The 54437-nt window shown below is 43.2% G+C and overlaps 7 protein-coding genes across 7 annotated transcripts; 3 read left to right on the top strand and 4 right to left on the bottom strand.

Moving 5' to 3' along the window:
- The first annotated feature begins 1614 nt into the window (after window positions 1–1614).
- Window positions 1615–3287, top strand: LOC100833464 (3-oxo-Delta(4,5)-steroid 5-beta-reductase). Its single transcript, XM_003562329.4, has one exon. It carries the CDS (start codon window positions 1772–1774, stop codon window positions 2960–2962), a length of 1191 nt encoding a protein of 396 aa, XP_003562377.1. The 5' UTR covers window positions 1615–1771; the 3' UTR covers window positions 2963–3287.
- A 1985-nt stretch (window positions 3288–5272) lies between these two features.
- On the bottom strand, window positions 5273–10471 carry LOC100833150 (arabinosyltransferase RRA3). Its single transcript, XM_003562328.4, has 2 exons — window positions 10187–10471; window positions 5273–6720 (listed from the first exon to the last, which is right to left on the bottom strand). Exons 1-2 carry the CDS (start codon window positions 10373–10375, stop codon window positions 5632–5634), a joined length of 1278 nt encoding a protein of 425 aa, XP_003562376.1. The 5' UTR covers window positions 10376–10471; the 3' UTR covers window positions 5273–5631.
- Window positions 10472–20409: 9938 nt separating this feature from the next.
- LOC104582002 (uncharacterized protein KIAA0754-like) lies at window positions 20410–21270 on the top strand. The gene has a single exon (XM_010231244.1). It carries the CDS (start codon window positions 20410–20412, stop codon window positions 21268–21270), a length of 861 nt encoding a protein of 286 aa, XP_010229546.1.
- Window positions 21271–23420: 2150 nt separating this feature from the next.
- Window positions 23421–24337, bottom strand: LOC100830877. Its single transcript, XM_003559678.3, has one exon. It carries the CDS (start codon window positions 24245–24247, stop codon window positions 23576–23578), a length of 672 nt encoding a protein of 223 aa, XP_003559726.2. The 5' UTR covers window positions 24248–24337; the 3' UTR covers window positions 23421–23575.
- A 1759-nt stretch (window positions 24338–26096) lies between these two features.
- Window positions 26097–31214, bottom strand: LOC100832838 (post-GPI attachment to proteins factor 3). Its single transcript, XM_003562327.4, has 5 exons — window positions 30846–31214; window positions 27882–28146; window positions 27602–27801; window positions 27338–27525; window positions 26097–26711 (listed from the first exon to the last, which is right to left on the bottom strand). The coding sequence occupies exons 1-5, from the start codon at window positions 30950–30952 to the stop codon at window positions 26425–26427; spliced, it is 1047 nt and encodes a 348-aa protein (XP_003562375.1). The 5' UTR covers window positions 30953–31214; the 3' UTR covers window positions 26097–26424.
- A 1944-nt stretch (window positions 31215–33158) lies between these two features.
- On the top strand, window positions 33159–39005 carry LOC100832527 (mitochondrial arginine transporter BAC1). Its single transcript, XM_003562326.4, has 8 exons — window positions 33159–33475; window positions 36928–37017; window positions 37590–37691; window positions 37796–37900; window positions 37999–38091; window positions 38171–38371; window positions 38450–38548; window positions 38648–39005. The coding sequence occupies exons 1-8, from the start codon at window positions 33380–33382 to the stop codon at window positions 38780–38782; spliced, it is 921 nt and encodes a 306-aa protein (XP_003562374.1). The 5' UTR covers window positions 33159–33379; the 3' UTR covers window positions 38783–39005.
- A 6250-nt stretch (window positions 39006–45255) lies between these two features.
- On the bottom strand, window positions 45256–52222 carry LOC100832220 (mitotic checkpoint protein BUB3.1). The gene is made up of 9 exons (XM_003562325.4): window positions 51911–52222; window positions 51652–51782; window positions 49786–49868; window positions 48539–48805; window positions 48174–48249; window positions 46059–46139; window positions 45899–45977; window positions 45714–45814; window positions 45256–45638 (listed from the first exon to the last, which is right to left on the bottom strand). The coding sequence occupies exons 1-9, from the start codon at window positions 52043–52045 to the stop codon at window positions 45554–45556; spliced, it is 1038 nt and encodes a 345-aa protein (XP_003562373.1). The 5' UTR covers window positions 52046–52222; the 3' UTR covers window positions 45256–45553.
- Window positions 52223–54437: the final 2215 nt, after the last annotated feature.

The raw sequence follows: 54437 nt of genomic DNA, 5'->3' as shown, positions 1-54437 counted from the left end.
TTAAGACAAAATTTTGACCCATGAAAACTCTATTGATATGTCTTTTTTCATACATGAAAATTATATCAATGGATTTGTATTTAGAAGTTCTTGCTAATGATCATGATTTCGTATCATATAACTTACATCTTAATTGTGTAATTCTTGATCAAAGCATTGTCTTAACGAAACAAAATACGCCAACTTTTGTGAAAAAGGAAATAGTATTTTATAAAAAGAAATGGGGAAACTATAAACGTCTTGTACACACAGGTGCCATGAAGATTAAAGAAAACACATATTGTCAATGTATATATTGGTTTATTTTCCAGATTGTGCCCGTTTGATGTGAATGTGCGCCGTGTATCTCCTCCAGGAAGACATGTCAGCCCAAACAGATGCCAAAGTGTGGCGTTCGATTCGAGGTTGAGCAGGGAAGACTTGCTGGTCCAAACAACCTGTAGAACTGATCGACTTTCGTCTTCTTCCTAACAAAGTAGTGAGTCGTGTTCCACGATGCGACTGAACCTATTCAAGAAATCAACATGTACGGTGTCCTTTTTCGATTAAGATGTCGTACAAGCCGAACCAACAACTTAGGCCTTAGTCGTTCGACACTCCGAATCATGATGTTACCCCTCAATGACAACATGGTATAACAGATAAGTCACATATATTTATGTATTGAAACAACAATTAATTTCTGACAAAAATAAAAATAATCATACTACAGGAAGAATATACTAGTGCATGCCTTGTACAAACAACAACAATTGCAACGGGTGGAGGAGAATGCTGGTTGAAACGTATTCAGTGATATCATCAATAGTTAAGCCCATCAAAATGTCACGAAAAGTTTCAAATGTAGATATGATGTCCTTACAAGAGTTAACATGTATGACACCGTAGAGTTTCACAACATGTTTTGCAGAAATATATTGTTTTTAATCATACCAAATGTGTTCATTCAGATTATCCTTCCAGTGGAGCATCGAGATCTTTCGGCTTCTGTATGCAACCACTTAGAGATGGTCGCTCACGATATCTTGAACCGAGCTGCATGGCCGCTTGCAAGTAGAATTCTTGATGCATAGACTAAAACTTTGCAATGCTAGTAAGCTTGCACGTCTCTAAAATTTAAATTTTAAAACAACTTAAATCTAGGCAAGCAAGTTTCACTTCATTTTTATTAGGGTGTTTTCTGGCTCTTTTTTCCACAAAACAAGTTACATGGATTTTTCTGGCTCTTTTTTTTTACTCCCGTCTCCAACACCCCGCCAATAACAGTTCAGATTCATTTAGTACTAATCCAATAAAAATGATCAGTCATTAGTATTAATCCAAACACAATTTGCATGCTGGAGCAGCAGAATTCTTTGTGGTGATGCCCGGAGAAGGGCGCCACGTCCGGACGGCAGATGTTTGGCGAGACCTGAAAGTGGATCCGGGCCGGGGGGATAGAATAGCACCTCCGAATTATAGTGCCCGCCTCACCGAAGAAAAGAAGAAGAAAAATGCCCGCCGCTAAGCCGTTGAGCACCACGTGGAGATCGAGACCCCGATCTGATCCAGAAAACGCACGCGCCCACACACAACACCGAGTCATTGACACGCATACACGTCCAATGATTCGTACCAAACGGCCACACATGTAGTAGGGCAGCCCACCTGTGCCTGTAGTCCTGTACTCCCGAGTCCCGATCCCCCACGCAGCCACGCTACTTTCTCTAGTTTTGACCCGTCTTCTCCCCTCTTCGTCCCACACGCCGGCCGATCCATCCAAGCTTCCACGATGAGCTGGTGGTGGGCGGGCGCGATCGGCGCCGTGAAGAAGCGCCAGGACGAGAGCGCGGCCGCGGCGGAGCCCTCCTTCCAGAGCGTCGCGCTCGTCGTCGGATCCACCGGCATCGTCGGCACCTCCCTCCTCGACATCCTCCCGCTCCAGGACACCCCGGGCGGCCCCTGGAAGGTCTACGCGCTCTCCCGCCGCCCGCTCCCGCCCTGGTCCCCGCCGCCCTCGCCCGCCGTCACCCATCTGCACCTCGACCTCGCCGACTCCGCCGCCGTCGCCGACGCCCTCACGCCCCTCACCGACATCACACACGTCTTCTACGTCGCCTGGTCCAACCACCCCACGGAGGCCCAGAACCGCGAGGCCAACTCCGCCATGCTCCGGAACGTCCTCTCCGTCGTCGTCCCCAACTGCCCGGCGCTCGTCCACGTCTGCCTCCAGACCGGCCGGAAGCACTACATCGGCCCCTTCGAGGCCATCGGCAAGATCCCCGCCCCGGACCCGCCTTACACCGAGGATATGCCCCGCCTCGATTACCCCAACTTCTACTACGACCAGGAGGATGTCCTCTTCGACGAGGTCTCCCGACGCGGCGGTGCCGTCAGCTGGTCCGTGCACCGTCCCACCACAATCTTTGGCTTCTCTCCACGGAGCGCCATGAATGTCGTCGGTAGTCTATGCGTCTACGCCGCCATCTGCCGCAAGGAGGGTGCCACTATGCGGTGGCCTGGATCCAAGGTCGCTTGGGAGGGTTTCAGTGATTCCTCGGACGCTGACCTCATCGCCGAGCACGAGATCTGGGCGGCAGTTGATCCATTCGCCAAGAACGAGGCTTTCAATTGCAGCAATGGGGATTTGTACAAGTGGAAACAGCTTTGGCCGATGCTGGCAGATCATTTCGAGGTGGAATGGGCTGGGTATGATGGAGAGGAGAACCGGTTCATGCTTACACAGGCCATGGCAGGGAAGGAAGCAGTGTGGGCCGAAATTCTGCAGGAGAACGAGCTCATTAGGACCGAGCTGGAGGAGATCACCAATTGGTGGTTCGTCGATGCCTTGTTCAATGTTGAGACCCAGCATTTGGATAGCATGAACAAGAGCAAAGAACATGGATTCCTTGGTTTCCGGAACACGACAAACTCCTTCAACACATGGATCGAGAAGATGAAGGTTTTCAAGATTGTTCCCTGATACCTTTATTTTCTATATCTATTGTTTCTTTTATATCCTGTTCTTTCTCATACCCAGTGACTCTTGAATTTAGTTTCATTGCAACTGTTTGCTTATTTGGGAATGGTCACATGTTCTGAAATGTTGTAATCTAGAATAAACTAGAATGGAGTACCCTTGCTTAGTAGTTGTTCATTGCCATTGTTGAAGCTTTGAGTAATTGGTTGGATGCTTTCCATATTGTGAGGGATTCATCTATGAATTACCTGCGAAACTTGGCCATTCTTGTAAATGGTATGCTGATCTGTTGCTTTTGTTGGTAATGATATGCTTGAGATTCGCTTCACTGAGAAGATATAAAAGCTGCCGCATTACTGTTTAAAGCCATATCACTTGTTTCCTTTGTCTGACGATTGATGGTGCAAATGGAGCAAAGATGATGGAGTACTAGATAACAACGGCAGGAAGTTGATCCCCAGAAGCAACAAACACTCCTATTCTAGCAGAATTACAAACGATCAGTATGACTTGTCATATTTCGTCTTGTTTGTGTAGTTTTCTCCTCTCTCTGAAGGGGAAAAACATGTAGCGGCATCTTGAAATCAGCTGTGTTTCAAGGAAAAGCTTCACCTCAAAACTGCTCTAAAATAAGAACTTGGGCTCATTTTACCTGGTATTACTTTCGCAACTTTCTGGGGAATTCCAGTCCGTTCTAAAGCTCTATCTACTACAAAGCTGGAACGTCTGTTTGATCATTTTGAATGATTTTCTGTTGATGGCATCTTTGACAACTTATCACTGATTGGCTATTAAACCCGATTTGGGATCGTGTTTTTTGTCTCACTTGGAAGAAAGCTACTATACTCCTTTCGTACCTTTGTATAAGATGCTCTAGCTTTTGTCCTGACTCAGACTAAGACAAACTTGAGGAAGTTTGATGTAGAAAAAAGTTAGAACATCTTGTGAAAAGAAATGGAGGGGTTAGTATTTAAAAAAACTGCACAGAAGTACTTCACATATCTTAAATAGTAAAAGCAGAGTCGAGTTTCGATTTTTTTTTTATCTTGGCCTAGTAGTATTACAGGACCCGGATGCTCATATCACTAACTGTGAATTGCAAAGATTGCCACACTGATTTGAATAAGCTTGATGTCGTATAGTTTCTATTCCACCAAAAAATTTAAAATTATCAAATTCTAGTTATCTATCGCACCAAAAGGCAAAGCGCCCATAAACCCTCTTCTCATGTCGATCTCGTGTGATTGTTCTTCTTTGCACCATAAAAAATTGGTGGTATAGAACCCTAACTACCTCCTATCGATTTTGTGTTGTGTTGTGTTCATTTATTTCTATGGTTCATCTGGTTTCTTGGTATCATTATGGCTCTATGTTCATATTTTCATGAATCGCACCACTGTGCCCTCTGCTACTCTCCGCACAAGATCGATGATATGGAACCAGACGTACATCTTCTATGTTTTGCTTTACAAGTGAATTGGTTTACTTCAACGTCTTCGCTTAACCTGAACATCACATGTGTTTGTTCATCTTTGCTTTCTCCGATGACATTGTAAGACTCCAAGCGACTTCCTTTTGTCCTGATGATCTACTTGTGGGTCTTTTCCGTCATGATTCAAAAGAGCCTTAAATTAGTTAGTAATCACATGCCAGTATGTAGTCAGTACACAGGATTTAGAAGGGATGTCTTCTTCCTATCTCCCGCAAAGGGCATTAGACGAATGAACTGAATTTACATCACTTTTTGAAAAACTAGTTCATTTGAGAGTTGGAGGGTACCCTCAAGGTCACCTTTTTTGCACCTCTAGTCATGTATGAGCAAATTTCTTGTAGTCCCTTTTTTTTTTCCCTATTTCTGGATTCTTCTCCGGGCTGTCGCCCATCGCCTTGATCGGTATCTTCTTAATGAACTTCAGGAAAGGGGAATCAAGTACCGAAGAACATGTCGCAGGAGAGCTTGGCGAAATAGTAATAATATATGAGCTTGATGCTGAGGCGACTGCTGGTCAACATGACCGCTAGCAATTTTGCAGGGTAATTAATCTCTGTCGTCAGTTTCATTATCTCTATGGAGGCAAACGTACATCCATGTTGCCCTTGCGGCAACCGAGAAGGTGCAATGCAATGCAGCAGAGAGGATACACCGATACATACAGGCATGCAGCCAGGAGTGCCATCGCTTGGTCCAGTGACGGAGAGAAGCTTTACAGTAAATCTGACGAAGTGATGATGGGTGTTATGACCTGTCCACACCCACAATTGTTCCAGATAAAATGCAGAAAATATCAAGCTAATATGGTTAAAACCCAAAGCTGACGGTAAACACCACCCAACTGTCAAAATTAAATATCACTGCAACTCGATAAGGTCAAAACCCAAAGCGAAAAGAATGGTTCTTGCTCACTACTCATTAGTTTCCTGGGCAATCACCAAATCTTTCAAAGTAAAAAATGTAAGCCGAAAACTGGACATCTAAGTTGCATGTTCACTACAGGATTGTTCAGGTTAGAGATTTCGCACAAGTCAAAATAGCTCACGCTCAGTGAATCATACATGACAGATCATCCAATCAATTTGCTCATGCCAACATTCCACTCGCAGCACCCAGAGAAACCTCCCAACAGCTCACATCGGGTGTAAGATTTGCTGAGCATGATAGGTAACAACTAGTATCATTCTGATCCATCAGGAAAATGTTCCAGTGCATTTTGTTTACCGTTGACGTAAAACTCGATGACAGCTTTCATCCGATCTAGCTTGTCAGGATGGTAGTTTGAATGCACAATTACTGGCTTTAACTTCCTGAGCTGAGCATCTTTCCTCACAGTCTTGAAGAGAACTTTGCTGTTCATAAACAGATATATATCCATAGTTCTTCTTGATGCATGAAGACCTTCATAGCCTGGGTGAGATGGGAAAAACAGTTCTTCATTAAAAACTGCTTGGTCCCATGACTTGGGCTCCCGAGACAAGCGACCAGCTACACGATCCAAAAGTTCAATTGCTGGAATTGTGGGTCTAATGTAGAAAAATCCAGAGTTGTAAACCCAAATCCGCATTGTGTGAGCATATCTAGCCCAACCCATAGAGGGCTCATCAAAGACATCATTGAAACCATAAGCTGTCATATTGTTATGACCATCACTCATGGACTCAACATCAGAATCTCTGTAAAGGTGATCAAAGGGGTTCCTCAAGAAAATAATATCAATATCAGAGAGGAGAATACTATACCCAAGCTGCAAGAATTCTCTTAAAATGCGAAATTTTAGTCCAGAAACTGCATGGTTTCCACCAGTTTTTGCAATGCTGTCGACGCCTTCATCAGGATCCCGCCGGTAAACTGGGACATCATTTGATTTGCAGAAACTTTCTATATTGTCATCCAATGCTACAACTAGATAATTTGGAACACCAACTCGTTTGATGTTGGTAAACCAAACTTCAAGCATCTCCCTTACATTGGAATTTGCTAATGCAACAATAAGTTCCTTCTTCACAGCAACTTCTTCCAGTATCTTGGCCAACCTGGGATTAACAGACTCGTCTGGCAATACTGTTGGATTCATTCTCAAAGCCTTGACAGTGCCAGGAGGACCAGGTTTATACATAGCCTCATTTTTTCCTTGTCCAGACAATTGAAGTTTCATTGATAGTTCATTGATCTGCTTTTTTAGTTCAGTATTTTCTCTCTCCAATAAGATCAACTGAGGCTTAAGGTTGGTAACTCTGTCTGATGATTCACAAGCAACTGAACCAACCTAAATGAATGAGTAAAAAGGTGCATGTAAGACTAGAACATAACAAGTCTTCAGGACAATACATTTGAATGAGTAAAGTAATTAATCTATAATAAAGGTGGATAAAATAGGGATGCATCAAATACAACGTAGCAAATGAGGAAGAGTGACTCTGATGTGCTAAGTAGTGAATCACAGAGCGCTCAGTCGCTGATCCATAACAGCTGGAAAAACAGAAAAGGGTCTGGCAAAACAAATGAGTAAATGACTACAGCCATCTACTTTACGAAGATTATATGCAGTGAAAGGACTGTTAAGCGAAAATCCCGTTCAGAGCACGGGCGACAGGTCGCTCGGTATCAAAGCCACGCTTGCTGAATCAGGATGATTGCCACTGGGCTCCACCGCATCTGTATTTCCACAAGCCCAACTAGTACTCCATCTGTATTTCCACACTCCAACTGTTGGATGGCCCATATTTTTGACCTAGCCCAACTTGGACCTGGCGTGGAACCTGGGCCTAAACCAACCTGAAGCTTCAGCCATTAATTCCGACAGGTAGCACTCCAGCGGTCCGATTGCCCATATTTTTGACCTAGCCCAACTTGTACCGACCGGTCCTTCTGGGTCCAATCCTACTTGAAGGAACACCCATGTCACGTGCTTGGGAACCAGGGGGCTGAGGGTTGGAGCGGAGGTTGTAGCCGTGATAGGTTGGAGGGCGAGGCTTGAAGCCACGCCGCCCTATAGCTGGAGATCGGGGTGAGGAGGGGCGCAGAGGAAGGAGATGAGACATTAGATTAGTTGTTCTGCTTGCTTTATTGATAGACCAGGGTGGGGTACAAATAGCCAATTACAACTTGGGAAACAAGAAAGGAAACCTAATTAGATCAGGTCGGCAGGGTAACCTTCTACGGGACAAAACCTTTCCGACTTAGATCCTGACTCTTAACACTCTAACTAGCAAGCAATTTGACTAAGGCACGAACTAGGGCTGAGCAGCCGCAGTAGGGCGTGCCCTACGCTGGTAGGTGCGCCCCCACATGATAACCCATCTCATTAATTACGACTGATAGCATCACCAACATGGGCCATTTTGAAATCCACCTGTACCGCAGTGCTTCTATTCAAACCTGGACTGCGTTTTCAGGCACGTCCACGTCATGCACCCATATTATGGCAAAACAACTACGCTTTTTCGCCCACATCCAATACATTCTCAGATATTATGGCCCAAGAATTACGGATTTTTGGCCCAACTATTGGCCCAGTATTTTGACCATATTCCTATACGATGGGCCGGGGAGACCTGTATTCTAAGGATTTCTGTTAAAAGGCCACCATTTTCCATCTGCCTGCCGTCCCACCAATTCAAACCCCGAGGAGACTACCTTCGACCTGGATAAAGAGCTACCAGTAGCCCGGGCGCTACCCTTCCGCTATCTACTCATACTCAGTTACCTCACCTTGTCGTATATAGGAATCAGGCCTTATTCGGCCTTGTAACTATTTTCTATATTTTACATTTTTTATTTGTATAGAGACATGCATGCATCTTTGAACATCAGCATGATGATTTAGACATCACAATTTTTACTCAGAAATTTAAGGAAAATCGAAGTAACCAGTTTTCATCATATAATTGTAAACAAAAGAGATTAATTTTGACCAGAACATATAATTGTAAATCCAAGTAAACGGCAAAGTACCAATAAAAAACTAGAGCTCATGATTTTGTAGTACCGTATTGTATATAGTTACAACTTCAACTATGTCATCATACAGCAGAAAGACAGAAAAACAACAACAGGATTACCCACAGGTGAAGCCAGGAGCCCAGAAATAAAGATCACAGGGTCAGCTCCACTAAAATATATGCTTAGCTCCGTTGATCACTGATTTGTATGGGATTTCCACAATTTTGTTGGCTTCAGTTAAACCCAACGACCATGTTCTGGCTCCACTCCTAGGATTAATTATAACACTGCAAGGTGCTTAAAAGTAGAGAATACAGCCACATCATCAATTACTTAGGTAAATTTCATCTGCTCCATTGCAAGCCCCTCTTAGTTCGCGCTTAGATAATTTATTGCATAAATTCAAGCTACTTAAATACGTAAGAACATTTTCAGCATTGGTGCCTAATCAAACACTCATGCTTCAAATAAGCATCAACGCCATCTTAGGTGGCAAGAAATAACAGGTATATTTTACTAAGCACCCCTCCAAGCAGTTGCATTGTACATGGTCAAATGAACTATGCACACGACCGCATAAAGCACTGGAATACCACGCATGGAAGTATAGATATCCTTGTTGTCCTCGACACCCCATTTAACCACTAACCGTATGGTTAAACCGGATAATACTAAACCAAATAGGGCCATAGGGGACCTAGTACGAGTTCTTGACAGAATGGTCAGGCCACCAGAGCAATTTTTAGAACAATTTGATAGAGCATGGGAGCTACCAAGGGTTAAAACTTTAATTTTACACACATTATACAGATAAGCATATGAAGGGAAATTGAAAAACAAATCTCCCATAGCGCAGCATTCTACTTTCCTGGGCGCATTATTGTACGGGTCTTTGACCACATTTTTTCAATAAAGTTCATATTGACCCAAAATGATCATCTGAAAGTAAGTGTCCTGTATAAACAGTGCAATCAGATGTCCTGTATAAACAGTGCAATCAGATCTAAAAAAATACTTGTAAGAATGCAACTTTCAGTTAAGCAGGGTAAAGGTTGACGGATAATTATGTTAGTGCAGAATTGCAGATACATCGCAAATCTGATTATAAAATAAACAAAAACAAAGCTAAAAGCAACGATCATCAATAAAATTTAAGACTTAAATCAGTGAATAGAAAATGAAAATTGTCCAAAGGATATACTTCTATGCTAGTTATCACCCTCCCTACAAATAAAATCTGATCAAACTCATCACCCACTCCCTCTCACGGTCCAACACAATGAACATAACAGTGACTCCTAGGTGCTAGCTCTGGGCATGGTGCCACAGGACTTCCACTATTGAGTATGCGAGGGTGTCAATCAACATATGAATCGCAATTACCTAAACAGAAGCAATCTGTGACAAGCTGCCAAACAATGGAAATGTCGAAAAAGGAAAACATGACAGTAATGGATCCTTGCAGGTGCCAACCTGCCCAGCAGGAAGATATTTTCAACTAATCTATCGGTAACAGTCATCTTAAAAGCAATGAGTGCACTATCAGTAACTAATAGTTTATAGTTCCCATGATCCGGCTTTGACTTCTAATCCTAGCAGTTGATTGGATCTGTCCATTGCATGAAATGGAGAACCATGTTCTTTTACTGTTCATTGTTAATCCAGGACATAAAGCAAAACATAGCTTCAAAGAACTTCAGGTGAGCATGCTAACTGGTAAACCCATAACATCATCTCTTCTGAGATGCAGGGAACGAATAAGAAAGAGTAGAAGAAAGAAAGAGCGGTACCTGACGCGACCACTGGAGGGCGGAGGCGGAGGAGCGGAACAACAAACCGTCGGGGTACAGGAAGGCGCACGCGCAGCCCAGCGCGACGCCGACGACCACGGCGACAACGATGCGGGAGCCACGGGAGAGAGGCTTCCCACTGCCGCCGCTTCCACCACGGAGCATAAGGGGGCCGTGCCGGCCGGTCATCCCGGAGATCTCGTCGGCGGACGGAGATTAGGTCGGACAGGGAAAGCGAGGAAAGGAGTGGAAACGGGAAACGGGAAACGGGAAGGCGAGGTCAAAGTTCCACTCTCTCTTTTTTCAGTTAGCTGCAATGGTTTCCCATTAGCTAATTTTTTTTAAATAATACATTTTTTAATCATTTTCAAAAATAATATGCTTTTTTAAAAATATCAAAAATAATACGGCTTCGGCATGGGCGAGACCGAATGGGCCCAGTCGGTCTGGCCCAAGCCGATTAGGCCCAGTCGGCCTCGCCTAGGCCCACTGCAGGCCGCCTGCCTAGCCCGCGGGGCCCCCACGCGTCAGTCGGCCTGGCCCAGGCCGATTGGGCCTAATCGGCTTCGCCCAGGCCGACTGGCCACTCGGCCTGGCCGTGGCCCACAGGCCTCTCGTGGGCCGGGGGAATTTTCTTTTTCTCTTTTCTTCTTTTTCTCTTTCCCTTTCCTTTCCTCCCCTCCCATCGCGCGAGCCCTGGCAAACCCACCGAGCCCTCTTCTTCTTCCTGCCTGCACCTTCTGTTCTTCTTCTCCTCTTCTTCTTCCTCAAAAATGCCCCCAATTTTTAGCCAAAATGAGTGAGTTTTGATCCCGTTTAACCCACAAAACTGAATCCCCTTGCTATTTAGCACCCAATGACACCTTGATCTATTCTTTTCGTTGAACATTTTGAGCTAATTTCTTGTTGCTAAGTTGGGACAATGGTGGTGGTTTGGAGGAGTTTGGAGGTGGTGGTGGTGCTCATCCGGTGACCGTGAGGCTTCTCAAGGTTAGGGTTCACACGCTTCAAGGGTAAATTCTAATCTCTCACGTATTTATCATATAATGTATATGTTTATGAGGATACGTGTGTATGTATATATAGAAGTATGTTTTAGCGTTTGGTAGTGTTCATTGTTTTGATCAACTGTTAATGCCGTACTGCTTAATATTTGATGCGTCTAAATATTATGGCTGATAGTAATATGTTTTGATAGAATAAATTTTTTTTGATGCCGTACTGCTTAGTATTTGACGCGTATTAATATTTTTACTATGCGGTACTGCTTAGTATTTGACGCGTCTAAACATTTTTAATATGCCGTACTGGTGATTATTTGACGCGTACTAATATTTTTAATATGCCGTACTGCTTAGTATTTGACGCGTCTAAACATTTTTAATATGCCGTACTGCTAAGTATTTGACGCGTCATAATATTTTTTATATGCCGTACTGGTTATTATTTGACGCGTATTAATATTTTTTATATGCCGTACTGCTTAGTATTTGACGCGTATTAATATTTTTAATATGCCGTACTGCTTAGTATTTGACGCGTATTAATATTTTTAATATGTCGTACTACTTAGTATTTGACGCGTCTAAACATTTTTAATATGCCGTACTGGTTAGTATTTGACGCGTATTAATATTTTTAATATGCCGTACTGGTTAGTATTTGACGTGTATTAATATTTTTTATATGCCGTACTGGTTAGTATTTGACGCGTATTAATATTTTTTATATGCCGTACTGCTTAGTAATTGACGCGTATTAATATTTTTTATATGCCGTACTACTTAGTAATTGACGCGTCTAAACTTTTTTTTAGGCATCAGAGATGTCCGGTGTAGTGAAATTTGTTTTTTACTACGGTTCCGATACTGTCTTAACAACCGAGCACGGAGCTGATCTGAGTCAGTTTAAGTATGTGGAGTTGGATCTAACGACCCCTCAAACATGGATGTTTAGTCAGCTGCAGGAATGGTTGGCAGGATGTTTAGCGGTCAATCCTGAAACATACACCGTCCTTGTGCAAGCATTGTGGACCAAATCAAGTTCGAATATTTTCTGGGTTTTGAGGCCGATAGACCTGACATCAAAGTGGGTGCGCTGGTTAGAAAGTTGCGAGAAAAGGGGAACTACACCTGTCGCCTTAATCCAGGTTGTCGCTCATGAGACCAATCCAGTTGAAGGCGAGGGTGAATCAAGTTATGACTTGTCCAATGCAAACTCTGTGTCGAATGCTGGAGGTGGTGGTTATGAATCAGGCCAGAGCTCCGAGGCAGTAGGAGAGGATGAGCACACTGGCGAGGCAGATGCGGACGAAGAAGATGGTCACTTGCAGAACGAGATGGAGGATGAAGATACAGATGGTCGTAGTTCTTATGACGATGAGTCTCATGAGTCAGACGAAGAGGAGGTGCCGATTCCTGCATCATGGAATCAGCACTTCTCTTCAGCTATGACCGTGAACGATGGGCACGACTCTGCATGGCACTATCATCAGAACAACATTCCGAAGGGTGCCGATTTCCTGACAAGAAACATCCGCAGGATGCCATAGTTGCTTGGGCAATGTCCACGCAAAAGTTTTTCAAAACAACTGTCTCTTCACAAAAATATCTGACAATGGAGTGCGAACAAATAGATTGTCCCGGGAGGGTGCATGGCTATGTTCAGATTGGGTTGTGAGTGACTTGGTGTTGCACAGATGTGTCATTCCCAGTATCCCTCAAGACCATCGTAACCTCTCGTCGACGCTTCTTGCTCGGTTGCTTTACACGGAGATAGTGGAGAGCAAAGCAATGGAAGTGAAGGCCATCATGCATAAGGTGAGGGTAAGGTTTAAGTACAACATTTCGTATGGCAAGGCTTGGAGGGCTAAGCAGAGGGCTCTTGAGGAAAGATTTGGTTCGTTTTTCGACTCGTACAACTCTGTTGCCCGCCTCCTCCATACACTGCAAGCCCGTAATCCAGGCACCTATGTCGACATCCAACACTTCCTGCACCCAGAGTATCCAACTGTGAGGGTGCTGCAACGACTGTTCTTCACTTTCGGTGTATGCGTCAAAGCTTTCCATCATTGTCGACCGGTGTTATGCGTAGATGGCACTTTTCTCACTAGCAAATACAGGGGGCAGATCTTGACCGCCATTGGTCAAGACCCACCCGTCACTAGGAGAAGGGTTGGGAGGCAGATTAAAAACTTCCAGCAGTGGATAGAGCACGAGCCTCTGCAGCGGTGGTCTTTGCTGCACGACACACATGGTGCTAGGTACGGCGTCATGACTACTAACCTGGCAGAGACATACAACTTTGTCCTGAGGGGAAATAGGGGTTTACCACTTACAGCCATCGTCGAGGGTATTTTCCATGGCACGGTGAAGTATTTCAGAGAAAGACGCCAGAGAGCTGAAATGCATATCATGAACAACCCAAATACACGGTACTGTGAAAAGATTATGAAGTACATGGATGAAAAGATGGAAAAAGCTAGGTCTCATACTGTCGTCGCCATTGGTAATCAAGAACACAGGTTTGAGGTGCGCTTGCCAACTGACAAGTTCGGCGTTGGAAATGAATTGAGGACACAGGAGGTGAAGATTGGAAATGAAGAGTGGCCAACGTGTGAGTGCACCTGCAACAAACCCCTTCCTTGCTCACATGTACTTGCTGCTTGCGGGCAGCTAGGGATGGACGCAATCTCATTTGTGTCTCCCTATTACCTGAAAGAGTCTGTGCTTAGCACATGGACGAGTGAGATGCTAGGGTTTTGTGCAATGGGCAATTTCAACAAGGTAACCCCTGGTGAAAGGCAGTACATCCCTAACCCCGGGCTACTGCGGACAGGCACAGGCAGACGCCCGTCCAGGCGCATCCGAAATGATATGGATGAATCTGAAGCCGGAGGACCGTCACGACAATGTTTTCTATGCAACCATTTTGGCCACAGGAACACTTATTGTCCAACTTTCGGTACTGGTGAAGCTACTGCCCGTGGAAGAGGGAGACGTGGACGACGAGGGAGAGGAAGAAACTAGGCTTATCATGCATATGTGAAACTATGTGTTAATTTATACCCTATGTTTTAATTTGTACTATATGTGAAACTATGTGTTAATTTGTACTCCGTGAAACTATGTGTTAATTTGTACTCTATGTAGAACTAAGTTTTATTTTGTACTCTGTGAAACTAAGTGTTAATTTGTGCCCTATGTTTTGTTCAACTATGTTTTAGTATGTACTCTCGGTTTAACTATGCTTAACTTTAATTTGTATGTCTAACTATGTTTATAAATGTTGCAGGCACAAATTGGAGAGAGCATCGTTGCTATCTCTAGAGATTGAGAGTAAGCATCGGGCTGCTCGATTGGTGGGGCATCCTGAGAGTGTCGAGCCCCTTGTCATGCGCACTCCTAAGGAAAATTGGATGATACATCCTGCCTGGATTCAGCGGTATTTATTCAATCATCCATTGCATGTCCATTTTATTTATTCATCCCTTGCATGTACATTTCATTCAATAATCCCTTGCATTTACATTTTATTTATTAATCTCTTGCATATCCATTTTATTTATGCAGTTTGAAGTGGGCTGGCCTTTTACCTTTCGCACGACTTGTTGAGCCAACTCGTGCGGAAATGGTAGAGGGCGAGCGATGAGGCTTCAACTCTACACGGGTACAAGTTGACCAGTCGCTGCTTAGCTGCTTAGTGGACAAATGGAGGCCCGAGACACACACGTTTCACTTCCGCTGGGAAGAGATGGCTCCTACTCTCCAAGATGTGTCGATGCTGCTGGGACTACCATTGGTGGGTCATCCCATAGGACCGTTGCAGGCACCAGCTGATTGGCAGGAGGGTATGGCACTACGCTTTCAAGGTATGTGTTAATTCGTGCCCTGTATTTTAAGTTGTACTCTATGTGGAACTATGTGTTAATTTGTGCCCTAGTTTTCAAGGTATTCTTGCCGGAGCTGGGCCACTCACCTCGGAGGCTCACGGACCTAAGCTAGATTGGTTGCTCAATTACCAGGTTAGATCGATGTGTTTTAAGTTAATATATCTAAGAGCATGGCTCATATACTTGCATGGGTTTACTAAAACTTGGTTTTTGTTGCATGCAGATTCAGAAGTTTGGGTATCCAGAGACCCAAATGACTGAGCCTCAGATCACTCGGAGTCTTGAGGCATATATAATGTGGCTTCTCGGGAAGGTGATGTTCACCGAGAACCACGTCACCACCATTAGCGCACGCTACATCCCTATTGCAGTGGAGATCGCGAATGCAACTTGTGGTGACGACATCACACAGAGGAGTTGGGGTTCGGCCGTCTTAGCTGCTACGTACCGAGGTATGTGCAACGCTTGCCAGCTTGCGTCGCCCAAGTCAGCCCTGCTTGGATGTCCTTTATTGTTGCAGCTCTGGTCGTGGGAGAGGTTTTCTATCGGCCGACCAGACGTTACGGGTGATCACCCTAACCCTGAGCAGGAGTTGTTTGACTTAGAACACATCGACCTGCCTACTTTCGCGACAATTTGGACACGTAGCAAGGTATGTCGAATATGAAATTCATACATTAGTTTACATAAACCATGAATGAAGCTAACTTCTTTTTTTTACAAAGACGCTTTGCACACGATCAGGTCAGGAATTGCTACCCATCATTCAACGAGCAGTTCGACATGTTGCACTCTAAGGTGGTTGTCTGGGAGCCGTACACACAGCACACCATCGAGGGTAGATACCCTGGCGGGATGTCCACGGTCTGCACGAGAGATTACGCTTACTGGATGACAAAATCAAAGATCATCTTCGACGTCTACGTGGAGGAGATGGCCCAGCAGAGGGTCATGAGGCAGTTTGGGGCACGCCAGTTGGTCGTTCCTCCACCGACGGAGGATCCACTTCCACAGGTCGTCCACAGGTATGTGCAGTTCTCCAATTTATGATTGTCGTCCAGAATTGTCCATAATTTAATTGTTCAACTTTCTATTGCGATCTCAGGTTTACCAGGAAGGGAAGTACTAGGACCCAGACTCAGTGGCTGCAGAGGGTTCAGTTGTACGTCACAGAGTGGGAGACTGCGACGACACGGGTTTGGCCATTGGCGGCCTTCGATCTCGATCTATTCAACGGATATTTGCAGAGGTACATGACAGCTACCCGATTGACCATCATTCAGCACTCTCACCCCCAGGAGATAGCCGAGCTGAGTTTGCAAGATATGTACCCTAGCCAGTCTACTTTAGGTTCTAGACAGCACGCGGTAAGTATCTTCTCTTAACATAATGCATGTGTTTGTTACGTACTTTGCCATATATATGTAATACTCTTCGTGCCAATTGCAGGCTCAGTTGACACAGGATTTACAGGCCGAGTTCGCTGCGTATGGACGTTTGCTTTCGACCGGGCCACTTCTACTACCACGGGAGCCGCACCGGTCCTGGCTTAGACGAATGGAGGAGAAGCTACACTCTGTTTACGTGGCTATCACGTGCACCCGCACTTCGGACGTCGTTCACCACCAGGCGTCCGTACGGCCCCCTCGTCACTCCACGCATCAGCAGCGGCCACGTCAGTAGGAAGCACCGCACCCCCGACACCACCCGCGTCCACGTATACCAGAGCAGTCGACGCCCAGGCCACCACCTCCTGAGCAGGCCGGAGGTTCGTCGTGGCACCAGCCGCAGTCTTCTTTCGACTATTGGCACCAGCAGCAGCCCTCTTTTGAGGCTGGAGGTTCGGTGTGGCACCAGCATCAGCCCTCTTTTGAGGCTAGAGGTTCGTCGTGGCAGCACCAGCAGAGTCCCAGGATGAACTTCGAGTTTCGTCCACAGACCCAGCCACAGGGTATGTATATTTCTATCTATTGTGTTCATTACCATGACTGCTACGCAATTGTAATGCTAAGTACTTTCCCACATGCAGGAGCCTACGGGCATCACTCGTCGTTGTCCGAACCCTCGTGGGGTAGTGAGCAGGATCACGCTCAAGGAGAGGACTATTCTATCCAACACAGCTGGATGTTCAGTACTCCGCCACCAGACCCCACACAGGAGGATACACAGTATCGTGAGGATGGGTCCGTGATTCCTCTGCGCAACGTAGTGCCACCTCATAGGTATGGCTGGACCACGCCACAGGCACCCTCGGAACGCCGTCCCAGACGCCGTGCCTGATATTTGGATGTAGGTCCTATGTATGAGAGAGACATGTTACTAATTTTCGCATTCTTATTCAAGTTACATTTGCATATAAATAACGGCAGGACTGAAATTAAAACCGACAACTTAAAATAGACGGGAAATGGTGGCGGTAAAAGGAGGCGGGAAACGGTGCCGCAAAAACGAGGCGGGAAATGCTGGCGGGAAAACGAGGCGAGAAACGGTGGCGCGAAAAGGAGGCGGGAAACGGTGGTGCGAAAAGGAGGCGGGAAAACCAAGCGAGAAAAAGAGGAGGGAAACGGTGGCGGGAGAATGAGTTTGAGAGCCTACAAATACCTCATCTCCGGTAGTCATCCAAGCATCCTTCCCACTTCTGTTTTTTCCAATATTCCAGTGTCCCAAATGAGTTTGCCTTGCTCGGACCAAGGCGAGAGGCCGAGGAGGATGAAAGATGCGATGTTGCCTCGGGGGGTGGAACATCTCAGGTGTTGGTGCGGCAATCTATGCAAGGTGAAGGAGGTGACAGATTTTTCAGATAAGCTGGGCATGAAGTTTTTCATGTGCGCGAACTATGAGTATGAACCACCTGTCCCGGTTTCGCCGTACGACAAGCCTCCGGTAAGCACATTTAGGTGTTCTAAAACATGTTTTCTGTGTCATAACAGATTTGTAACAGTAGGCTTTTTTGTAATCTCCTCCGCCCCTAGGTATGATGTATCGTTGGATTGACACGGAGATGCCGGATTGGGCGGTGGAAGAGATCAAAACAAGGTCCCGAAATGCATGGCAGCGTTTCCACGCGGAGGAGCGTGCGGAAAAAGCTGCAGCCCAGGAGAAAGAGGATTAAGAGAGAGAGATGAAAGAGCATAGGGAGGAACAACGTCGTTGGATTGACGAAGCACTAAGGAAAAACAGGGAGAAAGCGCTTGAGATGCAAGAGAAGGAACGAAGGCGCAAGGATGCTCGTGAGGCAGAAAGGGAGAGGCAAAGAGAAAGGGCCGCCGTGGCAAAGGCTGCAGAAGAACGTGGCGATACGAGCGGAAAATGGCCTAAGTGGACTCAGTAGTGTTTGTGTTTCTAATGTATTTGCTATCTTTAATTATGTCCAATTGCGGTATTACCAATGTATGTTAATTTAGTCATGCCTTAGTTCCGTAACCAGAACATTATCGATGTATGTTAATTTATCCAAATGTCAAGTCTTTCAATTCAAACAAACCGCAAAGAATCGACACAGAAATTGTCTAGCAAATTATCGATATATGTTACTCTTTATCCAAGTTGTCAAGTCTTTTAGCTCAAAAAACCGCAAGGATTCGAGAGAAAAAATGGGCCTCGGCCGTGTATGCGTTGCTCATGCAACGAACTAGCGGCGAAATCGGATTCGGCGTGTTACTTTTATCCATGTTGTCGAGTATTTTAGTTCAAAAGACCGGAAGGATCCGAAGAAAAAAATGGAATTATTTCGAATCGGCGCAGGGAAAAAATGGAATTACTTCCAGTTGGCCTGGGCGAAGCCAACTGGGCTCAATCGGCCTGGGCTAGGCCGACTGGCGCGTGGGGCCCCCACGGACTAGGCCGGCGGCCTGCAGTCGGCCTGACCGAGGCCGACTAGGTCTAATCGGCTTGGGCCAGGCCGACTGGGCCCATTCGGCCTCGCCCGGGCCGAGGCCGCATTATTTTTGTAAATTTTGAAAAACGCATATTATTTTCGAAAATGATTAAAAAATTCGTATTATTTCAAAAAAATTAGCTTCCCATTACCGCGGAACCCCGTTATAGCTGGCCATCGGGCTGGGCCGTCCCCAGTTAAACGGGCCTAGCCCGGGCCCCATAATCCCGGCTATATAGGGCCCCTTGAAGGCCCAAGCACGGCAGTGTAGCTCGGCGGCCGGGCCGGTCCATTCAAGCCTAACGGGGACCGAGACCCAAATAGAAAAAACAAAATAGGTAATATTATGCCAAAACTGGAGAAATACTGGCCAAATGTAGAAAACTAAGTTGGGTTGGGCCAGAATTTAGAAAGATGATGGACCAAATATAGGAAAACTAAAAGAGGAAAAGAAAAAAGTTTAATCAGAGCGGCCATGGAAGACTTCACGGTGGAGCTAGTTAGAAAAGGTGATTTCACGCTTGATAGTGCCGAGCTCGGAAAGATTTTGGGACCATGTAGAATGGTTCCATGATAGGTCGAACTTGCATGCTCCAATGAGGCTAAGACTAGCGAGCGACTCCGAGCCTGTGAAGTCATGTGGCTCCATTTGCTGATGTTGAAATGCAATTTGGAAAAAAGAAGGGGCCGTCAAGATTGTTTGCAAGCTCGTATATGTTTTGTTGTGTACACATAGACAAGGTTGCAATGATTCTGTGTGTATACTTTGCAACATTGCAACCTTTTTTTTGTTGCAACAGATCTCAATAATTTCTTGTTACTAATGGAGTTTTGTAGCATGCATGCAAATGTTGATACATAGATGTGTCTAAGATGTTACAACAATTTTTCATGTCTTTTGATAGGCCATGAGTAAAATGTTACTCCTCCCGAAACAAATGACGTGGATTTGCATACTGAAAATTTTCATAAATGTCGGAAGAGGTACAATATTGAAATTTTTGCTCCATGCAAGATTATTTTTGCTGCAATAATCAGAGATTTAAATTTTCGTTTGAGGTGAGGCTTCACAATTTTAATTTAAATCAAAATGTCGATTTACGTTAGACTGGTAGGTCCAGGAAGAGACCGAATTTTTTCCCAGAACCCCGAGCGCATAGGGTCGAAAAAAAAAAGGAAGCGCCCATAGTAACGTCTTCAATTCTCTTCCCCACTCTAGTCTGGCAGCAACGTGCCAACGTGGCCGTTACTAGTTCTCGAGGACCTGGTCACCTGGGCGGCCGAGGCGTTACTAGTCTGGGGGTCTCTGCCTTTCTATCCAGCAGAGCAGAGCAAACACATCAGTCTCCTGCTCTGATGAGACCATTTATCGATCTCCTCCTCCCCTTGTAATCTCGAGGAAAGAAAATCCATCTCTTCCTCCCTCGCTAGCTCTGTGATAGCATCAAAGATCCCATGGCCCTCAGCGCCCGCCGCATGCCAACGATGCCACTGACTGAGCAACCAGCTCTACCGGCGGTGGTCTCGCCTGGCTGCGGACTCAGCCCCGATGAGGAGTGCCTCGCAGTTTCTCTCTTGATGCTGTCCCGCGGCGTTCGTGAGGATCCTCCTCTGGCGTTCCTCGCGGACGACGTTGCAGAGCCCCCGGCGCCCGCGGCACCGCTCGTAGCCCACCAAGCGGCGCCAGCTGCAGCGGTGGCCAGCCAAGCACCGGCGGCTTCGGTGGACGTGGTTGCCCCAAGCCCACCTTCCACGCCGGTGGTCGCCGCCGCCCGTGCAAGCGTAGGCCGCGATGAGGTAATCCTGACTGTGCAATCCCCTTCCCCGGTGTTGGCACCGGCGGACATGGTTACTACTACTACCCCGAGCCTAACCCCCAGGCAACAAGTGCCACCGTCCCCGGCAGTCGCTGTCGGACCAAATAATGTACTACCGGCAGAGCAGGAGGTGGTGACAGAAGAAGAACAAGCCCTGGCCGCGGAGATCCAAGCGCCAGAACAGCAAGAGACGCTGGCGGTGGGTTCTTCTTCGAGCTCCCGCGGCAGACAACAACCCCCGCGGCACGAATGCGGGGTCTGCCGGAAGACGTTCAGCACGTCCCGGGGCCTGAAAGTCCACGTGACGAGCCATCCGGACCGAGGGAGGCTGTACCCGTGCGAGTTCTGCGCCGCGGTTTTCCCCAGCTCCTCCGCGCTCCGTTGGCACGTCAGGCGCAGCCAGGCCTGCGGCGGGAGCAAGCCGAGAAAGCTTCGAGCCGCGGCCGCCGCGGCGATCGCGTGGCACAGGATGGACCTCAACGACATGCCGGAGGTTTAATTAGAATTCCAGAGCTTTGTGGCCTGACGGCGAAGAACTCCAGAGCTTTGCGCGGCCGCGCTGGCGTGTTGACTGCAAACGTACGTCCGTTTCCGGTCCTCGGGATGGCAGTTTCAAGTCGATCAACAGCGCCTTAATTTGGCGGCCAGCTGCTAGCGTTTTCAATTCTTCGCTAATTCTTTTTTCTTTCATCTTTCTATCTGTGTACTGTACTTTTGTTTTTAATCCTAGAGAATGCTTTGCCCGGGGAGACATGTTGCATTTCTATGCTTGAATAAATTTTTTGTTATGATGGTGGTTCTTAAGGATTGCCATTTTTGCAAACAAGCTTCCTGAGGGAATATCGCAATTGATGTCAATCTAATGACTCGGTTATGTGAGTGTTTGGATGCGTAACTCAAGATTGTCGGAGATAATCAAGACTTGGTTTGTATGGTGTAGTTCTCATCTCACATATATAGTGTATATGTGTGCACGGAACATACAGGTTGGGTAGCGTATATGACCAACGACACAAGGCCGTCACGAGGATTCAGCTAGAAGCCGGCGGTGATGGTCTGAACCCATCCCCATTTGTAAAGTAAACAGGACGTCATCAACGACATTGCCAGTGCGATGTGATCAACATGAGAAGTGTTAGTGTGGTGGTAGCAAAGTCACATCAATGCGATGTCATTGTTGACCACACATGATGTCTTTGATTTGAATGTAGGCAGCGGAGGGCACTCCACTGGCAGCAGTGGCGGACTCAGCAGCTTTTCAATACTGAGTGGGGTACACATTCCATTTTAATATTTGGTGGGCAAATACACCGCGATTTTTTTTTCTATTTTTTTCAATAATTTCTAATTATTGGGCCAATCTACCCGATGGGTCTGTCGCTGACTGCCCGCACTTACTGTGTGAGTCGTCGCTTCCTGCGCATGCACGCGCATAAAAAAAAAGGCATGCGTCGTATCTAAAACGGAAGCGCGTGGTAATCTGTCGCGTCTAAGGCATTTGTCGTTGTGCATGTCGCTTCTTTTCTTATGGTATGGATATGGCGTAGATATGCCTTGTTCTTAAGGTAGACGTAGTCTCTTAGGCGGCACCCCAGGGACACCTTTAGTCTCTTAAGCTAGTATAACAAGGATCAAGGTCAAGTCCCGTAAAAGTGTCCAACTGACCAACTCCGACCACTTGACCCGAAAGTGCAGGCAGCCAAAGAACACATCAAAACTTCACCCTGTAAAACCTAGTCGTGGTGACATGTGCAACCTGGCTCGCTTTCTTATGTGCTGAGCGGTTTTCACGGTACCGGATTACTGCACCTTGAATTATTCTAAAGTTGGTTGCACATATGTCCACTTAAGGGCAAAGGCACAATCAAATCCCAGGATAAGATAGGATTATTGTTTCTATCTTTCTTTCTGTGTACTGTACATTTTTATTTTATTTCTCCAACAAAGGATGTCTCAATTACTTTAACTAAATTTGAATGCATCTATACACTAAGTCATGTATAGGTACATTCAAATTTTGACAAACTTTAGACATCTTTTGTTGGACGGAGGGAGTAGATTATGCTTTGCCACGCAAGACATGCATGTAGTTGCCTTTCTATGCTTGAATATACTTTATTTTGTTATGGAGGTGTTTTCCAAGGATTGCCATCTTTGAAAACAAGCTTCCTGAGTGAATATCGCAATCGATGTCAATCTAACGATTCGGTTATGTGCATGTTTGGATGCACTCCTCAAGATTGTTGGAAATAATCAGGACTTGGTTTGTATGGTGTAGTTCCCACGTCGCACATTCTGCACTCTGCCTCCCCAAAAGATAAACACCTCCAGTTTCTAAAGCAGTACGTGAGTTTCGCTTTTTGAAACTCGACTGCAATTTAGTCCATCTCAGGACTTCATTTTGTTTTGGTATTTTTTCTGACAAGTAATGTAAAAAAGAATAGAGCTCTAACCAAAATTATACACCCTCCGTCTCATATTAAGTGACTCAAATTTGTTTAAATATGGACGTATCTATGCTTAAAAAACGTCTAGATAAATGTAATAGAAAGTCATTTAATATGGGACGGAGAGAGTGGAGTAATAGATTTAGATTGAAATGGACTAGTACCATCTACAGATGATCGATCAGCTAAAATACATTTCAAATAAGAAAAGTCCATACGGCAGTATCATCATCATGCACCGTGAGATAGAGAACTCCGGAGTCCTTCTCGTTAATTAATTAACTGACGCTTGCAAGTAGGAACGTACGTGTAGCATGAGATCAAACAGACTCGCAACAAGAAGAAGTGGAAATCCGATCAGAGCTTGGCGTGATCATGGCACATCTGGCTGCGGATCCTCATGTCGGGGAAGCCGATGACGATGTGGCAGTCGGAGTAAGCCACCACCTTCAGCTTGAACACGCCAAGGAGTGCCACCTTCCCGGGGATCCTTGCGCTGGAGTCGAGCGGCAAGGCGCCGGCCTCGAGGTCCTTGAGCAGCTGCGCGAGGTCCGCCATGAAGCTGGAGGTGAGCACCGTGAGCTCGAGCTGCAGGACCCCGTCGCCCTTGCTGGGGATGTGGCCCGGGTCGACCTGGGCGTCGCCGACGTGGGCGCCCCTGTACCAGATCCCCGTGGTGCCGGAATCGTAGGAGAAGGAGGCCGGGTTCGGGTTGTGCACGGACACCGTGAGCAGCACGGTGAAGTTGAGCTGGTTCAGGCTCGGTTGGAGGCCCACGAAGCGCGCCGAGAGCAGCTGCGTGCTCGGGTCACGCACGCGGAGCACCGTGAGGAAGAGGACGAGGAGAGTGATTCCCAGCAGCAGGAGCGCGCCCAGGGTCACCAGGAGGCAGATGCAGCGGCAGCGGCGGCGTCGGCTCTTATTGATCCGGTGGAGGTCGTCGTGGTCGTGGACGTTGTCTTCCTTGGGCAATGGCATGGCCATGGAGGGCGGCGGGGCAGCGGGGGCTTCGTTGGCGGGTGAGGCCATTCTTAATTTGCTTCGAGCGGGGTGCGAGTGACTGAGTTTTTTTTTCTTTCTTTGACTAATGCGATTGCGAGTGACTGAGTTGCAATGTTGCTGGGGAGGAGGAGTTTTAACGAAGAGGAGGGCTAGATTTTGTTTCACGGTGCATGGTGCCGTACGGATATGCATGCTGTGCGTTGGACCAGCAAGCACGGTATGACGCCGTGGCGTGTGTATCTATCGGACTATCGATCCACTGCCCCCCTTCGTTTAGTCATTCGTTCATAAACTAGGGAATGTAAGAATTGACAGTAAGATTTAAAATATGCATGGCGCGTACGTGTTGGATACGGGATACGTTTACTTTATCAGTTAATTTTCACGGCAAAATGCCAAATTTGATCGAGTTTTTTACTCGTTCGACTACCCGAGCACCCCGGCCGATCCCTTTAGCTAGACAGCCCTAAACTCAAGGAGTATATAAAAAAAACATGCATGAGGTCCAATGTGATATGTCTCGATCGTCCAACTAAAATGATATAATGGATATGCAAGTAACTCCTTGTAGCATGTCCAAGGTCTGTACTCTGCTTGGTCCTCACGTTCTGTTGGGTGTCCATGTCGTCTCGTCCATCGAGTACCAACTGGTAACCCTTTGTTTTTTAAGGCCAGTATACCAAGTGTTAGCTGATATGTGTTGTTTCTTTCTGCCGTAAGCATTGCGAATTGCTTCAAACAAGTTGAGTACCATGTTTTGTGCACCCCCTGTCATCCCACACATGAGATACTAGATGATGTACCGCACATTGTTGCGTAAGTTAACATATGTGAGCGAAAATTGAATTGCAACAAAAGAGTATTCAAAATGAAAAGTACGCTGCATGCATGTGTAATAAATATGAGTTTCCATTGAATATGTGCAAACAGATTAATGATATGATGATGTGTCATGCTTTCATGTTAAGAGAAATCAAATTTCTCCTACTTAGATACAGAAGATAAATCTTGATACTCGTTCGTTTCTGCCCACCCGATGGGTATACACGGAGAACTCCAGACTTTTAGTTCAAATCCACGTTAATCACTGTGTTTCCCCTCCAATTCCTTTGCAACAAAACGAGGCCTTAAGGGCTCATTTGGTTCCTGAAATTACCTCTGAGTCCCGGCCTTTTTCAGTGGACAGAAACAACTTAAAAAACCTTCCTGCTAAGGCCTCGTTTGGTCGGCCAGGATCCCCAAAATCACCGCCTAAACCCAGATACCGAAACCAAGGGCCGAATCAAGCCCTGGATGCAAACAGGGCATCCGGGGCAAGACTAGTTTTACTTTTTTTCAACAATCAAATCTGAATTTTACAAGCCTTACAATTTCTGAATTTTCTCAGTGGCCGAAGGATAAGAGTCGCTGACAGGCAAGAGTGTCAGGAGACGCAGAAAGAAAAAAAAGTAGCACGCGAGGGATGGCCGCTTGGGCTGGCCCACGGAGCAAGGCAAGGGGGTGTGGTTTTTGCCGAACCTGCTCGGCCCACCATGGATTAGGGCTAGTTATTTTTAGGTCAAGTGGCAGGCTGGCAGCGACGCGGCGACAGAAGGGAAGTGGCTCGTTCGGTACAGATTGAGACGGTGAGAATGCAGGACGGCTCCGTGGAGATCGGCAGCGTAGCCTTCCAATCTAATTCCGGCGGTGACAGCTTCGAATTCTACGTCGAAGAACAGATAGTGCCACCACGCAAAATCTGCCAGTACTAGTCTATTGTTCATATGTGTCATATGATACACCACCAGGGACCAGTTTCGCATAACCATTACAAAACAAAGATAGATATACTTTCACAAAATGTCATATACTTGTTTAACCAATATATAAATTATGCTCAAGGAACAAGATAACATATTGTCCATTAATATCATGAGCATAACAGAGTACAATAATCTTGGTGGTTGCCTCCGGGACATAATTCTAACATAAAGATGATGTCTTTTCTATTACAGAACAATTGTTCAAGTCATTAAAATACAAATCAGGAGGACAAAACCAAAAGATACGCCAGAAACAATATGCCGAGTTCACAGACCAAAATAGTGAGGCTGAACGATGAACAACCAGTTTCGGTTAATGGGACGAGCTCAAACGTAACGAGCTTTTGCTGACGCATGATAGCAAGTATGTCCTCGAGACCTAAGTTAACAATCTGTCCTGCCTTACTTTGCCTTCTTAATAAGTGTTGAGGTACGGAATTCTGCATCGTCTTTAATGAAGCTCCACCAGAGATATGTGAGAGGAATAGTGCAGGCATGCCACAGCGAATGTGCATCAGCGTATCCCTTATATGGAGGAAAGTCATAGACTTCAAGAAGCATGGACAGAGCTCCTACAAATACAACGAACCAAAGCTTGAATCGTGAAGGATGACAGGTTACACCTGCCCAGATTGCCCAAGCAAGAAGTTGAACCACAGCCATCACCACACATACTTTCATGTTCCATCCTGAAAAAGTGATTCAACAGAAAACATAGATAAATATGCCTAAGTATACTTGTGGAAGTACAATAAATGGCAAGTTTGTGTAACCAAACCGAAAAACACAACTATCAGGGCATGTACAATGGTAGAGAACACTTGCTCTCTTTTTTATGCGTTTCACATCATTTAGAGAAGACAATTAAACATGTTATATAATAGGTTATCTCCTGACATCATATTTTGTAATTAATGCTTGAATGAATCAAAATTAATAAATAAATGTAATGAAAATATGAAATCTAGTACAATGGGAAAAATTGTCTTATCTTTCTTGTGAAGAGATCATCTCTTAGTTAAGAGAAGTTTCACACCTTTTTTTCATTTCTCTCTTCCACATCAGCAATTATCCTGTGTGGCATTATTAAGAGAACATTGACATCACCCCATTGTACATGCCCTTAAGTAGTTCATTAATGAAAAATATTTCGTCACAGCTATTGTTACTAAAATTATATATGTGGCTGTCACTTGTAACACAACAAAACATGCTAAAAAGAACAGCTCCAGATTGTCGAGCCCACTAAAAATATTTAATCTTATATATGCAGGATAAACTTGTATAAAGATGGTAAAAGTAGAAGAAACTTTACCGTAGTCAAGGTCATAGAAGTTAAGATACAAGATGTGTGTTGTAACGAATGCCAAAATAGGTGCAGCAAACATCACCCTTGTAGCCTCATCCTTGACATTGAAAGTTCTTATCAACGAGAGGATTAAAGAGTATCCAAGTAGAGCCACAGCTGAAGAGTAATCCAATTTCTCAGTCAAGTCGATATCCCTAAAAGATGAAGAATGGTGCTGAGTAAGATACAAAATATTAGAATATCATATCCAAACTTTGAGCAAATGCATACCTAGTATGGAATATAGAGCTAAAGAACCATGCATTCATTGATAATATTGCATAGATATGCCACAAGCCAGTATATTCGTAGTATGTCCTCTTAGTCTGGGGTCTAAGAGGTAATCTGTAATTCACTTGCAGGAAGAATGAAAGCCAACCAGTGAAGTGCATCAATAAGTTGATAGCAGACAGTGCAGCTGAGAGGGGCTCCTGACAAAGAGATGGCAAACAAGTTAGACGTGCAGTGCAGAAAATAATAGTCAGTCAAGAACATGCAAGCAAAAACATACCTGGAAGACAGAAACACGTATGAAGGGCCATTTTCCATGATATTTAACTGGTCTGAGGCCACGTGATTGCCTTTCCTCTTCTCTTTGCACCATGCAGTAGTAGCGGCAGTCTGTCATACAGTTTAGTTGCTTCCATTGCATGTAAAGGGGCTCCTGTGAGTACCAAGAACTTTCAGCAGATGTGCTGTTGTTCTCAGGGAACTGGCAGTGGCTGATGATGTTACGTCCAATACTCGATGTACGTTGACACTCCTCCACACAAGTTCTGAAGGTTGATTAACAAAGTTAGGATTACCACAAACTTCTGAACAGTGAGAATATCAGAGACATCAACTGAAGGTTGGATAGATAAATAACTTTATGCAATATAGCAAGTTTCAGCTCATGTTTTATGAGTGGGGGAAAGGAAGCCAGCATCAATATAACAACTGAAGATTGTTCTTTAACCATATCTCACACCTAATAAACAACACCTGAAAGTATATACTTACCCCTCAAATATTGTAACAATCTTCTCCAGAATCAAATTTGAAAATTTAGGCAACATCACGTCAAACAAAGTATTACGGAGTACAAAGCAATGATGACAGAAAATTGCCTAGTGGACCACTTAGCCACTTAGTACTATATTAGCAAAAGAAGAAACAATAGTGAGCAACAGAGTCAGAGACATAGAGTATCCAAATTTTTAAGATGGAACTCTGCTAACACTGATACCTAAGATGCTGTCTGCCAACTATGAAAAAACAGTGCTAGAATCACCATTCCAGATATATAGAAAATAACACTGAAGGCATCAAGAAAATTTAGCAGAATCTAGAACAATTTGGTATTTACAAACTTCAGAACTATCTGTTGCCACCGGTGATAGCCACACACGCCACAATCACCGTCTGATGGACATTAGCAAAGAGTCCATGCTCAGTGTCCCATCTTGTTTTTTTATCAGAGTGCCTGCTATGTGTTCTACATCCATTATTTATCTAATTGTTTGACTTACAAGTTAGCCACAGTCCCTTCCAGAAACCACGTGCATGTCCTGGGCTCCCCCATGTACGAAACTTCCTCACATAACCAAATGGCATACAAATCTCATAACCAAAAAAGTATACAAATCAATTTATGGTGGATGTCTCATGGAATAGCACATAGCAAACCACTCCCTTAAAAACTTACAAAACCAATCACATGCTAAAAGATACACCATGGAAAATGAATAAGGTCATTTTTGGATTGCAGGAGAATCATAGGATTGTTGCAGGAAAAAAAAATGGAATTTGATCCTATCCAACCCAGTACAAGGGAATGAAGGTCCTACAATTTCATAGGATTATTGTAGCTTCCCAAGTCCCAACAATTCCATAGGAATCAACATGCACTCCAACCTCTTTTCTTACTCATCCACGTAGGATTGGCGTGCATCTCCTTTGTTTTTACTATGTCCTATCGAGCCGACTATTCCTGCAATTTTCTAGTGTTCCACAATCCTCTGTTTTGCAAATGTGTTCCTATAAAACTCCTGTGTGCAATCCAAAGAGGTCCAAAGTTGCAGTTCGAATAAGAGCAGATGACCAAAGGATGAGAGTAAAGTAGTTTTAGTCCATGCTGTTAAATGGCACTACAAAAGCATGCGATTCATTTGTGTGCCGCTCTGAAACAACAGTTCTATCCAAACTACGCTGGTGATGGAAATGACAATTATGCCAATCTAAAAACTGTCATAGTTAAACTGGTTTTCTTGGAAGTCCATTGATGAGACGGAAGCCATAGATCAAAACTGTGTTACCACTAACACAATATATAACCAATAGCTCAGGTTTTGTTCGATACTTCAATAACAATAACAATCCATGCAAACCATCATCACAAATCAGATATATATATATATAACCTACTAAATAGCCCCCCCCCCCCCCCCCAAACCTCCCCGGCCGTAGATAATTGCTGCTCCAAAATTTCCAGCCATAATATGTCTATATCCTTCTAAACTACCCTACACACGTACTGTAGTAAAATACAAAATCAGAAGTTGCATCTCATCATTAGCTAGTGCTCCTTTGCATCCAACGATTAATCATTTCACCTCCATTCTATCTGTCTATCCATAAGTATGACAAGACTAATTTGCCATGGCAAGAATACCAATCATGTATCACCATTTAGTCTTCATGCATCGAAAGCATATACAATGGGAGAAGAAATTATACAAAGTCTGGCACCATCTTCTTAAATATTATTCACCCCATGTGATTCTTGGTCACTGGATCCAAAGTGAATTCGCGTTTCTAACATTTTTCTAATTGCACTAGACTATAGAGAGTGATTGCTGATAACTGACTAATTATTCATCCGACAGCCAGAAATATAAATTAGATTTTGCAAAATAATACACACTGTGTGCTGACAATCATTTATGGATTTCTAGTTCTATTGTTCCATTGTCAGGCAGATTTTATACCATCTTAGACCCACTGGAAAATAGTAAATCCAATATTTGGATCTGGCATAGTTAGACAATTCTATGGATTCCAGATCTGGAGTAAGATACATGGTGAGTCACTGAATCCGAATCCCAAATAATGATCATCTTAGACCAAAAATTGCAGTTTTCCCTGTTTAGATATTTGCAGTTACATTGTACGATGTTCCAATGTGAATTCCAGTACATGTTTACTACTAATTAGGTTAAAAAACAAAATTTGGACAAAGAACAAAAGTATTAAAGATTTTAACCAACTAAATAAGACGAGGAATCAACGGAAGTAATGCAACTACGTCTGATATATCTGAGATTTACTTACTAGCTCCAAGGATTAACCATCAAAGACAACCATAGGCACATTTTGATATGAGAAAAACTACCGGAAGTCCACGGTCACCTTATCCAGCAAGGCCTCGAATCAAGTAAGACAATAAACAGCGATTTGGCGAATAATAAAGCACGCAGACGCTTCCTCGTCTCACCTGTACTGCAGATCAGTGTCACCCAAGCTGGCCTCGACGGAGCCGAGCACGAATCCGATGACAAGAAGGGAGGCCAACTGAACCAGCCAGAGGCTGCTTCCGGCCATCCCGGCGTACGAGCCCTGGGTTCCGTCCGTAAACCTCTCACATCAACCAGCTAGGGATTCGTTAGAGGCCAAAGGGATCGAGCGCAGATGGATCTTCACTCCACGCCAGTCCAGGGTAGTTGAGGGGAGGGGGACTAGAACTAGGAGTGGAAGGGGGGAGGACTGGATTTGGCTATCGGCGGCGCTGGCGAAGTAGACAGAGCCAGAGACTTCGGGTCTCGCGAGGTGCTGGAGGTCGGAGTCGCACGGACGCGTGAGGTTAAAGGCTGTAATCTGAATTTGAGTGAGGTTAAAAGGCTGTAATGTGTATTTTGAGTGAGGTTAGACTGCAATGTGAATTTTGGGATGACAGCGCCGGAGAAAAAAGACCCGGCCGTGAAAGTGGGATTCAGAACTAGGGACCGTAGGAATGGCTTGTTATCAGACGTGATAATATGTAAAAAACAAAATATGTCTTAAGTTTGTTAAAATTTGGATGTATCTAGACATGACTTAATGTATAAATGTATTCAAAGTTGAGACATCCTTTGTTGACCGAGGGAGTAATAATGTTTTTAAACAAAATTCAGATGATCATTTCCTCCATCACGGGCCGTCTTATTATAACGTCTGAAATATAAGCGACACGTGTAATGCAAATACTACATTTGGAATTGTTTCATTCACCATCGTTGGATAAAAGTTGTCAACCTATATGCCTAGCGGTTTTTTGATGACATAGATAGTTATATTATCATGCATGTGAAAGTTATGTCAACTCATAAGCCTAACAGTTTTATTTTGACAATGGATAATTGTACTACCGTACACGTGTCCTGATATGCTATATATGAGTCATACATGTTGAGTATGTGCATGTCCTATGGTCAACACATTGTCTACCAGACTAGGTAGACTACAACCGGGTTCCTAGAAAAAACCTTGTGGGCACCTGAAAATAATAGGCATGTGATTCGTTCTATTTTGTCACCTAAGTCGGTCTATTCAATGTTCATGAATTTTGGGTTCCAAGAAATGATGATCGAATTTCTGAAAACATATTCAAGGATGGAACCCAAATAAACCAATAATTTTTGTCCATACTATCTTGTCCATTGAATTGAATGAACAACATGAAACTCTTCGTGTACAAGATGATACGATAATAATGCTTACATGCATACACATATAGTGCATCCACGCATCTAAATCATAATCATCGGCTCATCCTACAACGAGAACAAAGAATAGTGAAGACAAGAGAGAAGAGTTTGAGGACTTCATTATGTTCTAAGGAGTTTTGGGTTGCTTTTACGTCTGTTCAGGGTTTGAATATCAAATATCGAACCCATACTCCAAATAAGAGGGGGGAAATGACCAAACCTGGACATTGATGACCCAATTATAGACCAATAATTTGGTCCTGTCGAGTCTGATTCGATCCTTGGGTCTCAGGTTTAATGTGGTCACCCCTAGAAAAGAGGCCACGAGTTCTACTAATACACAACCTGGAGTCCTACTCGGAGAAAAGACGGCCACCACTTTACGTACCATGTATACATAAAAGGAGGTCAGAACCCCGCAAGAGGACCAAATTGAACAAAAGCCTCTGAGATCTAGAGCACCACTGATTGTGAAATGGAAGTCTTAGCGATCTGGCGCACCCGTCTAGTTTGACCATCCTAGCCATGTAGCTCCCCCACTTGTGAGATTTCCCTTTAGTGATCCACATATAATACCATCCAAGCAGGAGTATGACTATTACTCATCATATGAGGGCATGATCTTAGGTAAATTCTTGTCCAGTGATCCCTAGTGTGCTGAGTGTATCCGCACGACCAAATAAATCATGTGTGAGCATTATATCGGTGTCAGACACCCGATATCATGGCGCCGACTATGAGGACATTACAACATCAGTTCGAATCTACACCATCTGTCGGGATAGAAAAAAATTTGTGCCACACATCACCAATGCTGTTGTAATACTGTGGATCAGAAGATTACCACCTTGCAGACACTTTGTGCTAACTTGGAAAGTTACTTCTTGTTACGGTAGATTTTTCTTGATTATGGTTTGATCCTTTGACCATTTTATGTTTTATTGGACCATTTTAGTCGTTTTATGCTTCGTAAATCACTGGTTTAGGTTCTAGCCCCTCTAACTATTTTTTATTAACTAAGCTTGGAATGGGCCACATTCGCCAACCTTTTTTTCCGGTCTTCCAGCCGGCACAGATGGCCCAACGATCTCACACTGCCCTGCGGTTTCCACCAGAACACCCCTCTTGCTCCAGGTTGCTCGGCGGCTTGGTGCCCCCCACCCCCACACACGCATAAGCTAGGCGGCGCTGGCGCCAGAGTGTGCGGCCGGGGGCCTCCTTTGCTCCCCACTTTGACATTTTGCTCTTCTACGGTATATGATCGCCTGCGGTTGCTCCCCTTCGGATGGCTGGCTCGGGCGACGCCGCCAAGGAATACATCGCTGGATCCGCTGCCGGTGTCGCCCAGGTGGTCGTCGGCCACCCTTTCGACACCGTGAAGGTTATTCTATTGCCTTCGTTGGCCACTCTTTCTTTTTTTGGTGAACGATTTGCATCGTTCTCCGAGTATTTGATCTGTTGTTCGTGCTTGGCGGGTTGTGACCATGCCATGCCCGCAGCTGTTCGATCAAATGCTTGCCTGGCTTTATTCACTAGGTAGATACCCAGTACTGCGGTAGGTTCACTTGTATAGGAGTTCACGTCATTCAAGTGTTTACAGGGGGCCACTAGCCCAATACTAATGATCAATGCACAATTTCTATGTAGAGCCTTCGAACGGGGCCTAAAATTCTTATGGCAGAAAATTGAGAAGAGATGAGTGCTAACATGTAACTAGACTAGCCAAGCTCGTGTGGCAACATGCCGCATGCCCAGTGAAATTTAGTACTTACTCTTTAGGACGACACTTTCAATTGGCAGATTGTGAATTCGCAGTGTTGCGGTGTAAAAGCTAGGTCTCTTTCTGGTGTATTCCATGCAAAAAGGGTAAATAACCCTCTAGCATAGCAATATACACCCTCTGATCCTAAATTCTTGTCATTGTTTTAGTTCAAATTTGTACTAAAACAACGACAAGAATTTAGGATCGGAGGGAGTAGATAACATCATAACAGTGACGCATACAATTAGCGTTGTCAGCTTTTAATCGAGTTGGTGACAAATTTGAAGTTCCAGATTTCATAAGTGGCCCAGATGGAGACTTATGTGCTTCAGACTTCTGACGGTAGCTAAAACAGACTCATTTTTCAGTGTGGCAAACATCGTTACACGAAGACCATCACATGGAAGTCAGCATTTAGCCACCCAATAAAAATAAATTCCAGGAAGAGAACATGAAGGTGCAAGGTGCAAGGTGCTAGGTGTCAAGATTAAGTTTTACATAGAAACCGTTGTCTTGATTTTGCTTTCAGAAGTTCTGAGTTTGCAAAAGACAGTAACTTCTTGTTTTGTCAAAACTACGGGAACAAATGGAACAGTTCAAAGGAACAACAAGATGGTACAAAACATGGAACGAAGCATAACAACAGCTCTAATCTAGATATGTCTCAGATACAGTACCAATATTTGGTCCAAACATAAAAGGTTGTAACAACCTATTGCTAAAAATGATACATGGACCTGTAAGAAAATACCAAAATCAAGTGTACCCAACGCTGCTGAAATACCTTCTTAGTTCTTGATGCTTTACAACATCAATGTAATAGAAAACTTAAGTACATGGGACCTTTCTCTTATATTTAAATGTCTGCCGTGTACAACAAAGCCAACAAAATAAGCAGGAACTAACAACCTCCAAGAGCAAAGCTCATTATTTGGCTGTAAACTGAAGTTATTATGTTCCTTAGTTCCTTTAGCTGGTCCTTTTTGAAAATGCATTTATAGTTTCAACTGACTTCCTTGTAATATCTCATTCTCATGTATCAGGTACAGATAGAAAGATTGCATGCCACTAATCAGCAATAGCTACTATAAGATTTAAAAAAAAACATAACCGAAGAAGGAGCATATTTTCAGGCACAACCAGAAAATAAATCATCAAAGATCATAACTTTAGGCCTTGAGGCTTTTAGATAACAATATTGGTTGTTCTTAGCCTGTTGCTGCTAGTTAGTTTGCCGCTATTTGTTTTTGTCGCAATCAGGTTGATTCACTGGTAGCTGCTACTGGTGAAATCTGATCTAATACATGCTGGCCAGTAACACCATGTAATAACCATCCAAAATTGCCAAGGTCTGCCGGTATGAACAGATCGATGACCAATCAGCCTTAATATTAAACTGCAGTCTAGATTGTACCGGAGGTAGTTTGATATGTAAAGTCAAATACTCACTATACTCAGCATGTGCATTCAAAATCCTGCTCAGTCTAACTTAAATGTTGCTGGGCGCAGATATAGCACGACATATCCAATCCCCTGACCAACATGCAAAACTTCATTATATAATTCTCTACAGGATCATATGTACTACATTAAATTGGAACAAACAGTTTAGAGAGTAAAAAATAAACTTGCACATTACCCTGCTTAGGTTGTTGTCCGATGTAGCTCCTAAGGAGAGATTCTTCATGACACTCTGAAATGCAGATGCAATGTGTTAGTTTAAAATCCTAATAATCTAAATGACGAAACAAAAATAGTTTTGCAGAATAAACCATCACTACTCTTTTTTTTTCTTCATCCCTCTATCTCTCCCTTTCAATCGCATAAGATTTAAGTTAAATACTTGACTTGGCAACAATTATTGCAAACACAAAAGAATAAATCGATTGATACAAGGCTGTGTAGGAAATGCATAACTCAATGAATATTATCTAGCAAGAATACTATCAAAGACAATTAGACCGCTAATTGTATATAAGAGATGCCAAAACCTAATTCCCCATACTTAAGCAAAGACAGCAGAAAGAACTGCTCATGCTAAATGCGAAAATAGTCGTTAGTTTTCCTTTGCAAGATTAAATATGCTGATCTGCACGACTGCACCTACAAGCACAAGAAACATCAGTGTAAAACCTGCAAGTTAAATGTGCTACTCAAGTAAGTCAACCTGGATTTTTCATGTACCACACTAAGCATATTCTGACTTTTATGCTGCCCTCGTTACTCCTGCATTAGTTGCTTAATCTTAATAATAAATGTTTTTATGCATCAAATTGCATGTCTGTTAGGAATCGGGATGGGTGGGGAATCCGTATAGGTGGGCAATCGATTGGCAGATTCGACCGGAAGCACGAGTTACGAGTGCAATAAGGAAAACCCTAGGGCTGAGGAAATATTCAACTTGATCTATTGCCAAGGCTCTAGGCCAAAGCCCAAACATATACAAGTACACGGAGATAAACTAGGAATCCAGAATACAAAAGGAAATGCAACTAATCCTAGTATAATATGGCAATTAGTCCTAGTACAATACGTTTATATTTCTCTAACACAGAGGAGGAGGAGGTGGCCCGGTATATTGGTGTTTGGAAGGAAATCAAGAAAAGGTGAGGGACCGAAGTCCTCCAGAAAGTTCAGCACTCGAGGAGGGAATTGGGAGGTGGAGTGTAGACCTGTTTGCTACTTTGCTATGTTGGCCTCGTATCCTGAACTTGAACTTCATTTGATCATTTCACAGTTTCATGTTTATATTGCATTGTAACTTACTTCTTAAAAGTGTATCTGCATTATGGAAAACTGGCGTATCCCTGTATCTGCATCCGTCTGATACCAATGCACGCATCTATATCGGTGCCGGATAGATGGTGTGTGTGTGTGTGTTTTTCGTTATTTCCGTAACTAGGGCAAACCGTGAAAGTACTTGTTTGTGCTAATGTATGAGAGAGCAGAATATGTCTTTATTTTACTGTGCATGTACTAGTAAACACTCTGCAGTTTGGATGGAATACATGTTTGCCGTTTTCTTTATATTTTGGTTCATGTCAATGTAAAATATTGCTGTTCACCAATAGGTCAAACTGCAAGCTCACAATACGAAGGCTCACAGAAAGTTGTACAAGAATGCATCCCACTGCACAAGTAGGATACTGGTTGAGGAAGGAGTAAGCCCCTTCTGTCACATTTCTCACTTCAGATCCAGTCAAACTTAGTCGATTGTGGTTCTTACATAGAATGTACCTAGCGTTATTTTAGTACTATGCATGCGTTGTATGTTCCATAGACAAGACAAATTAACATGGCAACCTGTTTCCAGTTACAGTTCATGCTAGGAAAATTGCCGCATTGTGTTTTCATCTGACTATTTTTGTCACAACTGACAGTATACTTTTATGGAAACTCTTTTAATATTATAACCTTATGCGCGACTAGTTTGAGACACTTATAAATAAATTTCAACATCATTTGTATTACACCTTTTTGTATACTTATAAACTATAAATTAGACCAATTCTTAAATACTTTGTGGTGATCATTCTACTAGTTAAAGGATCAGATTGCCATTTCTTATCAGGAGTTAATGCTAGGAACAATATTAGAACCTGCAGTTGTTAAATTGAAAACCTCTATAGATTAGTTCATCTACATTTTCTGAAATGATATATTTTTCTAGGATTTATTTTATCAACATATCTGATATCACTGAAAGTTAATTGCATAATTATTTTCTGTGCAGATAAGAGGGTTGTATAAAGGTGCATCATCTTCATTTGTTGGAATAGCACTTGAAAGCTCCCTTTTTTTCGGCACATACGCACATGCCAAACAATTACTACAGGTATTTGTTTTGCTCTTCTTCTTTGATATAGCAGTAGCGGGAGTGCTGCAAACACTTGTCATGTGCTGATCTTAGTTACATATTTCTGTTTGTTTTTATTTTAGGGAAAATATGAGGATGGTAAGCCACAGCTACAGGTAATTATTCCTTCTGCTGCCTGTAGTGGAGCCCTGATCAGCTGCATCCTCACTCCGACTGAGCTGATCAAGGTCAGTCCTGTGGTCTCTCTCTCTCAATTGCAACAGTGAGTACATAGTATGCATGGTAAGAGTAAGATTTTAATGATGTAACCCCAAGACATCTCCAGTGCAGAATGCAAGTTCAAGGGAAAGATGCAATGCATGCAACTTGGTACTCGAGCCCTCTGGATTGTGCTGTGAAAACACTGCAAAGTGAAGGGGTGAGCTTAATTGCCTTACTGCAAGCCCTTCTATTCAACTCTCTTGTTTCTAGTCTAAGGAGATGCTTTTATGTTACAGGTTAGGGGTATCTTTCGTGGTGGTTTAGCAACTTTGTTCAGAGAAGCAATTGGGAATGCGTTTTTCTTCTGCAGTTATGAGTACAGCCGATATTGGATGCATAGCTATACTGATTCTCCCCGATTTGCTGGCAACAGTAACTTAATCCTGGCAAAAGATGTCGGCATAGGAATCATTAGTGGTGGCATTAGTGGGATGGCTGTAAGTATCTAGAAATATTTTAAATTCACTGCATGACATATTATTCTTCCGTTTCTGACCATCATTTTCACTCTGCAGTTCTGGACCACTACCCTGCCACTGGATGTTGCAAAAACTATTATTCAGACTGATCCCAGCCCTCTGTCAAGCCGAAACCCCCTTCGGGTCCTAAGCATGGTACATGCCCTTCTATGGTGTTTATATTTATCCATTCCGTAGCCACTGCCTTGTGCAGTTGTGCCTGATCATGGAAGGACAATGCTTCAAATGTTGCAGGTCTATAGGAGAGCTGGGCTGGCTGGCTGTTATGCTGGTCTTGGGCCAACACTAGCAAGAGCATTCCCTGCCAATGCAGCAGCGATTGTTGCCTGGGAGTACAGTGCTAAGGTTCTTGGCATCAGGGGTAGCTAGTACCTAGTATAAAGGGCGCAGTATGCATATTTTTCACAATATTTACTCTCCCACAAACTAACAGCAAAACTCAATGATTTAGTCATTTTTACTGGATTAGATGGTTTCTATCACCATGACGAGAAAAGGAGGCTTTTTTTAATAAAAAAGACATGCCTCTTTGCAATTCTGTGTAATTTGTAGATTCAGATAAGTTTTCCGAGTCATTTCCTACTTGAAACTCTATTTGGCCTGAGATGACTATAGATGATTCTCTTTAGATCATAGGTGTAGGTACAACCTGGTTGTACCAATTAAAGACAAACCAAAGGGATGCAAGCGGGTGACGTGCTAAGCCCGCAATTAAGTATACCCCGAGTTCAATCTTATGTTAATTTTATGTTAAATTTGCGTTCGTCGCCAACATCCATAACAACTGCAAATAAATTCAATTACCTTGATATCTGTAGTACAAGTGCCATGTTCATGATAGTTGTAGCTACAACTGGATGTACCTGTGCGTGCGTACTTGTGAGCGTTTGCGTCTGTATTGTATTTTCTAAAAAGAAAATGAGTCTGAATCCTACCAATCTTATTGATTTATTTAACAAATCTAGGAAAATGAATACATCGATCGAACAACCCAGAGGCACCTATACCTACTAGCCAATGGATTTCCGATGCATTCAACAACGTTTTGTCCCGGATGGATATAGATGATCCCCAATGGATGGGATGAACTATAGGCCAAATGTGTGGTACAGGTTTCTGGCTGCGGCTACGTGCATGCTCCTTCCGTCCTCCAACCTTGTCAAAATTATACCCGGAAGGCTCAAATTTTCTTCTGAGCGCACCAGCAACTGCTTCATGGCCGTGGTTGTGCTCCTTCTGCTACTTGTGCTTGCTGCGGCTCGGCGCCCGAAGATCTTCCTCACCTCCTGACGGTCTGTCCCCGTCTGCAGGGCTTCTACCGAGCTCTGGGCGTGGACATCCTGAACCTCGGCGCTGCCCCTTCGTTGGAGGCGGTCTGCGAGGCACTGCGGTCCACGCTTCCCTGCTTCAATACGCTTGTGTTGTTGGTCCTCTGGATCGTCTGGAAACGCCGTAACCGTTGAGTCTTCGATGGGGTTCCAGCCTCGGATCAGCAGTTTGCCGGCCTCCTGGTGGATCATGTTCGCCTATGGGCTCATCGCTTCCGCTCTCGCCTTGCCTCGTCCCCTATAATCTCCTGGTGCCTCTCAATTAGCAGGCACTTATCTTAGCGTCTCTGGCCAGCCCTTCGCTAATAGCGCCTCTGGCCAGCCCTTCGCTAATAGCACCTCTGATTTACGTTCCGTTTTTCACCGTTGATTTTGTCATAGACAAGGATTTCAAAATTAGTTCATACTTGATATATTTCGGAGCATGTCAAAAGTTACAAGACCCATGCATAGTAGTTATTGGCTTGAAAACTATGTCTCACTTGGCGATCATTTTGGTGACATTTTTTTTACCGCATGAATTACTACAAGTAAAATGTGAGTTGCCAATCTATCCACGAGTATATATTGGTGTTTTACGATTAGATCTAATTAAGGATGTTCTGGCAATATTTTTTCATCAGAAATTACAAGCCAATACAATATGAGTTACCACTGCTCACGATGACTTGTTGTCTTGAAAACCACATGTAATGTTTCAGTGACTTTTGTCGAACTTAGAAGTTATTAGATATTGTAGTAAAATAAATCTCTTATATGTATCGGGTCGACATAAATCCTACGTGGCAAAGATTAAGTCAACAAATTCATATTCAAGTCAACATGCCTACAAGACACTATCAAGCCTACATGGGCTTGGTCAAAGAACGTCAACAAGTCAAACCTCTTTGCCATGATCAAATATGTTGAAGAACTAAATGGGATGGAAAAAAGAAGAAGACTAGAGGTCTAGTAGCAAGAATGATAAATGAAGAAAGATAAGGCATATGGTCCATCGTCTATTTTTCTCATTTCGTGCACCATAAAACAATGGACGTCCGAGATTTCTTTTCTCTACTTTGCCCTAACTTTCTCTCTCCCATAAGAATAGACATGGTCATTTGTGACCTTAGCCTATATAAACCACCTCCATGGGTGGGATGTATCTATTCACCCTGCTTGAATAAATTCAAGGGGAAAGGACTAGAACATCCTAAGGGGCCTGCTCTTGAAGTTTTGAACCGACTTAGCTTCGACATGGGCTCGTTTCGAGATTATGGGAAGACTTCGGCCTCGACTTTAAGTAGAGAGATTAGGTTAGTATTGAGGGTATCCTAACCTCGCTACTAGGGAAGACAATTTCGGCCCAAGTTCGAGTAGCCTTAAGGTCTCTCGCTATAAGTGACTTAGGAAGACAAATTTGGCCGAGCACTTGGTTAAAAAAACCCTTGAAGCCTCTTATAACATATGACTAAGTCGCACCCGCAGGAGCGACCGAACCTATTGAAAAACATCAACGTGTCAACTTTGTCTAAGTACACAACGGCCTTCGCTATAAGACCATTGTATACTCCTTACTTTACGCATTGTGCCATTAAGCATTAGTACCCCTGCTCTGTGTGTTTTGTATACTCCTTACTTTACGCATTGTGCCATTAAGCATTGGTACCCCTGCTCTGTGTGTTTTTTGACAACGACAACATGAACCAAAATGAAATGTATTGCCTTCAAACCTAGACCTTAATTGGTTATGATTCGCTTTCGTTGAAGCTCAAAAGTAATGGCACTAGCTAGTCATACCAGAGTACCAACTATTCCATCCGACCCGAATAAGTGACATGGATTTGTATAGATTCTTGTACAAATCCACGTCACTTATTTTGGAACGGAGGTAGTATATTTTTACTTAATAACATCGCGATGTTGCCTTGGCGCGCGTACACTACCCAACGGCTAGCTAACACATGCTTCGACTTGTTCGCTGCCATGCATGCACGAGCTAGTAAAAAGATGTCACTGCATGCATGTACAGGTAAGAGATGTGGCTAGCTATGCGTCGCCAGTGACTATATCTTAGAAAATTCAAAATCTAAAAATGTTTTCTCTCCACAAATAATATACAAAGTTGCCATTCTATTTTGTATCAAGTTGCCAGGTGGACATTTTTTATGGCTTAAAAATTACCATCCAAATAATATATGAAGTTGGCATCCTATTTTGTATCAAGTTGCCACGTCGACAACTTTTTTATGGCTTAAAGATTACCATCTAAATAATATATGAAGTTGACATCCTATTTTGTGTCAAGTTTCCATGTAGACAATTTTTTTATGGCTTAAAAATTACCATCCAAGTAATATATAAAGTTGCAATCCTATTTGTATCAAGTTGCCACATCGAGAACCTTCTTATGACTTAAAAAGTACAAACCAAATAATTTGTAAAGTTGGCATCCTATTTTATATCAAGTTGCAACGTCGACAACTTTTGTATGGCTTAAAGATTACCATCCAAATAATATATGAAGTTGCCATCCTATTTTGTGTCAAGTTGTCATGCCAACAACTTTTTTATGGCTTAAAAATTACCATCCAAAATAGTATATGGAGTTGCCATCCTATTTTGCATCAAGTTGTCACGTCGAAGGCTTTTTATGGCTTAAAAATTACCATCCAAAATAATATATGAAGTTGCCATCCTATTTTGCATCAAGTTGCCACGTTGACAACCATTTTATGGCTCAAAAATTACCATCCAAAATAATATATGAATTTGTCATCCTATTTTGCATCAAGCTGCCACGAAGACAACCATTTTATGGCTTAAAAATTACCATCGAAAATAATATATGAAGTTGCCATCCTATTTTTGTATGAAGTTGCCATGTCGACGACATTTTTATGGCTTAAAAATTACCAACCAATTAATATACGAAGTTCCCACGTCCACAACTTTTGCGGCTTTAAAATTACCATCCTGTAATATATGAAGTTGCCATCCTATTCACCGTGTTTGTTTCAAATTACCATGTGGTAATTTTTCAGAGTAGGACGGTAGCTTGTGTATTGTCGTTTGGTAACAGACCAGTCCGATTCTGTTTTGTCGAAACATACCTTTTTGAGGTCCTCGTCGATACAAATTCAACGGTATAAATGGATTAGGAATTGAATAGACAGTTTGAACTATACAAAAAAATTTGAATTTTTAAAATCAATTTGCCTTTTCTCTTGTGTGAACTTAGCGGTCCTCTTTTCCCTTGTTCTTAGCAAAATCAGTGCATGGATAGCACACACGCATGAACTTCTTAGGTATACCCTTGGTGGGACCCATACGAAGATCCACCGCTCTTGGTCGGTACATCTAGAAACAAGCCAGTACTCGTGTCACAGACGAAATATTAGGGTTTTATCAAAAGCGCGTCGTCTTCGTTCGGATTCGCCGGTTCCCCTCACCTCCTGTCGCCATCTTGGCATTGTGAGGTGGGGGGAACCTCGGTTCCTGCTAGATGTATCCAGTTTTTAGCATTATTAGTATTGTGGTCTTCATCGGCAACGCTATGGCGAAGGGTGTGATGCCGTCAAGAATAAAGGTACTATGATTCTTCCTCTGCTGCGGTGGTGTTTTATTGGACAGCGTCACGGGGCCAGAGAGTTTTACTTGCCGCAGATTTGATGTGTTAGATCTTGCTGATTTTGAGTTTCTGTACTCACAAATCCGTTCATATGGATTTGATGAGTTTTTTTTGGTAGTGTGTCATGATGCTTTTGTTGTTTTGATCTTCTGTGATATTGGAGTCCTTCTCTGGCGTTCCGGTGAAGTTCATGTGGTTCGACAACCTGCACTTTTAGGGGATAAACCCCGGCCGAAGTACGTTCAACGCTCACGGCTTCTCATCTCTTTAGATGGGCGTCTCAAGGGCTTTCTGAAACCTTTGAAGGTAGTCAAGATCATGAAGGGGTACGAGTGGTGATGTTACTGCTCCAGTCTAATCGTAGTATTTTTTTGAAGCCCGGACAGTATTTCGTGTTGCAAAGATTGATACCATGGAGAATATGCTTTCGAGAGATTTCATTGTAATTCTTAACTGTAGGGATTATTTTGTAATTTCTTGTGTCTATGATCTGAAGCACTACACTTGTAATGGTTTTCGAGATTGAATAAAGTTACAAGTGATTCTAAAAAAAAATCTAGAAACAAGCCCAGCGCATCAAAAAGTCCTACTCAAAAAATAGGGATAACCACCAAACGACACGTATATAAAGGTGGCCAGGAGTCCAAATGTTCGCTTGGGAGGCAGAATAAGGTTGTAAGTAGACCCAGAAAAAGGGAAAAACAGTCAACTGTCACTACAATCTGAGACATCGTCCTGTCAAGTACGCATCTGCTACGAGATCTATCCTTAGCGCCAGACACTCAAATAAGCACCCAGTTCGCAGGGATAAAGCAATAGCTTAACGACATTCTTTTAAGGGTTAATTGGATCTACGCCACTCTCTATTCCACCGGTTGGAAATATGCCATTACAAAAACTTGACTTGAAGAAATGCCACTCTAACTTTCTTATACCTCTAACTATGCCATTCTGTCCACTTAAGACCAATTACTGTTCATAAAATACATGTATTTCAGCGTGTACAACAGTATTTACCATAATACCCCTATTCACAACGTTCAGCAGTACGTTCGAGTCTCTTCCAGGCATCAAGATGGCAATGGATAGTTAAAATGTGGATATCCATGGATATCCAAACCATGGATCACGGGTATGGAGCGCGTTTCCGATCCATGGATATCCACAAATGGGTACCCGCCAACTCATGGAGCGGGCACGGATATCACATTTGATCCATGGATATCCATGGATACCCAGTATTTATTAAAATAAATAAATTACTGACGTGTGGGTCCATTAGTTAGCTATTTGAGTCATATAAATAGTTCCTTTCCCACTCAACCCTAACCCTAACAACCTCCTCTCCCTCAGTCCCGCACTCCCACCCCACGAGCCGTCGCCTCCGATCTGTCCTCGACTCCCGATTCGTTTACCAATCCCCTTCCTCTTCCTAATATGTTGTTGTTATTGTTGTTTATGATGTATATTGTATGGATATGGTAATCCATGGATACCCGGATACCCAGTGGATATGGATGTGGATATGATTTTGCATCCACGAATATTTTCGTGGATGGATAGTTGGTTTGGCAATGAATATGGATATGGTCGACCCGTCCAGACCCGGCCCGTTGCCATCCTGATCCAGGCACCACAAACGTTCAAAACATTCAAATTTGGCCCAAAATTCAAACTTCTCAGGAAAATCAATAAAAATTCAAACATTCAAGTTAGGGTCAGAATAGAGGAGCGCGTGGGGGATAATAAGAGGAAGAGGAATAAAACTGTTTGATTTGGAATGGAAAAAAACTGTTCGTATAGAGCTATGTATATCCGTATTTAGGTAGTATACGTGATGGTATTTGACAAAATAGCATGATTAGAGGTATAAAAAAGTTAGAGTGGTATTTCTCGAAGTCAAGTTATTGTAATGGCATGTCTCCAACCGGTGAAAATTATAATGACATAGATCCAATTGAAACATAGAATGAACGGGAATACGACACTTAAAACAGCTCTTTGTAGACATTACATGGTAGATACACCATAGAGAAAGGTAGTGAGCTATGGATAGTGACATTTCAGGTCAACATAAAGGGATTCCGTCAACATGATTGACATTACGAAGTAACCTAGAGAAAGAAACGTCTCGCCTAACTTTCTGCATTATGTCTTTTCTCCCAGCAAAAACACCTGCCCCGTTGCAAACTGATTGCAGCACTACTTGGGTGCGGTCAATGCCTTGGGCTTCGGCTTTACCTCAACTTCATTCACCCCTCGGATAAATATTGCATCAGGCTCATGGCTGAAAATTGCAAAAGAACCAGTAAGTCAGTTTTCTGCTTGTTTAATGAGTGGCAACAGAAAAGTTCAATCTTACGATTTCTCTCCCTCTTCGTAAGTGTAGCTTGATGCCACAGCGAGCATATGCCCATCCTTGCTGAATGACAGAGCCGCGATGCTTGATGCGTACTTCGAGTACTGCAATCAAAATACAAGATCATCAAGACACTGACGATTTCAGATATTTCCAATCCCATGAAGCAAAAACTATCAATCTATTACCTGATATAGTCTTTTCTTGTTAGTGCCATCCCATACATTTACATATCCATCACACCCTCCAGTGGCAAAGGTGCCATATCTGCAGAAAATGGATAAGAATGGAAGAATGAGAACAAATAATCCTGTGAGAAGTCAGCAAAATGAAACACTGAAACTTTACATTGGATGGAATGCAATAGCATTGACAGGATAAACGGTGTCCCTGCCAGACTCGGATTTCCGATGACACTTGAAAGCATACCTGAAAAGGAATTAACCAATGAGTAAACAGGTATTTAAACTGGAGAGTCAGTGGCAGGGCCACCTATGGTTGCAAGCAGGTAAGTAGATTGTATCTTCGAGCTTAGCAACTTTGCATGACAGAGGTGAGCACCGAGTGTTTGACAATGCACAACTACCAGTCAGGCCATAGTGTTGATTGTATTATCCTCTTTATTATCTTCTGCCTGTTGTACATTAGTATGGAAAATGGCATGTTCTTTTGCTCACTTGTATAATGTGTGTACCACCCGTGTAATATCCCCGTTGTACAAGGGGCTTTCTGCATATTTGCCACACCTGTACATGGATATATACTGGCCTTTGGCCCCCAGAGAATACAAGTTGCTATTTCCCTATCAAAGATCACTATACCACATGTATCAACACAAAGGTCTATCTATTAGTGAGCAAAATAACATTTTTCAGTGTTATATGTTACGCCTTTCTTTTGTAGACAAAAGCAGTGTTAGATCTACTGGGATTGTGGACACCCTACTATTATAGGTAACCCTTAGAGTTAAGGCCAGCTAGAACCAAGAGCAAAGAATCTGTTGTGCCATGTACTTTGGGTATTTGTTCTTTCCTTTTGTTGCCAAACTGGTTGAATTAGAATTTTATAATTGGTTGATTGCACCAAATATTTTCTTAAGTGCGGTCCAGTTATGAAAACTTTGAATAAATACATCCGTTTGCACATTCATGGCAACAACCTGATGTGTTTAAGGTGATACAGAAACAGCAGTGTCATTGCTATCTGTTGACGAAAAAACTACTGCCGGTCTTATGAACAATTTATTGGTCGTGTAGATAGTAGAGACAGGGTGTCATTGCTCTATAGGATATTGCCAGACTGGTATCAAGGTGTTGGGGATAAAGATTTAACAAGATTCAGGCCCCAATAATCGGGTAAAAGCCATATGTCCTGCTTGATGTGTATCATATGGGATGTGTGAATCAACTTGGTCTTTTTGTAGGGGCCTCTGGGTCAGCACCTTCTTGGTTGCCAAATCATTGACTTCAGCACGGACTCTTCTGGCTTCAACCAACCAACTAGGGAAAGGCTCCTAGGTCAGTGCGGATCCTGGAGTTTCCTGTTTAGATTTTCAATATCTCCCTGACTACATATCTAACATGACTCCGTGTGGGTTCAATGACGGCCCTAATATCTCAAAGATTGATACAATCATCATATATCGTCCATATGGTTTTAGCTTCTAGTAGTTTCTAGTACTAATTAGCGACACTATCTACCATGAAATAATATGACTGTCCAACAGCCGTGGGTCATTGTCTTGTCTTGAATGCTCGGTTGTAATGGCCTTGTTCACTCGTAAATTTATTCTTACTATCAATGCTTCAAGCTGCAAGCTTTGTGTTCAGGAGAAAAAATGGCATCAACCCTTGAGAAAGTGCTATCGAGGCAGTGGCCACACAGCACCCAATAATGATCACTCAACCATGAAAATAACATGTGTAGCACGAGGTCCATTCAATCATACTTTGGTTCAGGGTGCACATCTCAATTCATATACATCGAATTTGTAAGAGATCATAAATCTAAAGAAAGGAAAGGGGAAAGAGAAAGGCTACCATTCAAAGTAAAGGTATGGTGTTTCAACACCATATGAGTTGGTATCTGAAATCTGGATCCAAATAATTTATTGACAATTGTTTTATTTGTTGCATCCAATTTGTGGACAAACGAAAGTGGTTTCCATGGCATGACCCATATATAATTTAAACTAGATATTACCCATCGGAAAAGATGACAAAATATAAGACCTGATCTTCTATACATTAGCAAGCTGTGATATATAATTTGTAAAATAGTGGAAATATTATAGTGGAAACAGATATTATAATTTGTAAAATAGTGGAAATATTATAGGTACAGAAGTTCTATATCCATTAGTTTAGCTGTGATATGATCTAAGAAACAAATATTGGAAAGCATTCAAGCAACCGTGATACTCGAAATAATTACAAATTCATAACCAAGATGTAGAACACATACTTTTTAGATTGTGCAGACTCTGAAAGGTCAAAGAATTCCATAGAAACTCGTCCTTCGACAGAACTTAAAGCATACCCTGAAGCAAGCAGGTATAGAGAAGATTAAGTAGGAAACATGTGTGTGTGTGTGTGTGTCTATATATATATAGATATAGATATAGATATATATGCTAAAAATTAAAAATATAGTGCAAGCATTGGTCTAAATGAAAGCTTCTTGCATGCACAATCACTTGCACTTTGTCCACTACTCTGCTAAGTGTACTGATGGCCACAGCCACAAATGTCCTACTGCTACTAAATCAAGAGTGAAGCAAGTAATGTGTAGTCATGTAATGCACCTAATAAAGAGTGACAGCAAGTTACCTGTTCCGTTAGGAAAACATCGAACACAGCGTGTTTGGTATTTCAAAGACGAATCCCTTTTTTGTTCAGGTTGTGACATATTGCGCAAATCATAAATATTGACATGCCTTCCTGCAGTTGCAACAACCAACCTATTTCCTACCAATGACATAGAATAGACACGCTCTGGTTGAGCATATGTCCCTACAAGTGTACGCTCTGGTCCACTCACTCCTCTAGGATCCCAGCATTTAATTGTCTTGTCCCAGCTACCTGTGATGACTTGTCCTAAATGGAAAATATACACAAATGGAAAGTCAAGTTCTTATTCTGTTGAAGTCACAAATTATCTCACAGTAGCCAGATAATATTGCATTTTTAGAAAATATTTAAAAAATATATGAACAGCGAGTCCTTAACAGAAACAAGTTAGCACAACTTACAGATATTTAGACATTATGAACAAGATTAAGTAATATGAAAGCAACAAAGTATATTCTGTATTAGAGTCAGAATCAAGGAATATAAATATGTACAATAAGACCTGGAAGTAAGGAACATCAGCTTTTACTCTTCGTCAACTATCAAACACTTAAACCTGTAAGTTTATGAAACAGCTACTTTTCCTTCTATAAGAAAGGATCTTCAGTTTAGGAGTCCTTGAAAACAGATTTCTTATCGACCTTGCACCCCTATAGGTAACAACTCATGTGAGTTGTCCGGTCCCAATGGAACAGTGGTAGCACATAACATTTTCGATGGCATTGCCCCTAAATGAAGGGCAGTGGATGTACACTGAGAAACTAAAATACAATATGGATGCAATTCAAAATGAACAAATCCTTCTGAAATATTTAATGCACAACAGAGAAAAGAAATTCATTACTAAGCCATGTAGAGACCAACTCCATCTAGCAATGTTAACAAGTCAGCCAAGAGCCCAAGAGGACTATGCAATGGAGCATTGTACAAGGAAAAACTTGTGGAACTATAATCAAAATGGAAATGGCAATGTAAGATCATTTCAATACAAGTCTTGACATGCAAGCTTGTAAAGCATCGAGATGTACATTGTTATTAAGAATCAAGCATGAATTCAGTTAGCCTTGTTATTTATGTTCCTCTCAAGAACTGCGTCCTTAGTGATAAGTATTGCAGTAAATGACTTTATGTTTGATAGCATAAAGCTGCAATGATGTTCGCCATGAAAAACTTAAGCCAGTAACATAGACACAAGAGCATTCCAGTACAAATGTAGGTATAAGTACCTGCAGCATAAGAGTACTCCACACAGCAAACAGGACCATCATGCCGCCCAAGAACATCCTCTTTTGACGAAGTAAATACTAATCTAAGATAGACATTTGAGCACATTTCATGTTAGACTACTAAATCTTGACATGAATGATAATAACAGAAGGGAAAATTTAACAACAAAAAAGATACTGAATTTTTACAGAATTCAATTTATAAGCAACATTCAGCAGTAAAATGGGCATATTGCTTTCAGTCTTGCATGCAGCATTAAGCTTAGTACTCCCTCCGATCCATAATAAGTGTCTTGGATTTAGTACAAAGTTGTACTAACAAAATGTATTTACAAGACACTTATTATTGGAGGGAGTATTTTACGACAAAATGTAATTCCAAATGTGGGCATATTGCTTTTCAGTCGTGCATGCAGCATTCAAATCTAGATTCTTGCACCACTAACAACTAACAACTGGACAATTTTTCAAACATAATGATGTTTATGTGACATCACATTTCCATGATTCTAACAACAGGGTTCAATCAGACTAAATTGACTGTCAGTCTAGCAAGGATACTTAATTAATAACCCTGAAAAATAGTAAGTGCTACCTCTGTTCAGGAAAACATGATGTCCTAGAACACGAGCAGTCAAACTTCTCTATCTTTTACACTTTCACTACTAATTAACAAAAAAAATTGGATTGCTAGGTAGAAATTGTGACATTAGATTTGTCAAAAAAAAAGGGTTCACATTATGATTTTCTATAATTAATTTCCTTACACATTCATACAAAAGCTGACGGTCAAAGTTGCTTATTGTAGATTGGAAAATTCAAAATATCATCTACTCCCTCCGTTCCAAAATATATGGCATACATGCTTTCCAAGATTAGTATGTGGATTAGTTCTTACAAAACTGATACCATGAGAAGTTCTTTTGAATACGAATCCAAAAGTATCCATTTCGTATCATGCAATGCACGTATAGGTGCATTAATCGTTAGTCAAATTTAAATTTGAAAAACATGTATGCCCTATATTTTTGAATGGATGGGGTATTAAGAAACAAGGGAGTAGTAACTAATTTCTACAACCTACATTTGCACTCCAATTTTGCTGCCCGGTGGTTATGCACTCGTAATATACAAGTCTCCACAGATAGTACTCCTAAACTTCCAAACTTTGCAATTTGAGTATGACTGCTGACATGTGAAATGATAACAAGCACAAACTGATGCAAAAACTTAGTTAATAATTTATCTACTAAATGTAAGTTACAAAAGTAGATTCTTTACATATTTTTTTTTCGGGAATGCGAGCTTTATCGAAGTAAGATGTCGCATCAAGCAGAAGTTTCTTTACATATATATACTGCTCAGACAACCTTATGCCGCTGGAACTAGCAACACTTGTGCTCTGTAATAAAGATTGGTCTAGATTTTAATCTCCTAACATGTTGAAACTATTGATATGTACTCCCTCCGTTTCATAATTCTTGTCTCAAATTTGCCTAAATATGGATGTATCTATTCCTAAAAAGCGTCTAGATACATGTAACATTCCGACAAGAATTATGGAATGGAGGGAGTATCATCATATATTCCTATGTGCCAACATATATGGGCGAATTTGCACAAGCAACTAAATCTCGTTCCTAACAAATTTTGACACCACAAACCTTATACAGAGAGTTCACCAAAAATAAACAGAAAATTGATATCACTTCAACACCAACGAAACAAAGCCTAGGCTGCCTGTAATCGCTGCAGATCTATAACTGGAACGGTTATTCAAAAGCTCCTGGTAATTTGACAAATTGAATGCAAACTAGCGTGTAGAACACGGAGGAGATGATGAAATGGAAACGCAACAACCCTCACCTCCGCACTGTATGGTCGGCGCCAGCACTAAACCCCGAGGAGTCGTCGTGGAAGCAGCAGTCGAGCACGGGCCCGGGGTGCGCGAATTCTCCCTTGAGCACGTTTGCATCGGCATCGTATAGCCGAACCGTCTGGAACAGAGCCCAGGCACCCAAAGGAGGTCACATCAGCCAGATCAAGGAGTTAGGGTTTATTATTACGGCTTGCCGAATAGAGGACAGAGGGGACAAGAAGAGAAGGGAAGGGCGTCGTAGCTGACCTTGTCCCAGGAGGAGACGAGGAGGTGGTCGCTGTGGTTGGAGAAGCGGAGATTGGAGATGCCGTCGGCTGGAGGGTTCGCGAGCTCCCTGCCGCTGCCCATAGCGGCTGCTGGTGCGGCGGAGGCGTCACTCATGGTGGGAGCGAGAAGGAGGAGAAATCCGGTTAGGGTTTGGTGCGTCCTGCGGAGAGGGTGGGTGTGCTGGGAGGGATTCGAAATTTGAACCCCGCGATGGTCGGAGGCTCGGAGCAAGGAGAAGAAGGCGAGGGCGGTGGCAGAGGAGGAGGGGACGGTGAGCAGAAGGTTTAAAAACGAATGAAAGCAGAATTCGAAATCTTCTCCTGGATCTGGGTCTACCTGGATAGCTTTTTTTTTTTTGAGCGCAACTGGATAGCTGGTCAACGGACGGGTTTTTTCAAAAAGCCCGGCAGCGTGTGTCCGGCCCGGCACGGACAGCCCCGACCAGGCTTGGGCCGTGCCTAGGACTTGTCTCGAGTCCGTGCCAGCCCGTTTAACATTTTTCTTTTAAAAAATAAATCTGGCCCATCAGGCCATCACCTCTCTCACCTCCTTGTGGCCCACTCCGACCTCTCCTATATTCACACGGTGCAGGCTTGATCGTCGTCCTCTCCCGATCTCCAGGCCAAGACTGCCGAGCCCATGCTCGTCTCCATGGTGGCCTGGTCCAACTCCGGATCCTCCTTATGGCAGCGCAGGGAGTAGGTGCGACGGCTAGGGTTCTGTGCTTGGTGGTGGCAGCGGGCAGGCAGCAAGCAGGGGGAAAGGGGAAGGAGACAAACTTTGTTCTCCGGTCCACTCGTGTCCCATGCTCGGGCCTGGGGTTTGTCGAAGCAGGCCTGCACGGCACGGCACAACCCATTTATAAACGGGCCCGGAAGAATACAACGATGGTGTGGTTCGTTGAGTGGATATGTATTGATAGGATAAGGCTAACCATAGCTATATGTGAATGACCAATGTTTGATTAGAAAGTTGCGTGAGTAGGGGTAACCACAAAATGAAAATATTATGTGGAGGTCGTGGTTAAGTAGATTCGGCAAAATGGAGCGGACGAGCTCAACCGGACCAAAGACATGCTTGTGGCCTCATTTCTATTGCCAAATAATTTTCTCACCCTCTCATCCTAAAAACCCCCATCCCACTGCTTGGCGGCGATGTGAGCCTTCGGCGAGCGACGATGATGATCAACCTTGGCACGAGTTGCAAGCCGCCAACAAGCAACCCTTCACACGCCGTCCTCCGGCGCCCATCTCTAGGTCACACGGCTCTCCCAGACAGGGGCGGAGCCAGAAAAGGCAACCGTTGGGTTCATTCCACTATGATCATGGGGTTCATATATACTGTTCGATCCAAATCCTATTGAATCTAAACCAAATGGTTACATTGTAGTTCCGCCCCTGCTCCTAGGCAGCGTGTCTCTCCCAAGTGGTGCCCCTCTCCTAGCGGGCCTCCTCCAACGCCCCTTTTTCTCTCAATTTATCTCTTTGTTCTGTTGATCTCTCTCTGTCCTCTTATCTCTCTTTTCTCCTTCTTCTGATAACCTCTCTTTACTTATGTACGTATGTGTTTGATAAAATTTGAATGTATATGTATGCCATTGATAAATTTCTGAGAATTATGTAGGACCCCGAATCAACTTTGCAGCAAGCATGGTAGTTATGTCTCTTAGAGTTAGGGTTTCCCCGACTCTTTATCTACCTCGTCGACAACGATCTCTTTGGCAGCGTAGAGGACGACGGGGATCATCAGTTCTGTTGTTTTACATGTGTCTTTGTGTTTCTTGATGATCTTCGTGACTTTGTGCTTTTTCTCTGATGGGCGAGGCTGAGCTAGCTTCAGCTACCCAATGGGGACTGTGGGCTGTGGGTGAACGGAACTGAAAGACTGGTAGCACTTTCCTCCGTGGAGCTAGATTATGACAACGACTTTGCACAAAGACGTGCATGCAATCAAAAATCATTTGATAATGATCAAACTAAAACTACGATGTCGGTGGATCGGCTGATGAATGGAAAGTGACACCCTACTTCCGTTGTGTTCGCTGCGACTTGCCGATCAGATTTATTCATCACGTCCATGTCAAAATAGCCGTTTCAGAAGTAAACGTCAGGGAGCTGATGAATGCAGGTGCAGGTTTTCACCAAGCTCTCGATCTCAGCTAGGCAGCTAGCAGTGCAAGGCAAGGGCCTGACTTGCCGATCTTTGCATGCACTTCTCGCCAGAATAATTTAGCCATTTTAGGACTTCAGAACTAAAACACGTGTCTCCATTTAGTTTTTTTTTCCCTCCATTCCGCGCGTGTAGTTAGAAGCTCTTAGATCTACAAATAAATAATTAGCTCGGCCGATCAGCTTGCTGGTCCTTCTCGATCGGAAAATGAACAGGTGAGGCGCAGAAGGAGTAGCCTGCGTATCGCCATCAGACGCGATCAGATTCTCTCGTCTTCTACCGTCTCTTAAGAATTATGCACCTAACGAACAGTAGAGCCTGTTCCCTTCGAACACTA

The sequence above is a fragment of the Brachypodium distachyon genome, chromosome 1 (genome assembly GCF_000005505.3).
Source record: "Brachypodium distachyon strain Bd21 chromosome 1, Brachypodium_distachyon_v3.0, whole genome shotgun sequence".
Lineage (NCBI taxonomy): Eukaryota > Viridiplantae > Streptophyta > Magnoliopsida > Poales > Poaceae > Brachypodium > Brachypodium distachyon.
The sequence above is the reverse complement of the archived record's forward strand: the minus strand, read 5'-3'. Positions and strand labels throughout refer to the sequence as shown.

Excerpts from the sequence above, each read along its gene's own strand:
- LOC100833150 (XM_003562328.4), bottom strand. The coding sequence starts at position 10,375 with ATGACCGGCCGGCACGGCCCCCTTATGCTCCGTGGTGGAAGCGGCGGC. Across the intron at positions 6,721-10,186 it reads CCCTCCAGTGGTCGCGTCAG|GTTGGTTCAGTTGCTTGTGA; the intron begins GTACCGCTCTTT and ends TCATTCATTTAG.
- LOC100832527 (XM_003562326.4), top strand. The coding sequence starts at position 33,380 with ATGGCTGGCTCGGGCGACGCCGCCAAGGAATACATCGCTGGATCCGCT. Across the intron at positions 37,901-37,998 it reads CTCCGACTGAGCTGATCAAG|TGCAGAATGCAAGTTCAAGG; the intron begins GTCAGTCCTGTG and ends AGACATCTCCAG. Across the intron at positions 38,372-38,449 it reads GTGGCATTAGTGGGATGGCT|TTCTGGACCACTACCCTGCC; the intron begins GTAAGTATCTAG and ends TTCACTCTGCAG.
- LOC100830877 (XM_003559678.3), bottom strand. The coding sequence starts at position 24,247 with ATGGCCTCACCCGCCAACGAAGCCCCCGCTGCCCCGCCGCCCTCCATG.
- LOC100833464 (XM_003562329.4), top strand. The coding sequence starts at position 1,772 with ATGAGCTGGTGGTGGGCGGGCGCGATCGGCGCCGTGAAGAAGCGCCAG.
- LOC100832838 (XM_003562327.4), bottom strand. The coding sequence starts at position 30,952 with ATGGCCGGAAGCAGCCTCTGGCTGGTTCAGTTGGCCTCCCTTCTTGTC. Across the intron at positions 28,147-30,845 it reads GACACTGATCTGCAGTACAG|AACTTGTGTGGAGGAGTGTC; the intron begins GTGAGACGAGGA and ends ATCAACCTTCAG. Across the intron at positions 26,712-27,337 it reads CTTCTATGACCTTGACTACG|GATGGAACATGAAAGTATGT; the intron begins GTAAAGTTTCTT and ends TCACTTTTTCAG.
- LOC100832220 (XM_003562325.4), bottom strand. The coding sequence starts at position 52,045 with ATGAGTGACGCCTCCGCCGCACCAGCAGCCGCTATGGGCAGCGGCAGG. Across the intron at positions 48,250-48,538 it reads ATGTTTTCCTAACGGAACAG|GGTATGCTTTAAGTTCTGTC; the intron begins GTAACTTGCTGT and ends TGCTTGCTTCAG. Across the intron at positions 45,639-45,713 it reads TACGAAGAGGGAGAGAAATC|CCATGAGCCTGATGCAATAT; the intron begins GTAAGATTGAAC and ends TGCAATTTTCAG.
- LOC104582002 (XM_010231244.1), top strand. The coding sequence starts at position 20,410 with ATGGCCCTCAGCGCCCGCCGCATGCCAACGATGCCACTGACTGAGCAA.